Genomic DNA, 72,089 nt, shown 5'->3' on the forward strand with positions numbered 1-72,089 from the left:
TTGGTTAGACTCTTTCTCTCCGATTGTTCTGTCTGAGTTATTTTCATTAGTTACTTCATCCAAACCATCAACATGCTTATTAGACCCCATTCCTGCCAGGCTGCTCAAGGAAGTCCTACCATTATTTAATGCTTCAATCTTAAATATGATCAATCTATCTTTGTTAGTTGGTTATGTACCACAGGCCTTTAAGGTGGCAGTAATTAAACCATTACTTAAAAAGCCATCACTTGACCCAGCTATCTTAGCTAATTATAGGCCAATCTCCAACCTTCCTTTTCTCTCAAAGATTCTTGAGAGGGTAGTTGTAAAACAGCTAACTGATCACCTGCAGAGGAATGGTCTATTTGAAGAGTTTCAGTCAGGTTTCTGTACTATTCATCATAGTACAGAAACAGCATTCGTGAAGGTTACAAATGATCTTCTTATGGCTTCGGACAGTGGACTTATCTCTGTGCTTGTTCTGTTGGACCTCAGTGCTGCTTTTGATACTGTTGACCATAAAATTTTATTACAGAGATTAGAGCATGTCATAGGTATTAAAGGCACTGCGCTGCGGTGGTTTGAATCATATTTGTCTAATAGATTACAGTTTGTTCATGTAAATGGGGAATCTTCTTCACAGACTAAAGTTAATTATGGAGTTCCACAAGGTTCTGTGCTAGGACCAATTTTATTCACTTTATACATGCTTCCCTTAGGCAGTATTATTAGACGGTATTGCTTAAATTTTCATTGTTACGCAGATGATACCCAGCTTTATCTATCCATGAAGCCAGAGGATACACACCAATTAGCTAAACTGCAGGATTGTCTTACAGACATAAAGACATGGATGACCTCTAATTTCCTGCTTTTAAACTCAGATAAAACTGAAGTTATTGTACTTGGCCCCACAAATCTTAGAAGCATGGTGTCTAACCAGATCGTTACTCTGGATGGCATTTCCCTGATCTCTAGTAATACTGTGAGAAATCTTGGAGTCATTTTTGATCAGGATATGTCATTCAAAGCGCATATTAAACAAATATGTAGGACTGCCTTTTTGCATTTACGCAATATCTCTAAAATCAGAAAGGTCTTGTCTCAGAGTGATGCTGAAAAACTAATTCATGCACTTATTTCCTCTAGGCTGGACTATTGTAATTCATTATTATCAGGTTGTCCTAAAAGTTCCCTAAAAAGCCTTCAGTTGGTTCAGAATGCTGCAGCTAGAGTACTGACGGGGACTAGCAGGAGAGAGCATATCTCACCCGTGTTGGCCTCTCTTCATTGGCTTCCTGTTAATTCTAGAATAGAATTTAAAATTCTTCTTCTTACTTATAAGGTTTTGAATAATCAGGTCCCATCTTATCTTAGGGACCTCGTAGTACCATATTACCCCATTAGAGCGCTTCGCTCTCAGACTGCGGGCTTACTTGTAGTTCCTAGGGTTTGTAAGAGTAGAATGGGAGGCAGAGCCTTCAGCTTTCAGGCTCCTCTCCTGTGGAACCAGCTCCCAATTCAGATCAGGGAGACAGATACCCTCTCTACTTTTAAGATTAGGCTTAAAACTTTCCTTTTCGCTAAGGCTTATAGTTAGGGCTGGATTGGGTGACCCTGGACCATCCCTTGGTTATGCTGCTTTAGACGTAGACTGTGGGGGGGTTCCCATGATGCACTGTTTCTTTCTCTTTTTGCTCCGTATGCATCACTCTGCATTTAATCATTAGTGATTGATCTCTGCCCCCCTTCACGGCATGTCTTTTTCCTGGTTCTTTCCCTCAGCCCCAACCAGTCTCAGCAGAAGACTGCCCCTCCCTGAGCCTGGTTCTGCTGGAGGTTTCTTCCTGTTAAAAGGGAGTTTTTCCTTCCCACTGTGGCCAAGTGCTTGCTCATAGGGGGTCGTTTTGACCGTTGGGGTTTTTCATAATTATTGTATGGCCTTGCCTTACAATATGGAGCGCCTTGGGGCAACTGTTTGTTGTGATTTGGCGCTATATAAGAAAAAAGTTGATTGATTGATTGATTGATCTTAAGTTCCCACCTGTGCCATAGCGCTCCCCGGTGGTGGCGGGAAATGTCCTATTTTTACTTTAAGAGGTCCTGATGTCCTGATGTCACATACTTAACCCAATCAACTTCATTCCACTTTTAAAATATGCAGAACAAATTGGTGAACATAGGCGATAAACGCCGTGAAGTTACGAGTAACGGCGTCCGTGTGGCGGCGTACCGAATATTGCCCATTCGCCATGAAATTACGTTCTTCCTTTTGATGGCTTTAATTTTGGCACATCATCATGAAAATTGATACACAGGTCGAGGACGACAACCTCTTACAATTCATAGGGGCTTCGCCCATGGGCGGGGCAAAATGCCTCAATAGCGCCCCCTTGAAACTTTCAAAACCCCTCCCCATAGGGGTTTTTTTTGGAGTAGGGAGATGAAAATTGGTACACGTGTGACTTGCATAGACATACAAAAAAGTCTCTTGCACCATGGGTCTACTCCAAACAGGAAGTCGGCCATTTTGAATTTTGTTCTCATTTTGGCGTGATTTCCACGTTGTATTTGAATGAACTCCTCCTAGGGATTTTGTCCAATGCACTTCAAATTTCTTCCAGATCACCCAGAAACGATAATGACCTAAAGTTATCGAAAGCTTTTCTGTATGTCGAAGGGTGTGGCCGCTATGATGCCGCCATTTTGACCCTTCGCCATATGAACATTATACTTAGACAGGTACTGAAGTCACATTTTTAACCCCATCAACTTCCTTCCACTTCTAAACATGCAGATCAACTTGGTGAACATAGGCGATGATCGCTGTGAAGTTATGAGTAATGGCATCTGTGTGGCGGCGTGCCAAATATTGCCCATTCGCCATGAAATTACGTTCTTCCTTTTGACGTCTTTAATTTTGTCATATCATCATGAAAATTGAAACACAGGTCAAGCACGACAACCTCTTACAATTCATAGGGGCATCGCCCGTGGGCGGGGCAAAATGCCTCAATAGCGCCCCCTTGAAACTTTCCAAAACCCCTCCCCATAAGGTTTTTTTGGAGTAGGGAGATGAAAATTGGTACACGTGTGACTTGCATAGACGTACAAAAAAAGTCTCTTGCACCATGAGTCTACTCCAAACAGGAAGTCGGCCATTTTGCATTTTCTTCTCATTTTGAAATGATTTCCACATGTTGTATTTGAACGAACTCCTCCTAGGGATTTTGTCCAATGCACTTCAAATTTGTTTGACAGCATCCAAAGATGATACTGACCAAAAGTTATCGAAAGCTTTTCTCTATGTTGAAGGGTGTGGCCGCTATGGTGCCGCCATTTTGACCCTTTGCCATGGAACATCAAGTCATGATAACTCCTTCATGCTTTGCCTGATTGACTTGAAACTTCACATGTATGATGACGGTTGGCCCCTGAACACACCCAGCCCCTCTGTTTGTACACTGAGCGCCCCTAGTGGATGAACAATCAACATGTCATAACTCCTTGATGCATTGTGTGATTTGTTTAAAATTTTAACTGTGTGAAGAGTGGTTGCCCCTGCATGCACATGCCCACATGTGGTCACAAGGGCACCCACTGGACTGGGTAGGCGGTTGCACGGAACGAGGGCCCGTATATGACTGCTTGCAGTCCTAGTTATTATTATTATTATTCTCACTTTTGAAATCGAAATTTCGGCCTCTTCCCATGCTCAAAAACTCACCAAACTTTCCAAAGTCGTCCGGCCGGATCCAAAATTTGATATTTTGGGGGCGTCGCACATGCTCGCAGAAAAATCGCGAAATAGTGCCCCCTAGAAATTTTCAAAAACCCCTCCTCTTTGGGCTTTTTTCATCGTAGCCTCACGAAATTTGGTACACATATTTACCATGCCAGGACGCACGAAAAAGTCTCTTACTGTCATGGTGAAATATCAACAGGAAGTCAGCCATTTTGATTTTAAGTTTCGATTTTGAGCAAATTTTTGCCATTTTTGGCCATTTCCACTACTTACATTTGAACGAACTCGTCCTAGGGATTTCATCCGATTGTCTTCAAATTTGGTCAAAATCATCACAACACAATCGTGATCAAAAGTTATGAAAAGATTCTAATTAAGTCAAAAAGCGTGGCTGCTAGGGGTCGTCAAACTTTGGCGAGCTTTTCGGAGCACGGCATTTCACTTCGAACGGCTGTCACGCCCACATACTTCATCGTAGATCCTTCAAACTTGCTGGACATGATGAGGGCTCCGCCCTGAATGTCTACATATCTTAAGTTCCCACTTGCGCCATAGCACCCACCGGTGGTGCCGGGAAATGTCCTATTTTTACTTTAAGAGGTCCTGATGTCACATACTTAACCCAATCAACTTCATTCCACTTCTAAAACATGCCGAACAAATTGGTGAACGTAGGCAATGAAAGCTGTGAAGGTACGAGTAACAGCGTCCGTGTGGCGGCGTGCCGAATATTGCCCATTCGCCATGAAATTACGTTCTTCATTTTGACGGCTTTAATTTTGTCACATCATCATGAAAATTGATACACAGGTCGAGCACGACAACCTCTTACAATTCATGGGGGCATCGCCCATGGGCGGGGCAAAATGCCTCAACAGCGCCACCTTGAAACTTTCAAAAACCCCTCCCCATAGGGGTTTTTTGGAGTAGGGAGATGAAAATTGGTACACATGTGTGACTTGCAAAGACGTACAAAAAAGTCTCTTGCACCATGGGTCTACTCCAAATAGCAAGTCGGCCATTTTTAATTTTCTTCTCATTTGGCGTGATTTCCACATGTTGTATTTGAACAAACTCCTCCTAGGGATTTTGTCCAATGCACTTCAAATTTCTTACAGATCACCCAGAGATGATACTGACCAAAAGTTATCGAAAGCTTTTCTGTATGTCGAAGGGTGTGGCCGCTATGGTGCCGCCATTTTGACCCTTCTTATACTTAAACAGGTACTGAAGTCACATATTTAACCCCATCAACTTCCTTCCACTTCTAAAACATGCAGAACAACTTGGTGAACATAGGCGATGATCGCCGTGACGTTACGAGTAACGGCATCCGTGTGGCGGCGTGCTGAATATTGCCCATTTGCCATGAAATTACGTTCTTCCTTTTGTCAGCTTTAATTTTGTCATATCATCATGAAAATTGAAGCACAGGTCAAGCACGACAACCTCTTACAATTCATAGAGGCATCGCCCGTGAGCGGGGCAAAATGGCTCAATAGCGCCCCCTTGAAACTTTCAAAAACCCCTCCCCATAGGGTTTTTTTTGGAGTAGGGAGATGAAAATTGGTACACATGTGTGACTTGCATAGACGTACAAAAAAGTCTCTTGCACCATGGGTCTACTCCAAACAGGAAGTCAGCCATTTTGAATTTTGTTCTCATTTTGGCATGATTTCCACATGTTGTATTTGAACAAACTCCTCCCAGGGATTTTGTCCAATGCACTTCAAATTTATTTAACAGCATCCACAGATGATACTAACCAAAAGTTTTCGAAAGCTTTTCTCTATGTTGAAGGGTGTGGCCGCTGTGGTGCCGCCATTTTAACCCTTCGCCATAGAACATCAAGTCATGATAACTCCTTCATGCTTTGCCTGACTGACTTGAAACTTCACATGTATGATGACGGTTGGGCCCTCAACACACCTGACCCCTCTGTTTCTACACTGAGCGCCCCCTAGTGGATGAACCATCAACATGTCATAACTCCTTCATGCATTGTGTGATTTGCTTGAAATTTGAACTGTGGGATGTGTGGTTGCCCCTGTACGCACATGCCCACATCTGGTCAAAAGAGAACACACTGCCCTGGGTAGGCGGTTGCACGGAACGAGGGCCCGTATATGACTGCTTGCAGTCCTAGTTATTTTTGTTCTTTATTATAAACTGTTTTATTCTTTATTATTTTAGATTTCAACAGCCAAGGGGCATTTGACAATTTGTTGATTTTCAAGTATCTTAAGTTTTCAAATAATGATCTGTTGTTAAATAATGTGATGGAAGGGGAGAAAAATTGCTTCCCTGTCACATTTTTAAAAAAATTCCCCACTAATCCGATTAATCGATTAATCGTTTCGAAACCCCATCAGATTCATCGATGATCCAAATAATCATTTGTTGCAGCCCTAATTGTAAATGTTCTTCACATTGAACTTAATTCATGCTTGTTTCTTTAAAAATATGTCTACATGCGTAACAGGTGGACTTACATATCAAAGGACATCATAGCTGAGTACAAAGGAGTCACAATGCATGAACACACTCATGCCCTGGCTATTACCCACAAAATAAACAAATAGAAAAAATCCCCTATTTCAGACATCTTATTCTTGTTCCATCCATGGTATTTGGTGAATAATCACGGTGTGTTCTGCCGGTGGAATGCACAGTGACAACTTTGTGCTCAGTTCTCTGTGCATTCCACTGGTGCATAGCTTCAAGGGTCAATTTAAATAAATTTTGTGATTATGGTCATTAATAGGAGCAAAAACCTCATTTTCACACTGGTGTCTATGTTTCATTAGCACCCGCTGCCAATTACAGAAAATAAGTTGAAGATCAGCTTGTAATCATGTTTGTGACCAAGCGGTATGTGTGCTTCTAAAACAGAAGGTTCTTACTCAAGATCACCTATCTCCATTCTCATAATGTGAAGTTCTGGCAGGTAGAGCATCTGGTATAAAATGTGCTAAATCTATAAGGCAGATACATATTAGATCTCACTGAGGGGGAGAGGCCACAAGATCTTCATTTATTTTATTTATTTATTTATTTATTTATTTTTGATGTGATACTATGTCATCACTATGATTGGAATATCATCATTTTTGTGCTTGGTATATGGTCATTTTGGTGACATTGGCACTAATGTCACACCAGTGTTAATTGCACGACACACAATGACATCACTTTGACTGTGGCATGTAGTTGGCACTGGCTCCATTGACAGGGCTGATGCCATTGTCATATCGACATCATGCCGACATTGGACTGTTGAGTTGGTTTTGTGGTTTGAGACAGTTTTGTTTTCAGAAGTTCATAGTCCTGCTTCAACTTTTTTTATTTCTCTCTGGACTGTTTCTTAGTGTGTTTAATACTGAGGGTATCAGGGGTGCTGACTTGTGATGTACATTTTTCTCCCTCCTCAAGGATGTGAATCTTCACTGGACCTTGACCTTTGAGTAGAAAGCCAACAATGCCTTTACCTCCCCATCATCTTGGCTATCCATCCTGTTTCATTTGTTGTGCTCGCTTTTAAAAATTGCATTAGCCAAGTTCAAATCCATCATGGACAATTCTGCACTGGACTGTAGTGGAGCTGAGCAGCTCGTTCAGTGACAGACTGAGGCACCCTCAGTGCAAGAAGGAACGATACCGCAGGTCGTTCCTCCCTGCTGCTGTCAGACTGTACAATAACACTGTGAAATAACCACATGCAATAATATGTCCACAACTCGTGCAATAACAACTCGTTAACAAATCCCAGCACTAATGCCACCTTATCACATCTAAATTCCACTTCACATATTGTAAATAAGATGCTCCTATCTTTTTTCATTTCCAATCATGTTTATATATGCATATGTACTTATATATGTATATATATATATATATATATATATATATATATATATATATATTCATATATATATATATTCTATCTCTACCTCATTTTCTTATTTTATTGTATTGTTACAAGTATTATTAATATTACTTATCCTTGCACACGCTGTTTGATGCACATTTTCCTCTACTCGCACCCATCTTGTGTGTTTTTTAAGAGCTGACGTAACATGTGAATTTCTCCACTGTGAGATCAACAAAGTTTTATCTTATCTTATTTGCTGCTTGATGTCATCTTCTGTGTAAGATCGACCAATCAGTGCAGAGACCTGCCCACCAATTCTTTTGCACCTACCCCGGATCAGGGACTTATTTAATCCCTGAAAAGGGTTCTGAAAATTCCAATTTTCTGCAACGGAGGCACAGGCATAGGTTCCTGTGGTGGAAACAGGGATTATTATGTTGTTCCACAAAGACAGAATAGCACGAGAACTATTTTTATTCCATGTACATCTATCACATAAGTCTTCGCCATTGACCACATCAGCAGTACACGCTATGACTGTGCCTCGCTGAGAGTGAAGTGACCTTCACCCACCGTGAACCTCAGCGTGAGTGATAAATTGAAAGTAATGACGGACTGTCATTCACTCCTTGTTATGTCTGCTGGATTCCAATTTCCAATCTAAACATGAGGCAATTGATGAATGAAGGACTTATGTGAGCAGTGGCCTACTTGAATGTTAGCGTGTGACTGATGGCTGCATCCATCACTCCAGCATCATTATTCAAAACACTTCAACTACAGAGAAAACTGGGCCAAAATAAGAAGAAGTTGGGGAGTGGATTTGGATGGTTTTGACATGATGAGATGTTTGCATCAGATCATGTGAAGTTTTATGTTGACTTGTCAGAATTTCACAAACATCTCCAGCTGTAGCTAAATTAACATTATGGGCAAATTCACAAGCAGAAATAGCAAAAGGGGGCCGAACCAGAAGATGAAGAAAGTTTGCAGAGAATCCTGATGAGGACATGTTTGTATGTATGAGAGCTGTTTTTATATCGCCATGAAACAGTGCAGCCGGTGGCAATAAAATCCACACACTTAATGTTTGAAGCGCAGCTGTGCATATTTGTATGTGTTTAACAGAACCCCACGTGGTAACAAGAACAAGGATGACTGGTCGTTATATTATTCACAGAGTACAATAACAAAGTAAAATAACAGTAATTGTAATTGAAAAAACATTTACTTTTAATTGTACCAATTCAGCTTGAAATGCATTTGCTCTGGAAATTGTCAGCTTCCGTTTTAATTAGTGGAAGCAACGCGAGCTGAAGTGCATGCAGGGATGACATTTTATTGGACAACAAATACGTGAAAATCCACAGGAGACCTTTCAAAGATATTAAATAAAATGATTTCTGCTCCATGTCTTGTTCCAGATTTAATCAACTCTTCCTTGACTCGAGACACCAACATCTCCACCAAATGTCACTGAACTCTGTTCGTGTGTGTTTGAGGTATCCTACGGAGAGACATTCACAAGAAGCAGATTTTGCATGTGTTAATGACCATAACACACACACACACACACACACACACACACACACACACACACACACACACACACACACACACACACACACACACACACACACAGACAGAGAAACTGGGGAAGGTTTTGCAGAGAACCTCATGTTACAAATGATGATATATGCACCAGTGACGCACAATCCACAATTTTTCCACTTCCAATCCGATCCCGATACCTGAATTTGGATATCTGCTGATACCGATACTTTTCCGATCTGATACCAGAGCTCTGTTTGCTTTAATATTATCATTATTGTTGATTTTATATGAGGATTTTCTTAAAAAGGAGACCTGAAAGTTGAGCTACAATTTGCCAGAAGGTGCATCTAAGATGAAAGCCTAGATATGATGTTTTGGTGACAGAATTAAGTGCTCTTATTTTTTTATAGACTTTTATAGCCTTATTTTTATAGACTTGAGAAGAAAAGACAGCACTCTCTCTGCTTGTCTCTCTTCCTGCCTGTCTGTCTCTCTCTCTCTCTCTCTGCCTGTCTGTCTCTTGGTCAATGTCTCTTTCTCTCTCTTGCTCGCTTTTTATCTTTCACTTGCTCGCTTTTTCTCTCCCTCCGTCTCTCTTTTTCTTCCTCTCTGCACAAACTTCAAATTTTTTGGAAACATCAAGCCTTTCAACTGTAAAATCAATGTATCATCACCGACGCTCACGCACAGGATTTGAATGGAGACTTTTTCACTTTCAGAGGACAGAATCTCTGTTCAGCTTCTCCTTGGCTGGATGCTGAGCTGGCATTTTACAGCCTTAGGACGCTGAAGCTGCTAACTTTTTAGCACACATTTTCAGCAACAAGTCAGTTAATTTTTTGGAAAATCCATGCTCGACAAACAGACAATTTGAACCCAAGAGCTGAGCAAAAATTTGCCGCTAACCACAGCTAGAACACTGCGGAAGAGAGCTCTCTCAAACAGCCCGGCTTCAGAAAACCTCTGCCCTCCTCCTGCTTGTCAGTAAACTGTCATGATTCAGCCGGGTTGGGCCTGGCTGTTATTGTTTTGAAGCCTTTTTTCCACATTTGTGCTCTCCTTCATTCCATGTATCATTGTCATGCTTCTGCTGGTCTTGTTTCTTGTCTGGTTATTTTCCTTTAGTTATTTGTTGCACTCTGTTTGCCATTTATTTTGTGTTACTTTATTGTGCTTTAGTCACAGGGTTTTGTTACTATTTATTTTCAGTGCTTCTTTTCTGTATGTTCAATTTGTTATTTATTGCACCTTCTGTTTATCAGTTATCTTGCTCCTGGTTATGTTCCTTTAGTTATTTGGTGCACTCTGTTTGCCATTTAGTTTGTGTTACTTTATTATACTTTACTCACAGGGTCTTTTGTTATTTACCTGCAGTGCTGCTTATTTGATTATGTTCCCTTCGTTAGTTATGGCATTTTCTGTTTATCTGTTATCTTGTTTATTGTTTGCATTATTCTCTGTTTTCAGTAGTTTATTTGGCTGCTCTCAATTGTGATGTCCGTTACGCTTTTATGTCTGGTTTTGTTCTCATGTTCATGCTCTATTTTTGTCCTCTGTTTGATTTCTGTTCTGTTTGCCCTCACGACCATCTGTTTTGGTTCATTTCACTTCACTGTACCTGCCTCACGTCTTTCACTCACACTCTTGCCACTAGCTCATGTGTCTTTGTCTTTTACATCACTCCACTCAGTTTCCCTTCCTTCACTATCTTGCACAGTGTTTACTCTTTAGCCAGAAGCCACACCCCTTCTAGATTGTTCCTCACATGCACCTTGTTTACACCACCTGTCCCTCGCTTCTCACTAATTAGCCCACAAGTATTTAAGCCTCCACAGTCTCACGGCTCACTGCCAGATTGTAGTCTTAGAACTCTTTCCAGCGCCATTCACAGTCTTGTTTTGTCTTGCCTTGTTCTGAACATTGCTCTGTACCTCGACCACGCCTTTTGCTTCATCCCGGATGTCTGAGTTTACTTGTGCCTCTGAACCCTGCTCGTTTGTGACTACGCCTCAGCCTAATCCTGATTGTACCTCTGCCACGCTGCCTGATAACTTGTGTATCGAAACCAAGCCTGGAATGAAGACCATGATTTCCTCCACACCAAAGCCTTGTCCGGGGGTTTGCATTGTGGGTCCAGCCGTCCCTGGTGACGGGCTCCTGCCCACCCTGACAGTACAATCTGGCCAGAATATGGACTCCGCAGACTCCACTCCAGCCAAGGATACTGCTGCGGTACCCCAGATATTGAGGTGACAAAGAGGATTTTAGCTGACCTCTCATTTTTTTTGTCTGTTTTCGTGACTGTCACACCCCTGTAGAGAAATTTGATTTTCTTGACCAGGCTTGGGATTTGGTGAACGCAAATCCGTGGCTGTTTGATTATTTCCCAGAGCTTCTGAGCCTGGATGACGTTTTTTGTCTTCAGAAGCGTCTAGATTGGATGAAGCGACCTGAGGCCTACTTGCCGTCTGAGGATGATTGCGAGTCTGAATGGACAGATGTGGATGAGGACGAGGACTCTGAATCAGAGCAATTAGCTTTGCAGAACTTGGCTACGTCTTGTTCAAGATTCAGGACTTGTTTTTTGACTATCAGGACTGCTATAGTAAGCAGGGAAAACAGCGCATTTTTTGGCTCTCGACCAGATCTTTTTAGCTGAACCAGGGCTGCTAACCACGTTTCCGGAGCTAAGAGATATAAAAACGATGTTTGAGCAGGGTGAGGCCCCTTCCTCCATTGAGGACCCCATGGACCTTTTATTCGAGTCCGAACTCACCGCCACCTGTTGTGAGGAGCCGCGCGTCATTACACTTTCTGATGCCGCTCTCACCCCACCCTGGTACGACATAACACCGAAGCCGACCACTTACCTCACGCCTCCTGTTCCAGAAATGTCACCTCCTAAGCCTGTTCCACGGCGAAACCCGGCGATGTCCAGAACTTCGTACCCAGAACCCATGAAGCCACTCATCCCGGTCGCTACCTCCACAGCGCGTCCGGCCCTCATCGCTCTGGTACCGGCGCCACGAAGACTGCGTACACCACAGCATGAGCCTCGGTCGTGAAACGGTCGCGGCGCGCGGCCCGCCGCCAGAAGAGGAAGCAGTCATGGTGTGTGGCCTGCCGCTTGAAGTGGAAAACGTCACGGCGCGATCCGCGTCGTCTTGTCCCTCTATCGGAACGCCCACAGCCGGCCCAGCTTCTCTGCTACCTGCAGCCCTCTCAGATTCTGCTCCTCTCTCTCGCCTGCCGTCATCATAGCTTCACTATACTCCACCACAGATTTCCCCCTGTGGCTACTGAGGGGGACTCCTCGCCTTCTGGGTTTCGGCCAGCGGCGGCTCTAGAGGGGGGTAGCCGCCCACATACTGACAGCGGTCCTGAGCTTCTGCAAGCTGTTCCAGTGTCAATCCCGAGGACAACCTCAGAGAATTGTGACTGTGGGACGGTCAGTGTCACTTCTTTTCCCATCTGGTGACGGGCTCCTGCCCACCCTGACATAAACAAGCAGAGAGCAAACAGCAGCAGTTGAGAGGATTCACAGTGGCTCATGTCCGGTATTGGAAAATGTCGCAGGTTGGATCAATATTTTCCGATATGTGAATTACGTCGGTATCGGAACCCGATACCGATTCAGGATCTGATTGGTACCATCCCTAATGTGCACACACTGAACAAGATTATTTGGTAAAACTGGTTAGGATTACCTGCATTTCAGTAACTCAAGTACTGTAAAAAAAAAAACTAAAAAAAAAAACTCAGTGTGTACATGTGTTCCTACTGCAAAGCCGTTTGCCATAATTGGGCAAAGTCATCTCGTTTGAGGGTGGGTGATAAAGGGGTTAAATGAAAGAGCATATGATGCAAAAATTGTACTTCCGGGGACAGCCCATTATCATTATTCATGTTAAATCTCACTAACACTTACTGACACGACCTGTCCCATTTGCCTTGTCTTCCCTTCTAAACTGGGAGCCCAAAAAAATTGCACTTTTCGCAACTGCTTCAGTGATTGCAGCCGAAAACAAAACAGTACATCATCTTTCCGTGTGAAGTGATGCTGTGTTTGTGTTGCGCATGGGCGTGCTGTTCTCAAAAATGGTCAAATCCCATGAAATTACTCAGGGGTTCAATCAAGACTGTTCTGCCCTATTAAAAGCGAATTATTTTTGTATTTTATGACATCTTTGAGAATGTTAACATTTCTTTCTAATTAAATCACATCAAAGACAAAATGTGACTAAGGCAGTGAAATAACGGATGCTGAGGTCACAATTTTATATTATTGTTAAGCAAAATACTTTAAAAAGAGTCAGTGTAAACATAATGAGTAGCTTGATTTTTTTTTTTAATGATACTGTGGATCTAATAAGAGGAACAACTTGCTGTCAAAAGCATTTCCATGTAGAAAGAAGTGATATCTCTTTGGAAGTGCCAAAATCACACACACACACACACACACACACACACACACACACACACACACACACACACACACACACACACACACACACACACACACACACCACACAGATATGAAGTGGAATGCAAAAGAGTGAGAACCCTTGGGCTTTTACACATTTAATGTTTTTATGCCATCAAATATTTAAGAGAACTCAGGCTTCTTTATATTAAAATTTCTATAATAATACCCTTTAAACTCATAGTAAAGAACCTCTACAGCATGATATAAATTTAATAGTCACACAGTCAAAAATCAAGGAATATATGACCATAGGCACCTTTAATATTTAAACAACTAATCCATCGCTTTACAACCAGTTTTCTTGGATACATGGATACATCAACATTTCCAAGCACTGTGTGTGTCCTGGACTTCATTACATCAATTGTTAAGTAATACAAACAGGATGGTACTGTGTGGTAAATTTGTCTGGCGTATACAGTCATCAAAACTGAGTGACTGTGCAAGAAGGAGACTTTTGAGGGAAGCCACCCATGACAAGTCTAAAGGGTAAAGCTTTGATTGGAGAGACTGTGAATGTCACCGTTTTCTACAGTTTCATTATGGAGTGAAATAAAGAAGCAATTTCTTGCAAATGAGACATGAAAATTTAGTTATAGTTGACCAGAAGGCACATTTGAGGCTCAAGCTTAGATCTGCCTTTTTTATGAATGAATACTTGAGTATTTAGTCTGTCAAATTTCTTATGGCCTCAGACAACAGAGGGATATTATTGCTAAACCCCTTGAATTGAAGCTGAAGTTGTGTCCAACAGGCAAAACTCCACTGTTTAATTTCATTGTGGTTGTGTGCAGAGGCAAAACTGGAAAATAATGATGTCTAAATTGTTATGGATCTGGCTGTATGCGCATTTGAGTTAGTGTTACGAGGCGCATGTTGACTGATTTTATTTTGTGAGCATGCATGTATAATTTTGTTTATGATTTGGGTTTTTCATGATTGTTTTTACTATTTGGTTTTACTGCATGCTTTCAGTTAAAAAAAATATACTTCCACTTGAATGTAATTGACAAATTGGCCACAGCATCATAGTCTGTTGGAATGATGGACAGATCTATTGGTCATTGAGAGGGCAAGGAGGGGAGTGGCAGCAAACAAATGGCGATCTGAAGGGAGGGCCTGTTGCTTCTTACATGGAAAGAGGATGAAGGACTGAAATGTAGCAGTGGAAAATAGCTCGGGAGTGACTGCCCAGTGGAGGAGAGTGGCAGAGATGACCAGAGATAGTAGAATGGTGGTGACTTTGGACCAGCACTGGAGGAATTGGAACCTGAGTAGTGTGAGAAGACGGTGAAGTACGAGCATCAGCCAACAACCTCGGGGAATTCCAGAGTGCTATGTTGCAGCATGATGCAGTGGAGCAGTGAGGCACTCTGTCTGCAGTGTAAAGCCCCTTTCACACGAGGCCTGCTTTGAGTTGCTTCATGCAGCGTCATGACAATTCAGGAATGTCTGCATCTTGTGCAAGCAGCAGCGGGGCAGAGAGGAGGTGAGAACGCAGAGGAGGATCTGCAGGCAATTTGGCTGCAGCCAGACTGTGCACTTTGATGTCTCTTCTAGTTTATATTTGTTCTTGTGCTGAGCTGCAGGTCTGTGCTCTGATTTCTGTTATAGTTTATCTTTCCTCCTTTGACGACGGGCTGTGTGAGTGCGTGTGTGCGAATGAACTGTCGGTGTATAAATGTGGAGATATCTGTAGTTATACTTGATGTGGACATGTCCTGTCTCTGGCAATCAGTCTGTGAGCAGGAGTTAATGTCCTTTTTTTTGTCCTTTATTTAACACAATTATGAGAGAGTTTGAGGGGAGAGTAGGAACTGCCTGCAGCCAGTTTTTTTTTTCTTCTTTTAATTGCGCGCAAACGAATCATCCGTGAGTGGATTGGACACAGTTGTGAGAGAATCTACAACCCCAATCCCAATGAAGTTGGGACATTGTGTAAAATGTAAATAAAAACAGAATACAATGATTTGCAAATCCTCTTCAACCTTTATTCAATTGAATACACCACAAAGATAAGATATTAATGTTCAAACTGATAAACGTCAGTGTTTTTGTGGAAATATTTGCTCATTTTGAAATGGATGCCTGCAACACATTTCAAAGCTGGGACAGTGGTATGTTTACCACTGTGTTACATCACCTTTCCTTCTGACAACACTGAATAAACTTTTGGGAACTGAGGACACTAATTGTTGAAGCTTTGTAGGTCGAAATCTTTCTCATTCTTGCTTGATGTACGACTTCAGTTGTTCAACAGTCTGGAGTCTCCGTTGTCGTATTTTGCGCGTCATAATGTGCCACACATTTTCAATGGGCAACAGGTCTGGACTGCAGGCAGGCCAGTCTAGTACCTGCACTCTTTTACTACGAAGCCACGCTGTTGTAACACGTGCAGAATGTGGCTTGGCATTGTCTTGCTGAAATAAGCAGGGGACATCCCTGAAAAAGACGGTGCTTGGATGGCAGCATGTGTTGCACCAAAACTTGGATGTGCCTTTCAGCATTGATGGTACCATCACAGAAGTTGTCCATGCCATAGGCACTAACACACCCCCAAACCATCACAGATGCTGGCTTTTGAACTTTGCGCTGGTAACAATGTGGATGGTCTTTTTCCTCTTTTGTCCGGAGGACACAATATCCATGATTTCCAAAAACAATTTGAAATGTGGAGTAAGACCACAGCACACTTTTCCACTTTGCGTCGGTCCATTTCAAATGAGCTCAGGCCAAAGAAGGCGGCGGTGTTTCTTGATGTTGTTGATGTATGGCTTTCGCTTGCATGGTAGAGTTTAACTTGCACTTGTAGATGTAGCGATGAACTGTGTTAACTGACAGTGGTTTTCTGAGTGTTCCTGAGCCCAAGATAAGATCCTTTACACAATGATGTCGGTTTTTAATTCAGTGCTGCCTGAGGGATCGAAGGTCACGGATATTCAATGTTGGTTTTCGGCCTTGTCGCCTACGTGTAGAAAGTTCTCAGATTCTCTGAATCTTCTGATTATATTATGGACTGTAGATGATGGAATCCCTAAATTCCTTGCAATTGAACATTGAGAAACATTGTTCTTAAACTGTTAGACTATTCTTTCACGCAGTTGTTCACAAAGTGATGATCCGTGCCCATCTTGCTGTGAATGGCTGAGCCTTTTGGGGATGCTCCTTCTATACCAAATCATGACACTCACCTGTTCGTCATGAACGAAGGGTTAATGTAACTGCTGGTGGAACATGTTTGTTAGTGTTCTTGCTATGTTGCTTGCTAAGGTGGTATGATTATACTAACAATAATTTGGTCTGAACTCAACAAACACAACATGTATTTTCACCACAAAATTGTACTCAAAACAGTCAGAGAAATTGTCAGGCTTTTTTAAAATTATTTTTTTACACACTGCTAAATGGCATAAACTGGACTTTGTCAGAGGGATGCAGTAAGAATAATGATAATCATCATCATCAAAATTGTAAATTATGTATGAGATATTGTGAGTAAAATTGGCTGAAGCTGAGCTACAGGTAAATAAAATAATTCTTTAACTAGTACAAACAAATTTTCTATTATTTTTGGATGGCTGTTTTAGGGGAGAAATCTCAAATATTGAAGTAGTAATGTGTGTAAAATTACACATGCTTCAATAGAAGAATGACTCGTACTTGCATCAAAACTGTTACAAGTTCAGTTATTATGTATAGCCATCGTTGGGTTAATGTTGGGCGCTTGTAATTAGCCAACAGAATTTTTATATCTGTAAGCAGTTTCAACAACATTTGCTACAATATTTTATGACAAAGCAAGTAACATAGAATTTGAGGCAGTAACCAAGAAGATAATTGTCCCTCCCGGAAAGACAGATTAATATAGCATCTAATGACATATATTTACCATGTAAGGTCATGTTTTTCAAATGTGCAATTCATGGATGTTTTGTATAAGAGTTTTATTGTAGCTGCGGTCTTTTGATGTCCAATTTCAATTGCAATTTCAGGGGCACTTCTAAAATATTAAAAATAATAAAAAATGGCTATGTGTGCAAAATGTTGTGTTTTTTGGGAGGGAGGTGCCCTCGGAGGGGGTCTCGCCCAGGGAGTAATTCACTGTTGAACCGCCACTTTCAGCTGCTTTGTTGTTAATTAAATTAACAACAGGTGCACTAGAAAGGCAAAAATGAGACGACCCCCAAAACAGGAATAGTTTTAGGTGGCGGCCACTGACATTTCTTCCTTCCTCATCTTTTCTGAGTGATTTTTCACTTGTTTTGCATTGGTTAGGGTTAGTGCCACTACTGGTAGCAAGTGTCAGGTTTCAGCCTGGATCTGGGGTTTTGATCCCATTTTGCCTCCTTTCTTTTTCTCATCGTCTGCTCCAGCTTTGATTTATAGTTGTTTTGGTCACTTGTTTATTTTCTGTACTGTTTTGCTTTGTCACTTTGATTCTTTGTTACTTTTCATACTCTTGTCATAGTTCAGTTCCATTCTAGTTTGTTCTGCCAGGTTGTATTTTCATTGTTTATCATAAGTTGATCACTGGTTTATTTTGTTCATCTCATTTGATTTGATCAGTTATGCTGTAGTATTGGGTTTTGTTTTCTGTTTATGATTTTGCCTTTGTTTGTTTTCCGGATATCTTTACTTCAGTCATAAGCCAGTTCCAGTCTAGTTTTGTCTTAGTATTTATTTTTTGTTCTTCTCTGATCAGTTCCCATGTAGCTTTTCTTCTGTTGTGGGATGTGTCTAATGTGTTGTGTTTAGCTCAGTGAGTGTGTGTGTGTGTGTGTGTGTGAGAACACGAGTGAGAGAGAGAGAGAGCGTGCGCATGACGGTGGCGCACGCCGCCGAGAGAGCGAGACTCGGCTGAGTGGCGTGATGCGTGTAGCAGTGTATGTTAATGGAGAAGTTTAGCAACGGCGGTCAGGCAGGTAGCAGGGCTCGTGCTGTAAACAGTATAGTTATAATTAAGCAGCAAGTCTTCAGCACAGTACTGCTTGCTTCGTTTGTGCCGCACCACACTATAGCAGCGTGGAACGTTCGAGGGAGTTAGCCCCGGAGGAAGAGCTGCCTTCGGCCCTGGAGGATGGATCTCCCCTGTGTCCCCCAACTAAAAGAGTTAGGAGACTGAAGCAGGAATGGTTAACACTGGCGACCACGAAGGGACACTCGTGCTGTTATAAGAGTGGTGAGCTTTAAAAAAAAAAAAGGGGACGATTAAAAGCCAAAGACGAGTGACTGAAATAGCTGCGTGGCTAAGCTAACAACAACATGGCGGCCGCATGCTATCCTCCCGATGTTTACGGACAAGAAACAAACTTCTCAAATCCATTCATGTCATTTACCAATGGTCAGGACAATGTACAAGGTACTGTGGAAGCTTATGAACGCAGGACTGAGAGCAAATATGAAACATTATAACCCATTCTGTGCGCTGAAAACGGCGCAACCACACATGCTAATGGAGAAGATTGTTCACGCCGTCTGGACAGTCCCGCTCAATTTTCCCCCACTAATCCCTTCTTCGAAGCTAACAGTCACCGCCACGGCTTCGTGGGAGTACCAGATGGTCAATATGCCACTGTTTCCTCCTCCAGACATGTCATTAAAGGTGAATTATGCAGACACTAACCCTTTTGCTAACTGCACACATGGACAGTTTTAAATTAGTACACCAGCTACGTCCAAACCAGAAGCAAAAGCACTGCCCGTGTCCTATCCATGCATCTATCCAGCAAAGACTGTTAACTATGGACATTCTTCAGTAAGCCACACCCCGTCACTCAGCTCTATCTAAGAGCCGGCCCGTGCCCTGTTTACCTCCATTATCGGACAGCGATGAGGACTACGACCCCAAAGAGAGAGCCCCACGCTACGCCCTGGCCAGTACGACGGCAATACCCCATGGAGAGGAGTTCTTCACAGATTTGAGAGCTGCGCTGAGGCAAACCACTGGTCAGCAAAGACAAAGGCCACCCAGCTAAAGTTCTGTCTTACTGGAGCTGCAGGCGCTATTGTCCACAATGGACTACTGCCGCCTGCTGGAGGAACTTGAGACTGCCTACGGCCCCTCTTCAGATCATGCAGCGGCCGTGGCAGTGGAGCTGAGGCAAGAGTATGTAAATCTGGCGAGGCTCTTATCTTTTCAAAGATGACATTTATGGAAAAGTTGCTGTAGCTTATGGAGATTGGTCAGAGTCTGAACAAGATGCTATAGCTGTTGAGGTTTTCACAAATGGCTTGGGCGATGCTGAGCTAGTCCAAAGACTGTTAGAAAAGTGTCCAGATCACTTAGCCAGAGCATATGAAATAGCACACCATCCTGAAACCACCAAAAGGGCCGCATCCTATGTCACCAGCATGATTGCAGCCAGGGGCCCGCAACACCCTTGAACGCAGACCTCTTGTGCTGTTGTCAGGGAAATGGAGAAAAATGAGACGGTACCTGCTGTTACACCTGCAGCCAGCCCCTCAACTAACCGCTTTGTCTCAAGCATCACTGCTAAACTCCAAAGCCGCACAGAACTATAAAAAGGGCGAGATCGCTGTCACAATTGTAAGGGTTGGGGTCACAAGCAGAGCCAAGTGCCCTCCTCTCCGAGAAACGTAAAGACTTTTGTTCCAAGCACCAACCGAGAAAACTCCCAGGCGCTGTACTCCACCTTAAAGAACAGAATTGTGAAATGAGCATCCACCTGCACATGTACGAGCTGGAGGTGTGCGCAGTCTTGGACAGTGGGCGCGGAGGAGCGTGTTGCCCCTTCAATTACAACGCCATTCATCCAGAGATGAGGCCTCGCTTCAGTCATCCACCGTTGAGACTTGGTCGGTGTGGGACCCGGAGACGTACCAGTACTTGGGAAGCCAAAGTACCTGTCAGCGTCAACAACCGTCAAGTCGAAGTGGACTTTCTAGTGGCGGACATTGCGGGTCACGAAGTGCTGCTTGGTCACCCTTCCTCACCCAAGCAGAGGCCCGTCTGGATTTCGGTAAGCACCGCATAGTTCTGTTTGGAGAGGAAGTGCCCTACTTTCACCCTGAGACCATCCCAAAGTCGCACGCTGTGAGAGTAGCCAGAACTGTTGTGGTTGAGCCCGGACAAGATTAGTCAAGGGCACTGTGCATTGTAACAAAGCTGCTCAGGGAGACATGATGCTTAGCCCCACAAAAGGTTTTGTTGAGAAGCATAAAGTACTCATTGCCAGAGCCCTAGTTGACACTAAGCCCACAGTGTTGTTCCACTACGCCTCTTTAACCCTGGCAACAAGGCTGTGACTATTAAGAAGGTGCTATTGCAGGCCTCCTCCAACCGGCTGAAATTGTGCCGCCACCCCATGTCCCCATGGGCAGACCGTCCAGCCAGCTCCCCGGCAGTGCCGGAGCACCTCCAAGAACTTTATGCTCAGAGCTCCGTTGACCTTAATGACTGTGAAAAACTTGAACTGTCTAACCTGTTATGTGCATATGAAAGTGTCTTTTCCAGGGGACCTGGTGACTTGGCCGGACCAGCCTTGTGCAGCACGATATCATCACCCGGCCTGGGGCTCCAGTGAAGCAACAACCTCGTCGGATGGCTGGGAGCAAGCAGCAGGATGCAGACCAGCAGATCGTGAGAGCCTCCAAAGCGGCACCTCCCGCAGCCACAGCAGTTGGGCCTCATGATCGTTATGGTTCGTAAAAAGGATGGTACGTACCGCCTGTGCATTGATTACAGGGCCCTCAACGCCCACACCATCACCGACGCATACCCGCTGCCCGCATCAAGACACCCTGGACACACTTGCCACTGCCAAATGGTTCAGCACCCTGGATCTTGCCTCAGGCTACTGGCAAGTCGAACTAACACCCAGAGCCCGGCGTGCTGCTGCCTTCTGTATGCGAAATGGACTATTTGAATGGAATGTCATGCCATTTGGCTTATGCAACGCGCCAGCGACGTTTCAGCGCCTCATGGACCGCGTCCTAGCTGGCATGCAGTGGGAGACCTGCCTCATCTATCTGGACGACATCATCGTGCTGGCCAAAGGCGTGCCAGATGCTGCAGAGGTTGCACCAAGTGTTCCAGAGACTTAAACAAGCAAACCTCAAACTAAAGCCAACCAAATGCTGCCTATTTCGGCCAAGTCGCCTATCTAGGTCACATTGTGTCCGAGCGTGGTGTAGCCACCGACCCCAATAAGGTCCACAAAGTCCAAACTTGGCCTACTCCGACGTCTGTCCAGGAGGTCAGACGTTTCGTGGGCCTCGCCTCCTACTACCGCAGGTTTGTGAAAGACTTTGCCTCGATTGCTGAACCGTTACACAACCTGACAAAGAAAAATGCACACTTTCAGTGGCACGCGGAACACCAAGAAGCCTTTGACACACTCAAACACCGCCTTACCACCGCCCCTGTCTTAGGCTACCCGCTGGACCATGGTGAGATGATCCTTGACACTGACGCTAGTGACGCAGGCATCGGCGCCATCCTATCACAAATGCAAGATGGCGCTGAACATGTGTTGACTTACGGCAGCCGCAAACTCTCTAAGACTGAACAGAACTATTGCACTACAAGACGAGAGCTGCTTGCCATTGTAGATTTCATGTCACATTTCCATCAGTGTCTGCTTGAGCGGTCCTTCAAGGTGCATACTGACCACAGCAGTCTCCGTTGGCTAACCAAAATGAAAGAGCCAGAAGGTCAGTTAGCCTGGTGGCTTGAGAAGCAGGCGGAGTACGAGTTTGACATCCTTCACCGCCCAGGTCGTTTACACACTAATGCTGACAGCCTTTCTCGCAGGCCCTGCCGCCAATCCTGCCCTTGTAGCCTGCAGGAGCCCTCCTCACAGCAAAATGCTAAAAGTCACCAAGCGATTCAGTGTGATTTGGACTGCAACACCAGCTCCCTGTGATTGAGTCCGGTCAGGGTAGTGGCATGCCCTACAACCGCAGCCTTGAGTCCGGTGGGGGTAAGCGAAAACATTACTGCCACTGACACTTTAAAACAAACAGAGACAATCTATGTGACTGATACAAATGAGACTACACTGTTTCCACATGAGGGAAGATGTCGCCCTCTGGTGCCGGACTTGTACAAACTGTGCGTGCAGAGCCCGACCCCACAAAACCCTCAAGTGCCCATGGGAACTGTCAGGGTTGGAGCCCCCATGGAGCGCATTGCACTGGACATTATGGGCCCACTTAACGAGACAGAACGCAAAAACTGTTATGTGCTTGTCATACAGGAGTACTTCACTAAATAGACTGAAGCTTTCGCCATCCCTGATGAAAACTCTGTGACAGTGGCACAGGTCATTACAACCGAATGGGTGTGTCGTTTCGGAATGCCTCACTCGCTACACAGCGACCAAGGACGCAATTTTGAATCTGAGGTTTTTCAGGAAATGTGCCGTCTGTTTGGCATTGAGAAAACCCACACGACACCTTTCAGACCACAGTCCGACGGCCAAGTTGAATGTTTCAATGCCACTTTACAAAAGATTCTGGCCTCCACTGCGGAACATTGTCACTGGGATTGGGACTTGATGATCCCATATGCAGTTATGGCCTACAGAGCAACCAAGCACAGTTCTACTGGCTTCACCCCTAACTACATCATGTTCGGACGTGAAATAAATGAGCCTGTGGACCTGGTTGCTGGTTTGCCCCCGGACTCTGATTGTGCACTTTCAGCCCCAGAGTTTGTACAACAAATGCGTGAGCGGCTGGAACTGGCTCACAGCATCACTCGTGAAGCCCTGGGTGAGTCAGTCACACGTGCTAAAAGACAATATGACAAAAATGCTTGCCACGCACAGTATAAAGTCGGAGATGCTGTGTGGTATCTGATCAAAGGAACTCGTCATGTCAGAAACAAAGTCAAAAAGTTTCTCCCCTCCTATGAAGGACCTTTCTTTGTCATGGGACAGCTGGACGATCTGGTCTACAGGATCCAAAAGAGCCCAAGAGCCAAAGTCAAAGTCGTCCACCATGACCAACTGAAACACTACCGCAGCCGCGAGCCCCTGGACAACACTTGGGTACTGGACCAAGCCCAGAACTGAACACCTTCTGAGATCCAGCCACCAGCCTTGGACGAAGACCCAGCATTCCAGGACCTCGGCCTGCACCACCTCTACTCTACTGCCTCCAGTGATGGCCCCAGCAGCTCTCAGCCATCTACTCCACCTGCCAATGACTCCAATGTCATTGGGTTGCTTCCATCCACTCCTTCCCATGTGATATTTGACCATGGTGGGGGTGCGGTGGAGGAACCAGACCACCAGAGTCAGCCCGTGTCACGTCCTGAACGTCAGCACAGGAGACCAAATCGGTATGGGGACTGGGTCACTGAGTAAGTCACTTTCGAGGTTAATATTTGCACTAGAGACGTTATAGTTCTGTTGAGACTCTAGTCTTGTTCGCAATGTTTTGCATTTCCGCTACAAAGCACTTTTTCATTGTTAAAAAAAAAAAAGCTGAAGAGACAATGTTTTATATTCTTGCAGTAACATTTGCATGTATTGTGGTTATAAGATCAGTCAGTTATTCCCGACCGTCGTAGAAGTGCAGCTTAATATGTAATGTACTCGTTTCCTAGCAAGGTCATTGCATTTTCTATATATATTTCTACTCACTTGTTCACTGTGAAATGAGCTACAATTTATCACTGCTTAGACACTTGTGCTTACAGTTAAACCTACCTACTTTAATATTTACATTAGAATGTACTGGTTGGACACAGCTATCTCTTCACATATTTAGGCCTACATTAATAGAGATTGTGTGGTAACTTTTCTTTATAATATGGAATGGAATCACTGCTAATTGCCAGTCCATGGTGGGGGTAGTGTTGTGGGATGTGTCTAATGTGTTGTGTTTAGCTCAGTGAGTGTGTGTGTGTGTGTGAACGCGAGTGAGAGAGAGAGAGCGTGCGCGTGACGGTGGCGCACGCCGCCGAGAGAGCGAGACTCGGCTGAGTGGCGTGATGCGTGTAGCAGTGTATGTTAATGGAGAAGTTTAGCGACGGCGGTCGGGCAGGTAGCAGGGCTCGTGCTGTAAACAGTATACTTCTAATTAAAGCAGCAAGTCTTCAGCACTGTACTGCTTGCTTTGTTTGTGCCGCACCACACTATAGCAGCGTGGAACGTTCGAGGGAGTTAGCCCCGGTGGAAGAGCTGCCTTCGGCCCTGGAGGACGGATCTCCCCTGTCCCCCAACTAAAAGAGTTAGGAGATTAAAGCAGGAATGGCTAACACTTCTTTACTTATTATCTGATGCTTCACTTTTTAGTTCTCATGTTCATGTTCTGTTCTGGTTCTGTTGATAGTCCTCGGTTTCTGTTTGACCTTTGTTCTCTGTTTTCCCTCACTTCCATTTTTGTGTTCTCACTCCATGCCACTGCACCTGCCTCGCATCATTGTCTCTCACTCTGATTCGGTCTGTTGAGTGTATTATATTACTCTGGCTCACCCATCTTTGCGTCTTGCATCACTCCACATTGTGTTGTCTCCACTGCACTATCTTGCACCTGCTTCCTTCATCTTTGTTTCATCCACCCACACCTCCTTCCAGAATGTTCCCCACACCGTGTCTAGTTCCTCTAATCACCTCCACCATTATTAAGCAGCTTCAGTTCACCACTTCCCTGCCAGTTTGTTGCACTTTTTGTCATTTTTCCAGCCCTTCTCACAGCCTTGTTTTGGACCATGTTTGATTGCCTGCTTGTATTTGACCTTGCTCGCTTTTGAACTTGCCTCTGGCCTAGTTCAAAAATAATGAAGCCATAATGTGACATAACCATCAAAATTTAAAAGTGGTCTTTTTTGTGAAATGTTATCATTTAGGTATGTTATATATCAGAGTTTCAATTTTCTATTGGTCTCGGTTCAGTCATTGCTAGAAATTAACAGTGCATATACGAGGTCTATTAGACAATAAACCGACCCTTTTATTTTTTTTAACTATATGGATTTGAATGACGTGCGATTCCACCAATCATGCTTGAACCCTCGTGCGCATGCGTGAGTTTTTTCACGCGTGTCGGTGATGTCATTTCCCTGTGGGCAGGCCTTGAGTAAGATGTGGTCCCGCCCTCTCGGCTGAATTCCTTTGTTTCACACGCTGCTCGAGACGGTGCGCGTTGCTTTATCAAAATGTTTTCTGGACCTGTGAGGAATATCCGAGTGGACACTATTCGAGAAATTAAGCTGGTTTTCGGTGAAAAGTTTAACGGCTGATGAGAAATTATGGGGTGTTTCTGTCTGTGTAAGGACTTCCCACAGAGTGGGATGTCCTGCAGCGCTTCCAGGCGCCGTCATCGGCCTGTTTTGAGCTGAAAACATCCTAATTTAAGGCTTAATTCACCCAGGACGTCGTGAGAGAACAGAGAAGATTCAGAAGAGGCCGGCATGAGGACTTTATGCGGACATTCCACTGTTTAAGGACATTTTTTAATGAAAGACGTGCGCGCAAATTCGCCGAGTCGTTTCCATGACGACTCGGCGAATCTGCGGGGGGCCGCGACAGGAAAAACACCTCCGTGTTGAAAACCATTTGTAAAATTCAGGCGGCTTTTGATGGCTTTCAACAAGTGAGTAACTGAGAAATTGTTTAACAGCTTGGGCATGTTCCAACTTGCCCGTTAAGGTTTCCGACGGAGGTGTTTTTCCTGTCGCGACCCCCGGGTCTGGCCCGACATGCGACTCTGCCCGCACGTTCTTTCATTATAAAATGTCCGTTAACAGTGGAATGTCCGAATAAATTCCTCATGCCGACTTCTTCTGAAAGTTCTCTGACGACTTACTGGGTCAACAGAGCCTGAAATGTGGAAGTTTTCAACTTGAAACGGCGAGACGACGCCGCCTCAAAGCGCATATCGCCGTCAGGCGCCATGGGCCGTCCTTACGGCGACACTACCAGACCAAACTCTCATCAGCCGTTAAAATTTTTACCGAAAACCAGCTGAATTTATCGAATGGTGTCCACTCAGTTGTGCCTTAGAGTTTTGAAAAAATTTTGATCAAACAAAGCAGCAGTCTCTGAGCCATTCCTAAACAATGAAAAAATCAACGAGGGGTGGGCGACTCCTCACTCAAAGACTGCCCACAGGCGAATGACGTAACCGACAGGCGTGAAAAAACTCTTGCATGCCCACGAGGGTTCAAGCATGTCTGATGTAATCACACGTGATTCAAATCCATATGGTTTTTGAAAAAAATAATAAGGTCGGATACTTTTCTAATAGACCTCGTATACTATAAGGTGCTAGAGCGTAACGCTTGCGACAACAGTTGGAGGTGTCTCCTTTAGTCTGCAGAAGCCTGAAACAAAGAAATTCTGTCCATTAGTTCCTGGTATTATTGAACAAGTAAATAATTATTCTATTGAAGGAGAGTAGGAGATATAGCTAAGGTGTTGACACAAATAAATCAGTAGTATGAAGCACAAACTGACAAAATACAACGTTATTTCTTTAACATTCAACTTTAAATGATAATGCTAAATATCAATGTCACACAAAATTGATAAAAAAAAGTTCTATTTTTGGGGTAAATTTCTTGCATATCTCTGGAGCCGTGCGGATTTTTCCATGAAATTTTCAGTACCTGTCAAAGAGACTATAGGCAACTCACAGATAAATCTGGATGGTGCTAAATAAAATGTTCATGACAAATGCAATGCAAATCAGCAGTTAGGCTTCATTATTTTTGAACTAGGCCCTCTGTCTTGCCTTTGAACTCCTCCACGACGTGTACCTGAAGCCTGCTTGTTTTGTTGGACCACGCCTTAGCAATACATCTGTCTGAATGATACACTGTGTATTGAATCCTTGCTAGTATTTGATAAAACTTTTTTACTAACCCTACATTCTGTCTGTGAGTCGGCATTTGTGTCCAACCTTCTGTGTCACGCACCATGACAAAAAGTGGCACTACTTACCTTCAAATACATATTTCATGAAAAAGCAGGGACCTTCTTAGTTTTTTTTACTATGTTGAAGCTAGGGTTGCCACCTTTCAGAAATGAAGATAAAGGACGCCCACCACGGCTCCTCAGGGCCACTACCACCACCCAAGGAGTGGCATATTTAATTTTGAAGCACTGAGTCATACTTAAAGATTTAAGTGCTTAATAAAGAAACTTTTAAGGATAAACTGTGCAGTCACTAAAGTGTGCAACAATAAACTTAAGTTTTAAGGAAAACAGACCAATAATTTTAATCTTTAAAGTGAGGACATTTTACTTTTTGAAGAGGAAATAAAAATAAAAATACTTGTTTGCCTACAACTTGCCTTGCACCCATTGCCCCTAACACTGTCAAGCCGGGGTTCAACTCTTCCCGCTCACGTATGTACATTTGCAAACATTTTTGCTACCTTGGATGTGGTGGAGTTTTGGGGTGTAGACATGCCAGGTAACCAAGGACAGGACCAGAAAGGTGCCGCACGGAGATGCAGACATGAAAGTCTGAGGTCGATCCGCTGTACCTTGCGCCAAGTCCTCGCTACTTTTATTTTGTTCATTATTCAGTTTTGATGGGGCAGGGGTGGTGGCCAAGTGGTTAATGTGCTTGGTTTCAGTGCAGAAGGTTCCGGGTTCAAATCCCACCCCTGCCACATTTCTCCATGTAATGTGGAGTTGCGTCAGGAAGGGCATCCAGCGTAAAACCTGTGCCAAATCAACATGCAGATCCACCTTGGATTTGCTGTGGCGACCCCGAGTGCAAACATGGGAGCAGCCGAAGAGACTTATCTTATTCAGTTTTGATGGGTGTGTGTGTGTGTGTGTGGGACATTTGTGAAAATACGGAACAATATGGGAACAATACGAGACACAACAATCAATTGTCAAATAAAAGACAACTCTGTATTTCAAGGGATGGATGGCAACCCGAGCTGAAGTGCTGTGAAAACTTCTGGATGCACTGTATGATGGTCACAGTACAGCATGAGTGCAGTTTTGTCTGAAAGCATCACACTGACACAGGGAAAACCTGAGCTGTCTCGCTGATCCGCTGCCCAGAGCCACATTTCATTAGTGTCACTATAATAGAGCAAACTTTAGAAGTTATAATGAGAATTTTTTCTAAATGAAATAAAAGAGAGACAGAGGTCATAAAGCAGTGAAAAGACCATTTGAGATGTGATCTGCAGGGAGATAGAAAGAGACAGATATCTTTATTCACTTACTTTTATTCTGAAATATTGAACTACAGAATCATAATGGATCAGCAGGGCAGAAGAGAAGAAAGTTCTTTATTGTTAGACAGATCTGTCCTTGTGTGAGGTCACACGGGCAAAAGACAACACACTGCAGAGAAATTGTATCACCTTGAGATTACGGAACCATTTTTAAATGATTGTGTTGAGAAGCCTGCTTCTTTTATTTGATGTAGTGGATACCAAATACCAACATTTAAGGCACTGTGTATTGATGGTGACAATTCAATGATTTCTCAAACACACTGTATGGATCCTTTGTCCCCCAGGCCATCAGACTGTATCACTCAGGAGGAGTTTTTCTTTTTGACTTCCACTTTTGATGCTCTGTGTGCTTCTTATCCTGTGTGTTGCTATACAATGCTGCTGGAACCTGTTTCCCTGAGGGAGTCTTCCCAAGGGATTAATAAAGTTCTATCTAATCTAATCTAATTATTAAGTAATGATTTAAAAGTACAATAAGTTATTAAATCCTATCGACATCTTCATTTCCACCTTTGATTTCTTACCTGGTGTCACAGGGGCTGAAAACTGGAAAATTATCGTATCAATGTATAAATAATGAGAACGGCAGCTATTTCGATTTAAGCCTTATTAAAGTCTATGAATTAAATGATTTGTTTCTTCACTTTTGAAGTAATGTGTTTTAAATTTTTGTAAATCTCGTATTTTTTGCACTGCTGTATGTGGTTTCCTCAGTTGTACTACAAACTTTTATTCAATAAATCATTATGAATTAAGCATAATGAACGTTACAGTATAACACAAGTGTAACTCAGAAGATATGTCATTGTGGCTCCCGATGGGATTCGAGTACCATATTCGTCACTCACGAGGCCAATACGCTACCAGGTCAGCCAAAGGGGAATCCTCACCAGCCAGTTTAGTAGAAGCATAACCCAGTTTGGATTTCACCACACTATATGTATGAGCTTGTCCCAAGGTCACAAGTGCATTTCCTCATTAAGAAGGATAATCTGTGAATATTTGGTTGACTATCACATCCTGTCAACAATACCAATTTGAAACTGAGTGAAATATCTTTGGTATTCTGGTGGGATTCAAACACCAGACTTGTCACTCATGAGACCAATGCTCTGCCAGGTTAGCCAAAGGGGAATCCCCCACTACTTGAACCATGTTTTAATCTGGCTTGCACCTTACATAAGCAAAACATGCCATATTGATAAGGGTGATTGAGATAAAAAAAATCTTATGGAAAATGTAGTTTTTGAGTTGTGGTGAAAGTGAAATTATACAGTGAGGCTAATAAGTATTTGATCCACTGTTAATTCCGCAAGTTTTCCCACCTACAAAGAATGGAGAGGTCTGTAATTTTTATCGTAGGTACACTTCAGCTGTGAGAGATAGAATCTAAAATATAAATAAAAAAAAATCAGAAAATCACATTGTATGATGTTTAAATAATTAATTTGCATTTTATTGCAAATAAGTATTTGATCACCTACCAACAAGCAAAATTTGTCTCTCACAGACCTCTTAGTTTTTCTTTAAGAAACCCTCCTATTCTGCACTTTTACCTGTTTTAATTGCACTTGTTTGAACTCGTTACCTGTATAAAAGACAACTGTTCACACACTCAATCAATCACACTCCAACCTGTCCACCATGGCCAAGACCAAAGAGCTGTCTAAGGACACCAGGGACAAAACTGTAGACCTGCACAAGGCTGGGATGGACTACAGGACAACAGGCAAGCAGCTTTGTAGAAGACAACAACTGTTGGTGTAATTATAAGAAAATAGAAGAAACACAAGATGACTGTCAATTTTCTTCGGGCTGGGGCTCCATGTAAGCTCTCGCCTCATGGGGTAAAGATGATTCTGAGAAAGCTCAGAACTACACGGAAGGACCTGATCAATGACCTGAAGAGAGAGCTGGGACCACAGTCACAAAGATTACATTTGTAACACACGACGCCATCATGGTTTAAAATCCTGCAGGGCAGCAAGGTCCCCCTGCTCAAGCCAGCACATGTCCAGGCCCGTTTGAAGTTCACCAGTGACCATCTGGATGATCCAGAGGAGGCATGGGAGAAGGTCACATGGTCAGATGATACCAAAATAGAGCTTTTTGGTATCAACTCCACTCTCCGTGTTTGGAGGATGAGAACAACCTCAAGAACACCATCCCAACCGTGAGGCATGGGGATGGAAACATCATTTTTGGGGGTAGTTTTCTGCAAAGGGGACAGGACAACTACACCGTATTGAAGGGAGGATGGATGGGATCATGTATCGTTAAGATTTTGGCAAACAACCTCCTTCCCTCAGTAACAGCATTGAAGATGAGTCGTCGCTGGGTCTTTCAGCATGACAATGACCCCAAACATTTCAAGGTCCTGGAGTGGCCTAGCCAGTCTCCAGACCTGAACTCAATAGAAAATCTTTGGAGGGAGCTGAAACTCGACACCTGAAAGATCTGGAGATCTGTATGGAGGAATGGACCAAAATCCCTGGTGCAGTGTGCAAACTTGGTCAAGAACTACAGGAAACATCTGACCTCTGTAATGGCAAACAAAGGTTTCTGTAACAAATATTAAGGTCGGTGTTCTGTTGTATCAAATACTTATTTCATGCAATAAAATGCAAATTAATTATTTAAAAATCATACAATGTGATTTGTACCTATGTACAAAAATTACAGATCTCCATTCTTTGTAGGTGGAAAAACTTGAAAAATCAACAGTGGATCAAATACTTATTTGCCTCACTGTATATATTCAGAATATATGGATATGTTTTTACAATGCTGACAAGCAAGAGTATTTAAGAATTTCATAACTGATTTATGATCCATCCATCCATCCATCCATCCATCCATCCATTTTCTTCCGCTTTATCCGGAGTCGGGTCGCGGGGGCAGCAGCTCAAGCAAAGCCACCCAGACCTCCCGATCCACACACACCTCCCCAGCAACTCCGGGGGAACCCCAAGGCATTCCCAAGCCAGCTGAGAGATGTAGTCCCTCCAGCGTGTCCTGGGTCTTCCTCGGGGCCTCCCAATGGGACGTGCCCGGAACACCTCTCCAGCGAGGCATCCAGGGGGCATCCGGAAAAGATGCCCGAGCCACCTCAACTGACTCCTTTCGACATGGAGGGGCAACGGCTCGACTCCGAGCTCTTCCCGAGTGATACAGTACATTTATGATACAATACATATGAATGTTATTTTCAAAACTTATGCCTCAATTGTCATTTTGTCTCTCATCAAAATGTCCATATAGTGAAGTCATGTAGACATCACCATACAGGAATGTTTGCTGACCCATTTGCACCTGAGATCATCATTCTACGTTTCAATGTTTTGAAAAATTGCACAAAATGTGATTTCATACAAGGCAAAGATCTTAATGGACTTTGATCTTTGACGTTCTTGTTAATATCACACTGAGATGTCATGAAGGAAATTGGCCAAATGGTTAATCAGATATTCATCCACATGTACCTACAAACACAACTGACATAGTCTTGCAAACTCCTCTGGGGGCTTGACTAAATATGCAGAGAAACATGTTCTACAAAAATCTGAGGAAGTTTGAAAAACTTCATGAGACGTTGTCTGCCTGTCACCACTAGTGTGTGTGTGTGTGTGTGTGTGTGTGTGTGTGTGTGTGTGTGTGTGTGTGTGTGTGTGTGTGTGTGTGTGTGTGTGTGTGTGTGTGCACAAAACAGCATAAAGTATAGAAAAGAAACTTATTTAATGATACTGTTCAGTAGGTTTTGTGTTGTTGGATCAAATGTGATTAGCTATGTTTCTTTGTACAGAGAATTTAGTTGTGTGGTTTGTGGAATATTTGATATCTTGCCATTAATAAATTTCTTACTTTTTCCCATTGCTGATTTTGATGCCTGCTTGTGTACAGGAGAGGAAAAATCAAATGACCAAAAAAAAAAAAAAAAATGCAACCTGGGTCTGAAAATAGATGTAATTTGTATTGTAGAACATTGCAAGCAATGTGGAAAGTTTTGAATGTGTTAAAAAACTGTGATGTCTGTCATGTGAAGCAGCAACTGAACCCCACTGCAGAACAATGATGACAAATTAGAAGAAACAACTGACTTTTATTGTGGACTACCCTATAAAAGCTTGGCATTTTCTCCAAAAACATGTCAGATAAGGACCTGACCATGGCTGCACATCCTGAACACAGAAGAGACACAGTCATAAAAAATGTTTTAACCAGACAGGGAATTGTCACAGGCTGGATGAACAGAATCATTCCACTTCCCCAATGTACAGACTCTAGTCAAACCTTCCAATCCCACACTCCTTTTTTGCTGTTATTGGACTTGCTATATCCAGCAGGATGACTTCTCCAAACAGTAGGACACATGTCGTAGGCAATATACAAGATTATATAACGGATGAGTGGATCCTTGTCTTCTGATTGGTGCTTTGTATGTCACATGACATGGATTAATTCTTCCCATTTGTGTTGCATTGCATTTAGAGTGCAGTTTGGTTCCATTTAGAGTGCAAACTTTGTTCCATACGTTTGGTACCATTGCACTCTGCACACACACGCCGCGCGCGCGCGCCACACCCACACACACACACACGCGCACACACACACAACCCGCTCACGCATGCACACAAAACAAATTCACTGTCCTGTCTGGAGGCTGTTAGCAGGAAGAAAGAGTGAAAAGCTGGGCTAATTTCTGATGTGATTTTTTTTTTTTTTTTTTTTGCTGCACTGAGGATGTAAGAGGATGGTAGTACACACGCGCACAAGCGCCGACCCGGTTGTGTATGTGCACGCGCGGGGGACCGCGACACGATGATTTAATTGAGCTAACTGACGCTGCTAATTCTTGAAACATCACACACACACGCACAGAATCCACTTTGCTGTAAGCGGATGCATGAAAAACTGTTCAGATGACCCGTAAGTGGAGAGGAAAGGCGTCTCACTAATTTGAAGTCTTCACTTTTCTTACTTATAAGGTTTTGAATAATCACGGTCCCATCTTATCTTAGGGACCTCGTAGTACCATATTACCCCATTAGAGCGCTTCGCTCTCAGACTGCGGCTTACTTGTAGTTCCTAGGTTTGTAGAGTAAATGGGAGGCAGAGCCTTCAGCTTTCATGCTCCTCTCCTGTGGAACCAGCTCCCAATTCAGATCAGGGAGACAGATACCCTCTCTACTTTTAAGATTAGGCTTAAAACTTTCCTTTTCGCTAAGGCTTATAGTAGGGGGATTGGGTGACCCTGGACCATCCCTTGGTTATGCTTTAGACGTAGACTGTGGGGGTTCCCATGATGCACTGTTTCTTTCTCTTTTTGCTCCGTATGCATCACTCTGCATTTAATCATTAGTGATTGATCTCTGCCCCCTTCACGGCATGTCTTTTTCCTGGTTCTTTCCCTCAGCCCCAACCAGTCTCAGCAGAAGACTGCCCCTCCCTGAGCCTGGTTCTGCTGGAGGTTTTTCCTGTTAAAAGGGAGTTTTTCCTTCCCACTGTGGCCAAGTGCTTGCTCATAGGGGGTCGTTTTTGACCGTTGGGGTTTTTCATATTGTATGGCCTTGCCTTACAATATGGAGCGCCTTGGGGCAACTGTTTGTTGTGATTTGGCGCTATATAAGAAAAAAGTTGATTGATTGATTGATTGATCTTAAGTTCCCACCTGTGCCATAGCGCTCCCCGGTGGTGGCGGGAAATGTCCTATTTTTACTTTAAGAGGTCCTGATGTCCTGATGTCACATACTTAACCCAATCACTTCATTCCACTTTTAAAATATGCAGAACAAATTGGTGAACATAGGCGATAAACGCCGTGAAGTTACGAGTAACGGCGTCCGTGTGGCGGCGTACCGAATATTGCCCATTCGCCATGAAATTACGTTCTTCCTTTTGATGGCTTTAATTTTGGCACATCATCATGAAATTGATACACAGGTCGAGGACGACAACCTCTTACAATTCATAGGGGCTTCGCCCATGGGCGGGGCAAAATGCCTCAATAGCGCCCCTTGAAACTTTCAAAACCCCTCCCCATAGGGGTTTTTTTTGGAGTAGGGAGATGAAAATTGGTACACGTGTACTTGCATAGACATACAAAAAAGTCTCTTGCACCATGGGTCTACTCCAAACAGGAAGTCGGCCATTTTGAATTTTGTTCTCATTTTGGCGTGATTTCCACGTTGTATTTGAATGAACTCCTCCTAGGGATTTTGTCCAATGCACTTCAAATTTTCTTCCAGATCACCCAGAAACGATAATGACCTAAAGTTATCGAAAGCTTTTCTGTATGTCGAAGGGTGTAGCCGCTATGATGCCGCCATTTTGACCCTTCGCCATATGAACATTATACTTAGACAGGTACTGAAGTCACATTTTTAACCCCATCAACTTCCTTCCACTTCTAACATGCAGATCAACTTGGTGAACATAGGCGATGATCGCTGTGAAGTTATGAGTAATGGCATCTGTGTGGCGGCGTGCCAAATATTGCCCATTCGCCATGAAATTACGTTCTTCCTTTTGACGTCTTTAATTTTGTCATATCATCATGAAAATTGAAACACAGGTCAAGCACGACAACCTCTTACAATTCATAGGGGCATCGCCCGTGGGCGGGGCAAAATGCCTCAATAGCGCCCCCTTGAAACTTTCCAAAACCCCTCCCCATAAGGTTTTTTTGGAGTAGGGAGATGAAAATTGGTACACGTGTGACTTGCATAGACGTACAAAAAAAGTCTCTTGCACCATGAGTCTACTCCAAACAGGAAGTCGGCCATTTTGCATTTTCTTCTCATTTTGAAATGATTTCCACATGTTGTATTTGAACGAACTCCTCCTAGGGATTTTGTCCAATGCACTTCAAATTTGTTTGACAGCATCCAAAGATGATACTGACCAAAGTTATCGAAAGCTTTTCTCTATGTTGAAGGGTGTGGCCGCTATGGTGCCGCCATTTTGACCCTTTGCCATGGAACATCAAGTCATGATAACTCCTTCATGCTTTGCCTGATTGACTTGAAACTTCACATGTATGATGACGGTTGGCCCCTGAACACACCCAGCCCCTCTGTTGTACACTGAGCGCCCCTAGTGGATGAACAATCAACATGTCATAACTCCTTGATGCATTGTGTGATTTGTTAAAATTTTAACTGTGTGAAGAGTGGTTGCCCCTGCATGCACATGCCCACATGTGGTCACAAGGGCACCCACTGGACTGGGTAGGCGGTTGCACGGAACGAGGGCCCGTATATGACTGCTTGCAGTCCTAGTTATTATTATTATTCTCACTTTTGAAATCGAAATTTCGGCCTCTTCCCATGCTCAAAAACTCACCAAACTTTCCAAAGTCGTCCGGCCGGATCCAAATTGATATTTTGGGGGCGTCGCACATGCTCGCAGAAAAATCGCGAAATAGTGCCCCCTAGAAATTTTCAAAAACCCCTCCTCTTTGGGCTTTTTTCATCGTAGCCTCACGAAATTTGGTACACATATTTACCATGCCAGGACGCACGAAAAAGTCTCTTACTGTCATGGTGAAATATCAACAGGAAGTCAGCCATTTTGATTTTAAGTTTCGATTTTGAGCAAATTTTTGCCATTTTTGGCCATTTCCACTACTTACATTTGAACGAACTCGTCCTAGGGATTTCATCCGATTGTCTTCAAATTTGGTCAAAATCATCACAACACAATCGTGATCAAAAGTTATGAAAAGATTCTAATTAAGTCAAAAAGCGTGGCTGCTAGGGGTCGTCAAACTTTGGCGAGCTTTTCGGAGCACGGCATTTCACTTCGAACGGCTGTCACGCCCACATACTTCATCGTAGATCCTTCAAACTTGCTGGACATGATGAGGGCTCCGCCCTGAATGTCTACATATCTTAAGTTCCCACTTGCGCCATAGCACCCACCGGTGGTGCCGGGAAATGTCCTATTTTTACTTTAAGAGGTCCTGATGTCACTACTTAACCCAATCAACTTCATTCCACTTCTAAAACATGCCGAACAAATTGGTGAACGTAGGCAATGAAAGCTGTGAAGGTACGAGTAACAGCGTCCGTGTGGCGGCGTGCCGAATATTGCCCATTCGCCATGAAATTACGTTCTTCATTTTGACGGCTTTAATTTTGTCACATCATCATGAAAATTGATACACAGGTCGAGCACGACAACCTCTTACAATTCATGGGGGCATCGCCCATGGGCGGGGCAAAATGCCTCAACAGCGCCACCTTGAAACTTTCAAAAACCCCTCCCCATAGGGGTTTTTTGGAGTAGGAGATGAAAATTGGTACACATGTGTGACTTGCAAAGACGTACAAAAAAGTCTCTTGCACCATGGGTCTACTCCAAATAGCAAGTCGGCCATTTTAATTTTCTTCTCATTTGGCGTGATTTCCACATGTTGTATTTGAACAAACTCCTCCTAGGGATTTTGTCCAATGCACTTCAAATTTCTTACAGATCACCCAGAGATGATACTGACCAAAAGTTATCGAAAGCTTTTCTGTATGTCGAAGGGTGTGGCCGCTATGGTGCCGCCAGTTTGACCCTTCTTATACTTAAACAGGTACTGAAGTCACATATTTAACCCCATCACTTCCTTCCACTTCTAAAACATGCAGAACAACTTGGTGAACATAGGCGATGATCGCCGTGACGTTACGAGTACGGCATCCGTGTGGCGGCGTGCTGAATATTGCCCATTTGCCATGAAATTACGTTCTTCCTTTTGTCAGCTTTAATTTTGTCATATCATCATGAAAATTGAAGCACAGGTCAAGCACGACAACCTCTTACAATTCATAGAGGCATCGCCCCGTGAGCGGGGCAAAATGGCTCAATAGCGCCCCTTGAAACTTCAAAACCCCTCCCCATAGGGTTTTTTTTTGGAGTAGGGAGATGAAAATTGGTACACATGTGTGACTTGCATAGACGTACAAAAAGTCTCTTGCACCATGGGTCTACTCCAAACAGGAAGTCAGCCATTTTGAATTTTGTTCTCATTTTGGCATGATTTCCACATGTTGTATTTGAACAAACTCCTCCCAGGGATTTTGTCCAATGCACTTCAAATTTATTTACACAGCATCCACAGATGATACTAACCAAAAAGTTTCGAAAGCTTTTCTCTATGTTGAAGGGTGTGGCCGCTGTGGTGCCGCCATTTTAACCCTTCGCCATAGAACATCAAGTCATGATAACTCCTTCATGCTTTGCCTGACTGACTTGAAACTTCACATGTATGATGACGGTTGGGCCCTCAACACACCTGACCCTCTGTTTCTACACTGAGCGCCCCCTAGTGGATGAACCATCAACATGTCATAACTCCTTCATGCATTGTGTGATTTGCCTTGAAATTTGAACTGTGGGATGTGTGGTTGCCCCTGTACGCACATGCCCACATCTGGTCAAAAGAGAACACACTGCCCTGGGTAGGCGGTTGCACGGAACGAGGGCCCGTATATGACTGCTTGCAGTCCTAGTTATTTTGTTCTTTATTATAAACTGTTTTATTCTTTATTAGTTTAGATTTCAACAGCCAAGGGGCATTTGGACAATTTGTTGATTTTCAAGTATCTTAAGTTTCAAATAATGATCTGTTGTTAAATAATGTGATGGAAGGGGAGAAAAATTGCTTCCCTGTCACATTTTAAAAAAATTCCCCACTAATCCGATTAATCGATTAATCGTTTCGAAACCCCATCAGATTCATCGATGATCCAAATAATCATTTGTTGCAGCCCTAATTGTAAATGTTCTTCACATTGAACTTAATTCATGCTTGTTTCTTTAAAAATATGTCTACATGCGTAACAGGTGGACTTACATATCAAAGGACATCATAGCTGAGTACAAAGGAGTCACAATGCATGAACACACTCATGCCCTGGCTATTACCCACAAAATAAACAAATAGAAAAAAATCCCCTATTCAGACATCTTATTCTTGTTCCATCCATGGTATTTGGTGAATAATCACGGTGTGTTCTGCCGGTGGAATGCACAGTGACAACTTTGTGCTCAGTTCTCTGTGCATTCCACTGGTGCATAGCTTCAAGGGTCAATTTAAATAAATTTTGTGATTATGGTCATTAATAGGAGCAAAAACCTCATTTTCACACTGGTGTCTATGTTTCATTAGCACCCGCTGCCAATTACAGAAAATAAGTTGAAGATCAGCTTGTAATCATGTTTGTGACCAAGCGGTATGTGTGCTTCTAAAACAGAAGGTTCTTACTCAAGATCACCTATCTCCATTCTCATAATGTGAAGTTCTGGCAGGTAGAGCATCTGGTATAAAATGTGCTAAATCTATAAGGCAGATACATATTAGATCTCACTGAGGGGGAGAGGCCACAAGATCTTCATTTATTTTATTTATTTATTTATTTATTTATTTTTGATGTGATACTATGTCATCACTATGATTGGAATATCATCATTTTTGTGCTTGGTATATGGTCATTTTGGTGACATTGGCACTAATGTCACACCAGTGTTAATTGCACGACACACAATGACATCACTTTGACTGTGGCATGTAGTTGGCACTGGCTCCATTGACAGGGCTGATGCCATTGTCATATCGACATCATGCCGACATTGGACTGTTGAGTTGGTTTTGTGGTTTGAGACAGTTTTGTTTTCAGAAGTTCATAGTCCTGCTTCAACTTTTTTTATTTCTCTCTGGACTGTTTCTTAGTGTGTTTAATACTGAGGGTATCAGGGGTGCTGACTTGTGATGTACATTTTTCTCCCTCCTCAAGGATGTGAATCTTCACTGGACCTTGACCTTTGAGTAGAAAGCCAACAATGCCTTTACCTCCCCATCATCTTGGCTATCCATCCTGTTTCATTTGTTGTGCTCGCTTTTAAAAATTGCATTAGCCAAGTTCAAATCCATCATGGACAATTCTGCACTGGACTGTAGTGGAGCTGAGCAGCTCGTTCAGTGACAGGACTGAGGCACCCTCAGTGCAAGAAGGAACGATACCGCAGGTCGTTCCTCCCTGCTGCTGTCAGACTGTACAATAACACTGTGAAATAACCACATGCAATAATATGTCCACAACTCGTGCAATAACAACTCGTTAACAAATCCCAGCACTAATGCCACCTTATCACATCTAAATTCCACTTCACATATTGTAAATAAGATGCTCCTATCTTTTTTCATTTCCAATCATGTTTATATATGCATATGTACTTATATATGTATATATATATATATATATATATATATATATATATATATATATATTATATATATATATATATTCTATCTCTACCTCATTTTCTTATTTTATTGTATTGTTACAAGTATTATTAATATTACTTATCCTTGCACACGCTGTTTGATGCACATTTTCCTCTACTCGCACCCATCTTGTGTGTTTTTTAAGAGCTGACGTAACATGTGAATTTCTCCACTGTGAGATCAACAAAGTTTTATCTTATCTTATTTGCTGCTTGATGTCATCTTCTGTGTAAGATCGACCAATCAGTGCAGAGACCTGCCCACCAATTCTTTTGCACCTACCCCGGATCAGGGACTTATTTAATCCCTGAAAAGGGTTCTGAAAATTCCAATTTTCTGCAACGGAGGCACAGGCATAGGTTCCTGTGGTGGAAACAGGGATTATTATGTTGTTCCACAAAGACAGAATAGCACGAGAACTATTTTTATTCCATGTACATCTATCACATAAGTCTTCGCCATTGACCACATCAGCAGTACACGCTATGACTGTGCCTCGCTGAGAGTGAAGTGACCTTCACCCACCGTGAACCTCAGCGTGAGTGATAAATTGAAAGTAATGACGGACTGTCATTCACTCCTTGTTATGTCTGCTGGATTCCAATTTCCAATCTAAACATGAGGCAATTGATGAATGAAGGACTTATGTGAGCAGTGGCCTACTTGAATGTTAGCGTGTGACTGATGGCTGCATCCATCACTCCAGCATCATTATTCAAAACACTTCAACTACAGAGAAAACTGGGCCAAAATAAGAAGAAGTTGGGGAGTGGATTTGGATGGTTTTGACATGATGAGATGTTTGCATCAGATCATGTGAAGTTTTATGTTGACTTGTCAGAATTTCACAAACATCTCCAGCTGTAGCTAAATTAACATTATGGGCAAATTCACAAGCAGAAATAGCAAAAGGGGGCCGAACCAGAAGATGAAGAAAGTTTGCAGAGAATCCTGATGAGGACATGTTTGTATGTATGAGAGCTGTTTTTATATCGCCATGAAACAGTGCAGCCGGTGGCAATAAAATCCACACACTTAATGTTTGAAGCGCAGCTGTGCATATTTGTATGTGTTTAACAGAACCCCACGTGGTAACAAGAACAAGGATGACTGGTCGTTATATTATTCACAGAGTACAATAACAAAGTAAAATAACAGTAATTGTAATTGAAAAAACATTTACTTTTAATTGTACCAATTCAGCTTGAAATGCATTTGCTCTGGAAATTGTCAGCTTCCGTTTTAATTAGTGGAAGCAACGCGAGCTGAAGTGCATGCAGGGATGACATTTTATTGGACAACAAATAACGTGAAAATCCACAGGAGACCTTTCAAAGATATTAAATAAAATGATTTCTGCTCCATGTCTTGTTCCAGATTTAATCAACTCTTCCTTGACTCGAGACACCAACATCTCCACCAAATGTCACTGAACTCTGTTCGTGTGTGTTTGAGGTATCCTACGGAGAGACATTCACAAGAAGCAGATTTTGCATGTGTTAATGACCATAACACACACACACACACACACACACACACACACACACACACACACACACACACACACACACACACACACACACACACACACACACACACAGACAGAGAAACTGGGGAAGGTTTTGCAGAGAACCTCATGTTACAAATGATGATATATGCACCAGTGACGCACAATCCACAATTTTTCCACTTCCAATCCGATCCCGATACCTGAATTTGGATATCTGCTGATACCGATACTTTTCCGATCTGATACCAGAGCTCTGTTTGCTTTAATATTATCATTATTGTTGATTTATATGAGGATTTTCTTAAAAAGGAGACCTGAAAGTTGAGCTACAATTTGCCAGAAGGTGCATCTAAGATGAAAGCCTAGATATGATGTTTTGGTGACAGAATTAAGTGCTCTTATTTTTTTATAGACTTTTATAGCCTTATTTTTATAGACTTGAGAAGAAAAGACAGCACTCTCTCTGCTTGTCTCTCTTCCTGCCTGTCTGTCTCTCTCTCTCTCTCTCTGCCTGTCTGTCTCTTGGTCAATGTCTCTTTCTCTCTCTTGCTCGCTTTTTTCTTTCACTTGCTCGCTTTTTCTCTCCCTCCGTCTCTCTTTTTCTTCCTCTCTGCACAAACTTCAAATTTTTTGGAAACATCAAGCCTTTCAACTGTAAAATCAATGTATCATCACCGACGCTCACGCACAGGATTTGAATGGAGACTTTTTCACTTTCAGAGGACAGAATCTCTGTTCAGCTTCTCCTTGGCTGGATGCTGAGCTGGCATTTTACAGCCTTAGGACGCTGAAGCTGCTAACTTTTTAGCACACATTTTCAGCAACAAGTCAGTTAATTTTTTGGAAAATCCATGCTCGACAAACAGACAATTTGAACCCAAGAGCTGAGCAAAAATTTGCCGCTAACCACAGCTAGAACACTGCGGAAGAGAGCTCTCTCAAACAGCCCGGCTTCAGAAAACCTCTGCCCTCCTCCTGCTTGTCAGTAAACTGTCATGATTCAGCCGGGTTGGGCCTGGCTGTTATTGTTTTGAAGCCTTTTTTCCACATTTGTGCTCTCCTTCATTCCATGTATCATTGTCATGCTTCTGCTGGTCTTGTTTCTTGTCTGGTTATTTTCCTTTAGTTATTTGTTGCACTCTGTTTGCCATTTATTTTGTGTTACTTTATTGTGCTTTAGTCACAGGGTTTTGTTACTATTTATTTTCAGTGCTTCTTTTCTGTATGTTCAATTTGTTATTTATTGCACCTTCTGTTTATCAGTTATCTTGCTCCTGGTTATGTTCCTTTAGTTATTTGGTGCACTCTGTTTGCCATTTAGTTTGTGTTACTTTATTATACTTTACTCACAGGGTCTTTTGTTATTTACCTGCAGTGCTGCTTATTTGATTATGTTCCCTTCGTTAGTTATGGCATTTTCTGTTTATCTGTTATCTTGTTTATTGTTTGCATTATTCTCTGTTTTTCAGTAGTTTATTTTGGCTGCTCTCAATTGTGATGTCCGTTACGCTTTTATGTCTGGTTTTGTTCTCATGTTCATGCTCTATTTTTGTCCTCTGTTTGATTTCTGTTCTGTTTGCCCTCACGACCATCTGTTTTGGTTCATTTCACTTCACTGTACCTGCCTCACGTCTTTCACTCACACTCTTGCCACTAGCTCATGTGTCTTTGTCTTTTACATCACTCCACTCAGTTTCCCTTCCTTCACTATCTTGCACAGTGTTTACTCTTTAGCCAGAAGCCACACCCCTTCTAGATTGTTCCTCACATGCACCTTGTTTACACCACCTGTCCCTCGCTTCTCACTAATTAGCCCACAAGTATTTAAGCCTCCACAGTCTCACGGCTCACTGCCAGATTGTAGTCTTAGAACTCTTTCCAGCGCCATTCACAGTCTTGTTTTTGTCTTGCCTTGTTCTGAACATTGCTCTGTACCTCGACCACGCCTTTTGCTTCATCCCGGATGTCTGAGTTTACTTGTGCCTCTGAACCCTGCTCGTTTGTGACTACGCCTCAGCCTAATCCTGATTGTACCTCTGCCACGCTGCCTGATAACTTGTGTATCGAAACCAAGCCTGGAATGAAGACCATGATTTCCTCCACACCAAAGCCTTGTCCGGGGGTTTGCATTGTGGGTCCAGCCGTCCCTGGTGACGGGCTCCTGCCCACCCTGACAGTACAATCTGGCCAGAATATGGACTCCGCAGACTCCACTCCAGCCAAGGATACTGCTGCGGTACCCCAGATATTGAGGTGACAAAGAGGATTTTAGCTGACCTCTCATTTTTTTTGTCTGTTTTCGTGACTGTCACACCCCTGTAGAGAAATTTGATTTTCTTGACCAGGCTTGGGATTTGGTGAACGCAAATCCGTGGCTGTTTGATTATTTCCCAGAGCTTCTGAGCCTGGATGACGTTTTTTGTCTTCAGAAGCGTCTAGATTGGATGAAGCGACCTGAGGCCTACTTGCCGTCTGAGGATGATTGCGAGTCTGAATGGACAGATGTGGATGAGGACGAGGACTCTGAATCAGAGCAATTAGCTTTGCAGAACTTGGCTACGTCTTTGTTCAAGATTCAGGACTTGTTTTTTGACTATCAGGACTGCTATAGTAAGCAGGGAAAACAGCGCATTTTTTTGGCTCTCGACCAGATCTTTTTAGCTGAACCAGGGCTGCTAACCACGTTTCCGGAGCTAAGAGATATAAAAACGATGTTTGAGCAGGGTGAGGCCCCTTCCTCCATTGAGGACCCCATGGACCTTTTATTCGAGTCCGAACTCACCGCCACCTGTTGTGAGGAGCCGCGCGTCATTACACTTTCTGATGCCGCTCTCACCCCACCCTGGTACGACATAACACCGAAGCCGACCACTTACCTCACGCCTCCTGTTCCAGAAATGTCACCTCCTAAGCCTGTTCCACGGCGAAACCCGGCGATGTCCAGAACTTCGTACCCAGAACCCATGAAGCCACTCATCCCGGTCGCTACCTCCACAGCGCGTCCGGCCCTCATCGCTCTGGTACCGGCGCCACGAAGACTGCGTACACCACAGCATGAGCCTCGGTCGTGAAACGGTCGCGGCGCGCGGCCCGCCGCCAGAAGAGGAAGCAGTCATGGTGTGTGGCCTGCCGCTTGAAGTGGAAAACGTCACGGCGCGATCCGCGTCGTCTTGTCCCTCTATCGGAACGCCCACAGCCGGCCCAGCTTCTCTGCTACCTGCAGCCCTCTCAGATTCTGCTTCCTCTCTCTCGCCTGCCGTCATCATAGCTTCACTATACTCCACCACAGATTTCCCCCCTGTGGCTACTGAGGGGGACTCCTCGCCTTCTGGGTTTCGGCCAGCGGCGGCTCTAGAGGGGGGTAGCCGCCCACATACTGACAGCGGTCCTGAGCTTCTGCAAGCTGTTCCAGTGTCAATCCCGAGGACAACCTCAGAGAATTGTGACTGTGGGACGGTCAGTGTCACTTCTTTTCCCATCTGGTGACGGGCTCCTGCCCACCCTGACATAAACAAGCAGAGAGCAAACAGCAGCAGTTGAGAGGATTCACAGTGGCTCATGTCCGGTATTGGAAAATGTCGCAGGTTGGATCAATATTTTCCGATATGTGAATTACGTCGGTATCGGAACCCGATACCGATTCAGGATCTGATTGGTACCATCCCTAATGTGCACACACTGAACAAGATTATTTGGTAAAACTGGTTAGGATTACCTGCATTTCAGTAACTCAAGTACTGTAAAAAAAAAACTAAAAAAAAAAACTCAGTGTGTACATGTGTTCCTACTGCAAGCCGTTTGCCATAATTGGGCAAAGTCATCTCGTTTGAGGGTGGGTGATAAAGGGGTTAAATGAAAGAGCATATGATGCAAAAATTGTACTTCCGGGGACAGCCCCATTATCATTATTCATGTTAAATCTCACTAACACTTACTGACACGACCTGTCCCATTTGCCTTGTCTTCCCTTCTAAACTGGGAGCCCAAAAAAATTGCACTTTTCGCAACTGCTTCAGTGATTGCAGCCGAAAACAAAACAGTACATCATCTTTCCGTGTGAAGTGATGCTGTGTTTGTGTTGCGCATGGGCGTGCTGTTCTCAAAAATGGTCAAATCCCATGAAATTACTCAGGGGTTCAATCAAGACTGTTCTGCCCTATTAAAAGCGAATTATTTTGTATTTTATGACATCTTTGAGAATGTTAACATTTCTTTCTAATTAAATCACATCAAAGACAAAATGTGACTAAGGCAGTGAAATAACGGATGCTGAGGTCACAATTTTTATATTATTGTTAAGCAAAATACTTTAAAAAAGAGTCAGTGTAAACATAATGAGTAGCTTGATTTTTTTTTTAATGATACTGTGGATCTAATAAGAGGAACAACTTGCTGTCAAAAGCATTTCCATGTAGAAAAGAAGTGATATCTCTTTGGAAGTGCCAAAATCACACACACACACACACACACACACACACACACACACACACACACACACACACACACACACACACACACACACACACACACACACACACACAGATATGAAGTGGAATGCAAAAGAGTGAGAACCCTTGGGCTTTTACACATTTTAATGTTTTTATGCCATCAAATATTTAAGAGAACTCAGGCTTCTTTATATTAAAATTTCTATAATAATACCCTTTAAACTCATAGTAAAGAACCTCTACAGCATGATATAAATTTAATAGTCACACAGTCAAAAATCAAGGAATATATGACCATAGGCACCCTTTAATATTTAAACAACTAATCCATCGCTTTACAACCAGTTTTCTTGGATACATGGATACATCAACATTTCCAAGCCACTGTGTGTGTCCTGGACTTCATTTACATCAATTGTTAAGTAATACAAACAGGATGGTACTGTGTGGTAAATTTGTCTGGCGTATACAGTCATCAAAACTGAGTGACTGTGCAAGAAGGAGACTTTTGAGGGAAGCCACCCATGACAAGTCTAAAGGGTAAAGCTTTGATTGGAGAGACTGTGAATGTCACCGTTTTCTACAGTTTCATTATGGAGTGAAATAAAGAAGCAATTTCTTGCAAATGAGACATGAAAATTTAGTTATAGTTGACCAGAAGGCACATTTGAGGCTCAAGCTTAGATCTGCCTTTTTTTATGAATGAATACTTGAGTATTTAGTCTGTCAAATTTCTTATGGCCTCAGACAACAGAGGGATATTATTGCTAAACCCCTTGAATTGAAGCTGAAGTTGTGTCCAACAGGCAAAACTCCACTGTTTAATTTCATTGTGGTTGTGTGCAGAGGCAAAACTGGAAAATAATGTCTAAATTGTTATGGATCTGGCTGTATGCGCATTTGAGTTAGTGTTACGAGGCGCATGTTGACTGATTTTATTTTGTGAGCATGCATGTATAATTTTGTTTATGATTTGGGTTTTTCATGATTGTTTTTACTATTTGGTTTTACTGCATGCTTTTCAGTTAAAAAAAATATACTTCCACTTGAATGTAATTGACAAATTGGCCACAGCATCATAGTCTGTTGGAATGATGGACAGATCTATTGGTCATTGAGAGGGCAAGGAGGGGAGTGGCAGCAAACAAATGGCGATCTGAAGGGAGGGCCTGTTGCTTCTTACATGGAAAGAGGATGAAGGACTGAAATGTAGCAGTGGAAAATAGCTCGGGAGTGACTGCCCAGTGGAGGAGAGTGACAGAGATGACCAGAGATAGTAGAATGGTGGTGACTTTGGACCAGCACTGGAGGAATTGGAACCTGAGTAGTGTGAGAAGACGGTGAAGTACGAGCATCAGCCAACAACTCGGGGAATTCCAGAGTGCTATGTTGCAGCATGATGCAGTGGAGCAGTGAGGCACTCTGTCTGCAGTGTAAAGCCCCTTTCACACCAGGCCTGCTTTGAGTTGCTTCATGCAGCGTCATGACAATTCAGGAATGTCTGCATCTTGTGCAAGCAGCAGCGGGGCAGAGAGGAGGTGAGAACGCAGAGGAGGATCTGCAGGCAATTTGGCTGCAGCCAGACTGTGCACTTTGATGTCTCTTCTAGTTTATATTTGTTCTTGTGCTGAGCTGCAGGTCTGTGCTCTGATTTCTGTTATAGTTTATCTTTCCTCCTTTGACGACGGGCTGTGTGAGTGCGTGTGTGCGAATGAACTGTCGGTGTATAAATGTGGAGATATCTGTAGTTATACTTGATGTGGACATGTCCTGTCTCTGGCAATCAGTCTGTGAGCAGGAGTTAATGTCCTTTTTTTTGTCCTTTATTTAACACAATTATGAGAGAGTTTGAGGGGAGAGTAGGAACTGCCTGCAGCCAGTTTTTTTTTTCTTCTTTTAATTGCGCGCAAACGAATCATCCGTGAGTGGATTGGACACAGTTGTGAGAGAATCTACAACCCCAATCCCAATGAAGTTGGGACATTGTGTAAAATGTAAATAAAAACAGAATACAATGATTTGCAAATCCTCTTCAACCTTTATTCAATTGAATACACCACAAAGATAAGATATTTAATGTTCAAACTGATAAACGTCAGTGTTTTTGTGGAAATATTTGCTCATTTTGAAATGGATGCCTGCAACACATTTCAAAGCTGGGACAGTGGTATGTTTACCACTGTGTTACATCACCTTTCCTTCTGACAACACTGAATAAACTTTTGGGAACTGAGGACACTAATTGTTGAAGCTTTGTAGGTCGAAATCTTTCTCATTCTTGCTTGATGTACGACTTCAGTTGTTCAACAGTCTGGAGTCTCCGTTGTCATATTTTGCGCGTCATAATGTGCCACACATTTTCAATGGGCAACAGGTCTGGACTGCAGGCAGGCCAGTCTAGTACCTGCACTCTTTTACTACGAAGCCACGCTGTTGTAACACGTGCAGAATGTGGCTTGGCATTGTCTTGCTGAAATAAGCAGGGACATCCCTGAAAAAGACGGTGCTTGGATGGCAGCATGTGTTGCACCAAAACTTGGATGTGCCTTTCAGCATTGATGGTACCATCACAGAAGTTGTCCATGCCATAGGCACTAACACACCCCCAAACCATCACAGATGCTGGCTTTTGAACTTTGCGCTGGTAACAATGTGGATGGTCTTTTTCCTCTTTTGTCCGGAGGACACAATATCCATGATTTCCAAAAACAATTTGAAATGTGGAGTAAGACCACAGCACACTTTTCCACTTTGCGTCGGTCCATTTCAAATGAGCTCAGGCCCAAAGAAGGCGGCGGTGTTTCTTGATGTTGTTGATGTATGGCTTTCGCTTTGCATGGTAGAGTTTAACTTGCACTTGTAGATGTAGCGATGAACTGTGTTAACTGACAGTGGTTTTCTGAAGTGTTCCTGAGCCCAAGATAAGATCCTTTACACAATGATGTCGGTTTTTAATTCAGTGCTGCCTGAGGGATCGAAGGTCACGGATATTCAATGTTGGTTTTCGGCCTTGTCGCCTACGTGTAGAAAGTTCTTCAGATTCTCTGAATCTTCTGATTATATTATGGACTGTAGATGATGGAATCCCTAAATTCCTTGCAATTGAACATTGAGAAACATTGTTCTTAAACTGTTAGACTATTCTTTCACGCAGTTGTTCACAAAGTGATGATCCGTGCCCCATCTTTGCTTGTGAATGGCTGAGCCTTTTGGGGATGCTCCTTCTATACCAAATCATGACACTCACCTGTTCGTCATGAACGAAGGGTTAATGTAACTGCTGGTGGAACATGTTTGTTAGTGTTCTTGCTATGTTGCTTGCTAAGGTGGTATGATTATATAACAATAATTTGGTCTGAACTCAACAAACACAACATGTATTTTCACCACAAAATTGTACTCAAAACAGTCAGAGAAATTGTCAGGCTTTTTAAAATTATTTTTTTACACACTGCTAAATGGCATAAACTGGACTTTGTCAGAGGGATGCAGTAAGAATAATGATAATCATCATCATCAAAATTGTAAATTATGTATGAGATATTGTGAGTAAAATTGGCTGAAGCTGAGCTACAGGTAAATAAAATAATTCTTTAACTAGTACAAACAAATTTCTATTATTTTTGGATGGCTGTTTTAGGGGAGAAATCTCAAATATTGAAGTAGTAATGTGTGTAAAATTAACACATGCTTCAATAGAAGAATGACTCGTACTTGCATCAAAACTGTTACAAGTTCAGTTATTATGTATAGCCATCGTTTGGGTTAATGTTGGGCGCTGTAATTAGCCAACAGAATTTTTATATCTGTAAGCAGTTTCAACAACATTTGCTACAATATTTTATGACAAAGCAAGTAACATAGAATTTGAGGCAGTAACCAAGAAGATAATTGTCCCTCCCGGAAAGACAGATTAATATAGCATCTAATGACATATATTTACCATGTAAGGTCATGTTTTTCAAATGTGCAATTCATGGATGTTTTGTATAAGAGTTTTATTGTAGCCTGCGGTCTTTTGATGTCCAATTTCAATTGCAATTTCAGGGGCACTTCTAAAATATTAAAAATAATAAAAAATGGCTATGTGTGCAAAATGTTGTGTTTTTTGGGAGGGAGGTGCCCTCGGAGGGGGTCTCGCCCAGGGAGTAATTCACTGTTGAACCGCCACTTTCAGCTGCTTTGTTGTTAATTAAATTAACAACAGGTGCACTAGAAAGGCAAAAATGAGACGACCCCCAAAACAGGAATAGTTTTAGGTGGCGGCCACTGACATTTCTTCCTTCCTCATCTTTTCTGAGTGATTTTTCACTTGTTTTGCATTTGGTTAGGGTTAGTGCCACTACTGGTAGCAAGTGTCAGGTTTCAGCCTGGATCTGGGGTTTTGATCCCATTTTTGCCTCCTTTCTTTTTCTCATCGTCTGCTCCAGCTTTGATTTATTAGTTGTTTTTGGTCACTTGTTTATTTTCTGTACTGTTTTGCTTTGTCACTTTGATTCTTTGTTACTTTTCATACTCTTGTCATAGTTCAGTTCCATTCTAGTTTGTTCTGCCAGGTTGTATTTTCATTGTTTATCATAAGTTGATCACTGGTTTATTTTGTTCATCTCATTTGATTTGATCAGTTATGCTGTAGTATTGGGTTTTGTTTTCTGTTTATGATTTTGCCTTTGTTTGTTTTCCGGATATCTTTACTTCAGTCATAAGCCAGTTCCAGTCTAGTTTTGTCTTAGTATTTATTTTTTGTTCTTCTCTGATCAGTTCCCATGTAGCTTTTCTTCTGTTGTGGGATGTGTCTAATGTGTTGTGTTTAGCTCAGTGAGTGTGTGTGTGTGTGTGTGTGTGTGAGAACACGAGTGAGAGAGAGAGAGAGCGTGCGCATGACGGTGGCGCACGCTGCCGAGAGAGCGAGACTCGGCTGAGTGGCGTGATGCGTGTAGCAGTGTATGTTAATGGAGAAGTTTAGCAACGGCGGTCAGGCAGGTAGCAGGGCTCGTGCTGTAAACAGTATAGTTATAATTAAAGCAGCAAGTCTTCAGCACAGTACTGCTTGCTTCGTTTGTGCCGCACCACACTATAGCAGCGTGGAACGTTCGAGGGAGTTAGCCCCGGAGGAAGAGCTGCCTTCGGCCCTGGAGGATGGATCTCCCCTGTGTCCCCCAACTAAAAGAGTTAGGAGACTGAAGCAGGAATGGTTAACACTGGCGACCACGAAGGGACACTCGTGCTGTTATAAGAGTGGTGAGCTTTAAAAAAAAAAAGGGGACGATTAAAAGCCAAAGACGAGTGACTGAAATAGCTGCGTGGCTAAGCTAACAACAACATGGCGGCCGCATGCTATCCTCCCGATGTTTACGGACAAGAAACAAACTTCTCAAATCCATTCATGTCATTTACCAATGGTCAGGACAATGTACAAGGTACTGTGGAAGCTTATGAACGCAGGACTGAGAGCAAATATGAACATTATAACCCATTTCTGTGCGCTGAAAACGGCGCAACCACACATGCTAATGGAGAAGATTTGTTCACGCCGTCTGACAGTCCCGCTCAATTTTCCCCCACTAATCCCTTCTTCGAAGCTAACAGTCACCGCCACGGCTTCGTGGGAGTACCAGATGTCAATATGCCACTGTTTCCTCCTCCAGACATGTCATTAAAGGTGAATTATGCAGACACTAACCCTTTTGCTACTGCACACATGGACAGTTTTATACATAGTACACCAGCTACGTCCAAACCAGAAGCAAAAGCACTGCCCGTGTCCTATCCATGCATCTATCCAGCAAAGACTGTTAACTATGGACATTCTTCAGTAAGCCACCCCCGTCACTCAGCTCTATCTAAGAGCCGGCCCGCGCCCTGTTTACCTCCATTATCGGACAGCGATGAGGACTACGACCCCAAAGAGAGAGTCCCCACGCTACGCCCTGGCCAGTACGACGGCAATACACCATGGAGAGAGTTTCTTCACAGATTTGAGAGCTGCGCTGAGGCAAACCACTGGTCAGCAAAGACAAAGGCCACCCAGCTAAAGTTCTGTCTTACTGGAGCTGCAGGCGCTATTGTCCACAATGGGACTACTGCCGCCTGCTGGAGGAACTTGAGACTGCATACGGCCCCTCTTCAGATCATGCAGCGGCCGTGGCAGTGGAGCTGAGGCAAAGAGTATGTAAATCTGGCGAGGCTCTTCATCTTTTCAAAGATGACATTTATGGAAAAGTTGCTGTAGCTTATGGAGATTGGTCAGAGTCTGAACAAGATGCTATAGCTGTTGAGGTTTTCACAAATGGCTTGGGCGATGCTGAGCTAGTCCAAAGACTGTTAGAAAAGTGTCCAGCTACATTAGCCAGAGCATATGAAATAGCACACCATCCTGAAACCACAAAAAGGGCCGCATCCTATGTCACCAGCATGATGCAGCCAGGGGCCCGCAACACCCTTGAACGCAGACCTCGTGCTGCTGTTGTCAGGGAAATGGAGAAAAATGAGACGGTACCTGCTGTTACACCTGCAGCCAGCCCCTCAACTAACCGCTTTGTCTCAAGCATCACTGCTAAAACTCCAAAGCCGCACAAGAACTATAAAAAGGGCGAGATCCGCTGTCACAATTGTAAGGGTTGGGGTCACAAGCAGAGCCAGTGCCCCTCCTCTCCGAGAAACGTAAAGACTTTTGTTCCAAGCACCAACCGAGAAAACTCCCAGGCTGCTGTACTCCACCTTAAAGAACAGAATTGTGAAATGAGCATCCACCTGCACATGTACGAGCTGGAGGTGTGCGCAGTCTTGGACAGTGGTGCGCGGAGGAGCGTGTTGCCCCTTCATAATTACAACGCCATTCATCCAGAGATGAGGCCTCTGCTTCAGTCATCCACCGTTGAGACATTGGTCGGTGTGGGACCCGGAGACGTACCAGTACTTGGAGAGGCCAAAGTACCTGTCAGCGTCAACAACCGTCAAGTCGAAGTGGACTTCCTAGTGGCGGACATTGCGGGTCACAAAGTGCTGCTTGGTCACCCCTTCCTCACCCAAGCAGAGGCCCGTCTGGATTTCGGTAAGCACCGCATAGTTCTGTTTGGAGAGGGAGTGCCCTACTTTCACCCTGAGACCATCCCAAAGTCGCACGCTGTGAGAGTAGCCAGAACTGTTGTGGTTGAGCCCGGACAAGATTACCTCGTCAAGGGCACTGTGCATTGTAACAAAGCTGCTCAGGGAGACATGATGCTTAGCCCCACAAAAGGTTTTGTTGAGAAGCATAAAGTACTCATTGCCAGAGCCCTAGTTGACACTAAGCCCACCAGTGTTGTTCCACTGCGCCTCTTTAACCCTGGCAACAAGGCTGTGACTATTAATGAAGGTGCTATTGCAGGCCTCCTCCAACCGGCTGAAATTGTGCCGCCACCCCATGTCCCCATGGTGGCAGACCGTCCAGCCAGCTCCCCGGCAGTGCTGGAGCACCTCCAAGAACTTTATGCTCAGAGCTCCGTTGACCTTAATGACTGTGAAAAACTTGAACTGTCTAACCTGTTATGTGCATATGAAAGTGTCTTTTCCAGGGGACCTGGTGACTTGAGCCGGACCAGCCTTGTGCAGCACGATATCATCACCCAGCCTGGGGCTCCAGTGAAGCAACAACCTCGTCGGATGGCTGGGAGCAAGCAGCAGGATGCAGACCAGCAGATCTGTGAGAGCCTCCAAAGCGGCCTCACCTCCCGCAGCCACAGCAGTTGGGCCTCATTGATCGTTATGGTTCGTAAAAAGGATGGTACGTACCGCCTGTGCATTGATTACAGGGCCCTCAACGCCCACACCATCACCGACGCATACCCGCTGCCCGGCATTCAAGACACCCTGGACACACTTGCCACTGTCAAATGGTTCAGCACCCTGGATCTTGCCTCAGGCTACTGGCAAGTCGAACTAACACCCAGAGCCCGGCGTGCTGCTGCCTTCTGTATGCGAAATGGACTATTTGAATGGAATGTCATGCCATTTGGCTTATGCAACGCGCCAGCGACGTTTCAGCGCCTCATGGACCGCGTCCTAGCTGGCATGCAGTGGGAGACCTGCCTCATCTATCTGGACGACATCATCGTGCTGGCCAAAGGCGTGCTCCAGATGCTGCAGAGGTTGCACCAAGTGTTCCAGAGACTTAAACAAGCAAACCTCAAACTAAAGCCAACCAAATGCTGCCTATTTCGCCGCCAAGTCGCCTATCTAGGTCACATTGTGTCCGAGCGTGGTGTAGCCACCGACCCCAATAAGGTCCACAAAGTCCAAACTTGGCCTACTCCGACGTCTGTCCAGGAGGTCAGACGTTTCGTGGGCCTCGCCTCCTACTACCGCAGGTTTGTGAAAGACTTTGCCTCGATTGCTGAACCGTTACACAACCTGACAAAGAAAAATGCACACTTTCAGTGGCACGCGGAACACCAAGAAGCCTTTGACACACTCAAACACCGCCTTACCACCGCCCCTGTCTTAGGCTACCCGCTGGACCATGGTGAGATGATCCTTGACACTGACGCTAGTGACGCAGGCATCGGCGCCATCCTATCACAAATGCAAGATGGCGCTGAACATGTGTTGACTTACGGCAGCCGCAAACTCTCTAAGACTGAACAGAACTATTGCACTACAAGACGAGAGCTGCTTGCCATTGTAGATTTCATGTCACATTTCCATCAGTGTCTGCTTGAGCGGTCCTTCAAGGTGCATACTGACCACAGCAGTCTCCGTTGGCTAACCAAAATGAAAGAGCCAGAAGGTCAGTTAGCCTGGTGGCTTGAGAAGCAGGCGGAGTACGAGTTTGACATCCTTCACCGCCCAGGTCGTTTACACACTAATGCTGACAGCCTTTCTCGCAGGCCCTGCCGCCAATCCTGCCCTTGTAGCCTGCAGGAGCCCTCCTCACAGCAAAATGCTAAAAGTCACCAAGCGATTCAGTGTGATTTGGACTGCAACACCAGCTCCCTGTGATTGAGTCCGGTCAGGGTAGTGGCATGCCCTACAACCGCAGCCTTGAGTCCGGTGGGGGTAAGCGAAAACATTACTGCCACTGACACTTTAAAACAAACAGAGACAATCTATGTGACTGATACAAATGAGACTACACTGTTTCCACATGAGGGAAGATGTCGCCCTCTGGTGCCGGACTTGTACAAACTGTGCGTGCAGAGCCCGACCCCACAAAACCCCTCAAGTGCCCATGGGAACTGTCAGGGTTGGAGCCCCCATGGAGCGCATTGCACTGGACATTATGGGCCCACTTAACGAGACAGAACGCAAAAACTGTTATGTGCTTGTCATACAGGAGTACTTCACTAAATAGACTGAAGCTTTCGCCATCCCTGATGAAAACTCTGTGACAGTGGCACAGGTCATTACAACCGAATGGGTGTGTCGTTTCGGAATGCCTCACTCGCTACACAGCGACCAAGGACGCAATTTTGAATCTGAGGTTTTTCAGGAAATGTGCCGTCTGTTTGGCATTGAGAAAACCCACACGACACCTTTCAGACCACAGTCCGACGGCCAAGTTGAATGTTTCAATGCCACTTTACAAAAGATTCTGGCCTCCACTGCGGAACATTGTCACTGGGATTGGGACTTGATGATCCCATATGCAGTTATGGCCTACAGAGCAACCAAGCACAGTTCTACTGGCTTCACCCCTAACTACATCATGTTCGGACGTGAAATAAATGAGCCTGTGGACCTGGTTGCTGGTTTGCCCCCGGACTCTGATTGTGCACTTTCAGCCCCAGAGTTTGTACAACAAATGCGTGAGCGGCTGGAACTGGCTCACAGCATCACTCGTGAAGCCCTGGGTGAGTCAGTCACACGTGCTAAAAGACAATATGACAAAAATGCTTGCCACGCACAGTATAAAGTCGGAGATGCTGTGTGGTATCTGATCAAAGGAACTCGTCATGTCAGAAACAAAGTCAAAAAGTTTCTCCCCTCCTATGAAGGACCTTTCTTTGTCATGGGACAGCTGGACGATCTGGTCTACAGGATCCAAAAGAGCCCAAGAGCCAAAGTCAAAGTCGTCCACCATGACCAACTGAAACACTACCGCAGCCGCGAGCCCCTGGACAACACTTGGGTACTGGACCAAGCCCAGAACTGAACACCTTCTGAGATCCAGCCACCAGCCTTGGACGAAGACCCAGCATTCCAGGACCTCGGCCTGCACCACCTCTACTCTACTGCCTCCAGTGATGGCCCCAGCAGCTCTCAGCCATCTACTCCACCTGCCAATGACTCCAATGTCATTGGGTTGCTTCCATCCACTCCTTCCCATGTGATATTTGACCATGGTGGGGGTGCGGTGGAGGAACCAGACCACCAGAGTCAGCCCGTGTCACGTCCTGAACGTCAGCACAGGAGACCAAATCGGTATGGGGACTGGGTCACTGAGTAAGTCACTTTCGAGGTTAATATTTGCACTAGAGACGTTATAGTTCTGTTGAGACTCTAGTCTTGTTCGCAATGTTTTGCATTTCCGCTACAAAGCACTTTTTCATTGTTAAAAAAAAAAAAAGCTGAAGAGCCAATGTTTTATATTCTTGCAGTAACATTTGCATGTATTGTGGTTATAAGATCAGTCAGTTATTCCCGACCGTCGTAGAAGTGCAGCTTAATATGTAATGTACTCGTTTCCTAGCAAGGTCATTGCATTTTTCTATATATATTTCTACTCACTTGTTCACTGTGAAATGAGCTACAATTTATCACTGCTTAGACACTTGTGCTTACAGTTAAACCTACCTACTTTAATATTTACATTAGAATGTACTGGTTGGACACAGCTATCTCTTCACATATTTAGGCCTACATTAATAGAGATTGTGTGGTAACTTTTCTTTATAATATGGAATGGAATCACTGCTAATTGCCAGTCCATGGTGGGGGTAGTGTTGTGGGATGTGTCTAATGTGTTGTGTTTAGCTCAGTGAGTGTGTGTGTGTGTGTGTGTGAACGCGAGTGAGAGAGAGAGAGCGTGCGCGTGACGGTGGCGCACGCCGCCGAGAGAGCGAGACTCGGCTGAGTGGCGTGATGCGTGTAGCAGTGTATGTTAATGGAGAAGTTTAGCGACGGCGGTCGGGCAGGTAGCAGGGCTCGTGCTGTAAACAGTATACTTCTAATTAAAGCAGCAAGTCTTCAGCACTGTACTGCTTGCTTTGTTTGTGCCGCACCACACTATAGCAGCGTGGAACGTTCGAGGGAGTTAGCCCCGGTGGAAGAGCTGCCTTCGGCCCTGGAGGACGGATCTCCCCTGTGTCCCCCAACTAAAAGAGTTAGGAGATTAAAGCAGGAATGGCTAACACTTCTTTACTTATTATCTGATGCTTCACTTTTTAGTTCTCATGTTCATGTTCTGTTCTGGTTCTGTTGATAGTCCTCGGTTTCTGTTTGACCTTTGTTCTCTGTTTTCCCTCACTTCCATTTTTTGTGTTCTCACTCCATGCCACTGCACCTGCCTCGCATCATTGTCTCTCACTCTGATTCGGTCTGTTGAGTGTATTATATTACTCTGGCTCACCCATCTTTGCGTCTTGCATCACTCCACATTGTGTTGTCTCCACTGCACTATCTTGCACCTGCTTCCTTCATCTTTGTTTCATCCACCCACACCTCCTTCCAGAATGTTCCCCACACCCGTGTCTAGTTCCTCTAATCACCTCCACCATTATTTAAGCAGCTTCAGTTCACCACTTCCCTGCCAGTTTGTTGCACTTTTTGTCATTTTTCCAGCCCTTCTCACAGCCTTGTTTTGGACCATGTTTGATTGCCTGCTTGTATTTTGACCTTGCTCGCTTTTGAACTTGCCTCTGGCCTAGTTCAAAAATAATGAAGCCATAATGTGACATAACCATCAAAATTTAAAAGTGGTCTTTTTTGTGAAATGTTATCATTTTAGGTATGTTATATATCAGAGTTTCAATATTTCTATTGGTCTCGGTTCAGTCATTGCTAGAAATTAACAGTGCATATACGAGGTCTATTAGACAATAAACCGACCCTTTTATTTTTTTTAACTATATGGATTTGAATGACGTGCGATTCCACCAATCATGCTTGAACCCTCGTGCGCATGCGTGAGTTTTTTCACGCGTGTCGGTGATGTCATTTCCCTGTGGGCAGGCCTTGAGTAAGATGTGGTCCCGCCCTCTCGGCTGAATTCCTTTGTTTCACACGCTGCTCGAGACGGTGCGCGTTGCTTTATCAAAATGTTTTCTGGACCTGTGAGGAATATCCGAGTGGACACTATTCGAGAAATTAAGCTGGTTTTCGGTGAAAAGTTTAACGGCTGATGAGAAATTATGGGGTGTTTCTGTCTGTGTAAGGACTTCCCACAGAGTGGGATGTCCTGCAGCGCTTCCAGGCGCCGTCATCGGCCTGTTTTGAGCTGAAAACATCCTAATTTAAGGCTTAATTCACCCAGGACGTCGTGAGAGAACAGAGAAGATTCAGAAGAGGCCGGCATGAGGACTTTATGCGGACATTCCACTGTTTAAGGACATTTTTTAATGAAAGACGTGCGCGCAAATTCGCCGAGTCGTTTCCATGACGACTCGGCGAATCTGTGTGCGCCGCGACAGGAAAAACACCTCCGTGTTGAAAACCATTTGTAAAATTCAGGCGGCTTTTGATGGCTTTCAACAAGTGAGTAACTGAGAAATTGTTTAACAGCTTGGGCATGTTCCAACTTGCCCGTTAAGGTTTCCGACGGAGGTGTTTTTCCTGTCGCGACCCCCGGGTCTGGCCCGACATGCGACTCTGCCCGCACGTTCTTTCATTATAAAATGTCCGTTAACAGTGGAATGTCCGAATAAACTCCTCATGCCGACTTCTTCTGAAAGTTCTCTGACGACTTACTGGGTCAACAGAGCCTGAAATGTGGAAGTTTTCAACTTGAAACGGCGAGACGACGCCGCCTCAAAGCGCATATCGCCGTCAGGCGCCATGGGCCGTCCTTACGGCGACACTACCAGACCAAACTCTCATCAGCCGTTAAAATTTTTACCGAAAACCAGCTGAATTTATCGAATGGTGTCCACTCAGTTGTGCCTTAGAGTTTTGAAAAAATTTTGATCAAACAAAGCAGCAGTCTCTGAGCCATTCCTAAACAATGAAAAAAACGACGAGAGGGTGGGCGACTCCTCACTCAAAGACTGCCCACAGGCGAATGACGTAACCGACAGGCGTGAAAAAACTCTTGCATGCCCACGAGGGTTCAAGCATGTCTGATGTAATCACACGTGATTCAAATCCATATGGTTTTTGAAAAAAATAATAAGGTCGGATACTTTTCTAATAGACCTCGTATACTATAAGGTGCTAGAGCGTAACGCTTGCGACAACAGTTGGAGGTGTCTCCTTTAGTCTGCAGAAGCCTGAAACAAAGAAATTCTGTCCATTAGTTCCTGGTATTATTGAACAAGTAATATAATTATTCTATTGAAGGAGAGTAGGAGATATAGCTAAGGTGTTGACACAAATAAATCAGTAGTATGAAGCACAAACTGACAAAATACAACGTTATTTCTTTAACATTCAACTTTAAATGATAATGCTAAATATCAATGTCACACAAAATTGATAAAAAAAAGTTCTATTTTTGGGGTAAATTTCTTGCATATCTCTGGAGCCGTGCGGAATTTTTCCATGAAATTTTCAGTACCTGTCAAAGAGACTATAGGCAACTCACAGATAAATCTGGATGGTGCTAAATAAAATGTTCATGACAAATGCAATGCAAATCAGCAGTTAGGCTTCATTATTTTTGAACTAGGCCCTCTGTCTTGCCTTTGAACTCCTCCACGACGTGTACCTGAAGCCTGCTTGTTTTGTTGGACCACGCCTTAGCAATACATCTGTCTGAATGATACACTGTGTATTGAATCCTTGCTAGTATATTTGATAAAACCTTTTTTACTAACCCTACATTCTGTCTGTGAGTCGGCATTTGTGTCCAACCTCCTTCTGTGTCACGCACCATGACAAAAAGTGGCACTACTTACCTTCAAATACATATTTCATGAAAAAGCAGGGACCTTCTTTAGTTTTTTTCTACTATGTTGAAGCTAGGGTTGCCACCTTTCAGAAATGAAGATAAAGGACGCCCACCACGGCTCCTCAGGGCCACTACCACCACCCAAGGAGTGGCATATTTAATTTTGAAGCACTGAGTCATACTTAAAGATTTAAGTGCTTAATAAAGAAACTTTTAAGGATAAACTGTGCAGTCACTAAAGTGTGCAACAATAAACTTAAGTTTTAAGGAAAACAGACCAATAATTTTAATCTTTAAAGTGAGGACATTTTACTTTTTGAAGAGGAAATAAAAATAAAAATACTTGTTTGCCTACAACTTGCCTTGCACCCATTGCCCCTAACACTGTCAAGCCGGGGTTCAACTCTTCCCGCTCACGTATGTACATTTGCAAACATTTTTGCTACCTTGGATGTGGTGGAGTTTTGGGTGTAGACATGCCAGGTAACCAAGGACAGGACCAGAAAGGTGCCCGCACGGAGATGCAGACATGAAAGTCTGAGGTCGATCCGCTGTACCTTGCGCCAAGTCCTCGCTACTTTTATTTTGTTCATTATTCAGTTTTGATGGGGCAGGGGTGGTGGCCAAGTGGTTAATGTGCTTGGTTTCAGTGCAGAAGGTTCCGGGTTCAAATCCCACCCCTGCCACATTTCTCCATGTAATGTGGAGTTGCGTCAGGAAGGGCATCCAGCGTAAAACCTGTGCCAAATCAACATGCAGATCCACCTTGGATTTGCTGTGGCGACCCCGAGTGCAAACATGGGAGCAGCCGAAGAGACTTATCTTATTCAGTTTTGATGGGTGTGTGTGTGTGTGTGTGGGACATTTGTGAAAATACGGAACAATATGGGAACAATACGAGACACAACAATCAATTGTCAAATAAAAGACAACTCTGTATTTCAAGGGATGGATGGCAACCCGAGCTGAAGTGCTGTGAAAACCTTCTGGATGCACTGTATGATGGTCACAGTACAGCATGAGTGCAGTTTTGTCTGAAAGCATCACACTGACACAGGGAAAACCTGAGCTGTCTCGCTGATCCGCTGCCCAGAGCCACATTTCATTAGTGTCACTATAATAGAGCAAACTTTAGAAGTTATAATGAGAATTTTTTCTAAATGAAATAAAAGAGAGACAGAGGTCATAAAGCAGTGAAAAGACCATTTGAGATGTGATCTGCAGGGAGATAGAAAGAGACAGATATCTTTATTCACTTACTTTTTATTCTGAAATATTGAACTACAGAATCATAATGGATCAGCAGGGCAGAAGAGAAGAAAGTTCTTTATTGTTAGACAGATCTGTCCTTGTGTGAGGTCACACGGGCAAAAGACAACACACTGCAGAGAAATTGTATCACCTTGAGATTACGGAACCATTTTTAAATGATTGTGTTGAGAAGCCTGCTTCTTTTATTTGATGTAGTGGATACCAAATACCAACATTTAAGGCACTGTGTATTGATGGTGACAATTCAATGATTTCTCAAACACACTGTATGGATCCTTTGTCCCCCAGGCCATCAGACTGTATCACTCAGGAGGAGTTTTTCTTTTTGACTTCCACTTTTGATGCTCTGTGTGCTTCTTATCCTGTGTGTTGCTATACAATGCTGCTGGAACCTGTTTCCCTGAGGGAGTCTTCCCAAGGGATTAATAAAGTTCTATCTAATCTAATCTAATTATTAAGTAATGATTTAAAAGTACAATAAGTTATTAAATCCTATCGACATCTTCATTTCCACCTTTGATTTTCTTACCTGGTGTCACAGGGGCTGAAAACTGGAAAATTATCGTATCAATGTATAAATAATGAGAACGGCAGCTATTTCGATTTAAGCCTTATTAAAGTCTATGAATTAAATGATTTGTTTCTTCACTTTTGAAGTAATGTGTTTTTAAATTTTTGTAAATCTCGTATTTTTTGCACTGCTGTATGTGGTTTCCTCAGTTGTACTACAAACTTTTTATTCAATAAATCATTATGAATTAAGCATAATGAACGTTACAGTATAACACAAGTGTAACTCAGAAGATATGTCATTGTGGCTCCCGATGGGATTCGAGTACCATATTCGTCACTCACGAGGCCAATACGCTACCAGGTCAGCCAAAGGCGAATCCTCACCAGCCAGTTTAGTAGAAGCATAACCCAGTTTGGATTTCACCACACTATATGTATGAGCTTGTCCCAAGGTCACAAGTGCATTTCCTCATTAAGAAGGATAATCTGTGAATATTTGGTTGACTATCACATCCTGCCAACAATACCAATTTGAAACTGAGTGAAATATCTTTGGTATTCTGGTGGGATTCAAACACCAGACTTGTCACTCATGAGACCAATGCTCTGCCAGGTTAGCCAAAGGGGAATCCCCCACTACTTGAACCATGTTTTAATCTGGCTTGCACCTTACATAAGCAAAACATGCCATATTGATAAGGGTGATTGAGATAAAAAAAAATCTTATGGAAAATGTAGTTTTTGAGTTGTGGTGAAAGTGAAATTATACAGTGAGGCTAATAAGTATTTGATCCACTGTTAATTCCGCAAGTTTTCCCACCTACAAAGAATGGAGAGGTCTGTAATTTTTATCGTAGGTACACTTCAGCTGTGAGAGATAGAATCTAAAATAAATAAATAAAAAAAAATCAGAAAATCACATTGTATGATGTTTAAATAATTAATTTGCATTTTATTGCATGAAATAAGTATTTGATCACCTACCAACAAGCAAAATTTGTCTCTCACAGACCTCTTAGTTTTTCTTTAAGAAACCCTCCTATTCTGCACTCTTTTACCTGTTTTAATTGCACTTGTTTGAACTCGTTACCTGTATAAAAGACAACTGTTCACACACTCAATCAATCACACTCCAACCTGTCCACCATGGCCAAGACCAAAGAGCTGTCTAAGGACACCAGGGACAAAACTGTAGACCTGCACAAGGCTGGGATGGACTACAGGACAACAGGCAAGCAGCTTTGTAGAAGACAACAACTGTTGGTGTAATTATAAGAAAATAGAAGAAACACAAGATGACTGTCAATTTTCTTCGGGCTGGGGCTCCATGTAAGCTCTCGCCTCATGGGGTAAAGATGATTCTGAGAAAGCTCAGAACTACACGGAAGGACCTGATCAATGACCTGAAGAGAGCTGGGACCACAGTCACAAAGATTACATTTGTAACACACGACGCCATCATGGTTTAAAATCCTGCAGGGCAGCAAGGTCCCCCTGCTCAAGCCAGCACATGTCCAGGCCCGTTTGAAGTTCACCAGTGACCATCTGGATGATCCAGAGGAGGCATGGGAGAAGGTCACATGGTCAGATGATACCAAAATAGAGCTTTTTGGTATCAACTCCACTCTCCGTGTTTGGAGGATGAGAACAACCTCAAGAACACCATCCCAACCGTGAGGCATGGGGATGGAAACATCATTTTTGGGGGTAGTTTTCTGCAAAGGGGACAGGACAACTACACCGTATTGAAGGGAGGATGGATGGGATCATGTATCGTTAAGATTTTGGCAAACAACCTCCTTCCCTCAGTAACAGCATTGAAGATGAGTCGTCGCTGGGTCTTTCAGCATGACAATGACCCCAAACATTTCAAGGTCCTGGAGTGGCCTAGCCAGTCTCCAGACCTGAACTCAATAGAAAATCTTTGGAGGGAGCTGAAACTCGACACCTGAAAGATCTGGAGATCTGTATGGAGGAATGGACCAAAATCCCTGGTGCAGTGTGCAAACTTGGTCAAGAACTACAGGAAACATCTGACCTCTGTAATGGCAAACAAAGGTTTCTGTAACAAATATTAAGGTCGGTGTTCTGTTGTATCAAATACTTATTTCATGCAATAAAATGCAAATTAATTATTTAAAAATCATACAATGTGATTTGTACCTATGTACAAAAATTACAGATCTCTCCATTCTTTGTAGGTGGAAAAACTTGAAAAATCAACAGTGGATCAAATACTTATTTGCCTCACTGTATATATTCAGAATATATGGATATGTTTTTTACAATGCTGACAAGCAAGAGTATTTAAGAATTTCATAACTGATTTATGATCCATCCATCCATCCATCCATCCATCCATCCATTTTCTTCCGCTTTATCCGGAGTCGGGTCGCGGGGGCAGCAGCTCAAGCAAAGCCACCCAGACCTCCCGATCCACACACACCTCCCCCAGCAACTCCGGGGGAACCCCAAGGCATTCCCAAGCCAGCTGAGAGATGTAGTCCCTCCAGCGTGTCCTGGGTCTTCCTCGGGGCCTCCTCCCAATGGGACGTGCCCGGAACACCTCTCCAGCGAGGCATCCAGGGGGCATCCGGAAAAGATGCCCGAGCCACCTCAACTGACTCCTTTCGACATGGAGGGGCAACGGCTCGACTCCGAGCTCTTCCCGAGTGATACAGTACATTTATGATACAATACATATGAATGTTATTTTCAAAACTTATGCCTCAATTGTCATTTTGTCTCTCATCAAAATGTCCATATAGTGAAGTCATGTAGACATCACCATACAGGAATGTTTGCTGACCCATTTGCACCTGAGATCATCATTCTACGTTTCAATGTTTTGAAAAATTGCACAAAATGTGATTTCATACAAGGCAAAGATCTTAATGGACTTTGATCTTTGACGTTCTTGTTAATATCACACTGAGATGTCATGAAGGAAATTGGCCAAATGGTTAATCAGATATTCATCCACATGTACCTACAAACACAACTGACATAGTCTTGCAAACTCCTCTGGGGGCTTGACTAAATATGCAGAGAAACATGTTCTACAAAAATCTGAGGAAGTTTGAAAAACTTCATGAGACGTTGTCTGCCTGTCACCACTAGATGTGTGTGTGTGTGTGTGTGTGTGTGTGTGTGTGTGTGTGTGTGTGTGTGTGTGTGTGTGTGTGTGTGTGTGTGTGTGTGTGTGTGTGTGTGTGTGCACAAAACAGCATAAAGTATAGAAAAGAAACTTATTTAATGATACTGTTCAGTAGGTTTTGTGTTGTTGGATCAAATGTGATTAGCTATGTTTCTTTGTACAGAGAATTTAGTTGTTGTGGTTTGTGGAATATTTGATATCTTGCCATTAAATAAATTTCTTACTTTTCTCCCATTGCTGATTTTTGATGCCTGCTTGTGTACAGGAGAGGAAAAATCAAATGACCAAAAAAAAAAAAAAAAAATGCAACCTGGGTCTGAAAATAGATGTAATTTGTATTGTAGAACATTGCAAGCAATGTGGAAAGTTTTGAATGTGTTAATAAAAACTGTGATGTCTGTCATGTGAAGCAGCAACTGAACCCCACTGCAGAACAATGATGACAAATTAGAAGAAACAACTGACTTTTATTGTGGACTACCCTATAAAAGCTTGGCATTTTCTCCAAAAACATGTCAGATAAGGACCTGACCATGGCTGCACATCCTGAACACAGAAGAGACACAGTCATAAAAAATGTTTTAACCAGACAGGGAATTGTCACAGGCTGGATGAACAGAATCATTCCACTTCCCCAATGTACAGACTCTAGTCAAACCTTCCAATCCCACACTCCTTTTTTGCTGTTATTGGACTTGCTATATCCAGCAGGATGACTTCTCCAAACAGTAGGACACATGTCGTAGGCAATATACAAGATTATATAACGGATGAGTGGATCCTTGTCTTCTGATTGGTGCTTTGTATGTCACATGACATGGATTAATTCTTCCCATTTGTGTTGCATTGCATTTAGAGTGCAGTTTGGTTCCATTTAGAGTGCAAACTTTGTTCCATACGTTTGGTACCATTGCACTCTGCACACACACGCACGCGCGCGCGCGCACACACACACACACACACACGCGCACACACACACAACCCGCTCACGCATGCACACAAAACAAATTCACTGTCCTGTCTGGAGGCTGTTAGCAGGAAGAAAGAGTGAAAAGCTGGGCTAATTTCTGATGTGATTTTTTTTTTTTTTTTTTTTTGCTGCACTGAGGATGTAAGAGGATGGTAGTACACACGCGCACAAGCGCCGACCCGGTTGTGTATGTGCACGCGCGGGGGACCGCGACACGATGATTTAATTGAGCTAACTGACGCTGCTAATTCTTGAAACATCACACACACACGCACAGAATCCACTTTGCTGTAAGCGGATGCATGAAAAACTGTTCAGATGACCCGTAAGTTGGAGAGGAAATGGCGTCTCACTAATTTAGAAGATCTTCACTTAGCCTGGAAAAAGAGTTTGTTGCTCTATAAAAAAGCCCTCCGTAAAGCTAGGACATCTTTCTACTCATCACTAATTGAAGAAAATAAGAATAACCTCAGGTTTCTTTTCAGCACTGTAGCTAAGCTGACAAAGAGTCAGAGCTCTATTGAGCTGAGTATTCCATTAACTTTAACTAGTAATGACTTCATGACTTTCTTTGCTAACAAAATTTTGACTATTAGAGAAAAAATTACTCATAACCATCCCAAAGATGTATCGTTATCTTTGGCTGCTTTCAGTGATGCCGGTATTTGGTTAGACTCTTTCTCTCCGGTTGTTCTGTCTGAGTTATTTTCATTGGTTGCTTCGTCCAAACCATCGGCATGTTTATTGGACCCCATTCCTGCCAGGCTGCTCAAGGAAGTCCTACCATTATTTAATGCTTCAATCTTAAATATGATCAATCTATCTTTGTTAGTTGGTTATGTACCACAGGCCTTTAAGGTGGCAGTAATTAAACCATTACTTAAAAAGCCATCACTTGACCCAGCTATCTTAGCTAATTATAGGCCAATTTCCAACCTTCCTTTTCTCTCAAAGATTCTTGAGAGGGTAGTTGTAAAACAGCTAACTGATCACCTGCAGAGGAATGGTCTATTTGAAGAGTTTCAGTCAGGTTTTAGAATTCATCATAGTACAGAAACAGCATTAGTGAAGGTTACAAATGATCTTCTTATGGCTTCGGACAGTGGACTTATCTCTGTGCTTGTTCTGTTGGACCTCAGTGCTGCTTTTGATACTGTTGACCATAAAATTTTATTACAGAGATTAGAGCATGTCATAGGTATTAAAGGCACTGCGCTGCGGTGGTTTGAATCATATTTGTCTAATAGATTACAGTTTGTTCATGTAAATGGGGAATCTTCTTCACAGACTAAAGTTAATTATGGAGTTCCACAAGGTTCTGTGCTAGGACCAATTTTATTCACTTTATACATGCTTCCCTTAGGCAGTATTATTAGACGGTATTGCTTAAATTTTCATTGTTACGCAGATGATACCCAGCTTTATCTATCCATGAAGCCAGAGGATACACACCAATTAGCTAAACTGCAGGATTGTCTTACAGACATAAAGACATGGATGACCTCTAATTTCCTGCTTTTAAACTCAGATAAAACTGAAGTTATTGTACTTGGCCCCACAAATCTTAGAAGCATGGTGTCTAACCAGATCGTTACTCTGGATGGCATTTCCCTGATCTCTAGTAATACTGTGAGAAATCTTGGAGTCATTTTTGATCAGGATATGTCATTCAAAGCGCATATTAAACAAATATGTAGGACTGCCTTTTTGCATTTACGCAATATCTCTAAAATCAGAAAGGTCTTGTCTCAGAGTGATGCTGAAAAACTAATTCATGCATTTATTTCCTCTAGGCTGGACTATTGTAATTCATTATTATCAGGTTGTCCTAAAAGTTCCCTAAAAAGCCTTCAGTTGGTTCAGAATGCTGCAGCTAGAGTACTGACGGGGACTAGCAGGAGAGAGCATATCTCACCCGTGTTGGCCTCTCTTCATTGGCTTCCTGTTAATTCTAGAATAGAATTTAAAATTCTTCTTCTTACTTATAAGGTTTTGAATAATCAGGTCCCATCTTATCTTAGGGACCTTGTAGTACCATATTACCCCATTAGAGCGCTTCGCTCTCAGACTGCGGGCTTACTTGTAGTTCCTAGGGTTTGTAAGAGTAGAATGGGAGGCAGAGCCTTCAGCTTTCAGGCTCCTCTCCTGTGGAACCAGCTCCCAATTCAGATCAGGGAGACAGATACCCTCTCTACTTTTAAGATTAGGCTTAAAACTTTCCTTTTCGCTAAGGCTTATAGTTAGGGCTGGATCGGGTGACCCTGGACCATCCCTTGGTTATGCTGCTTTAGACGTAGATTGTGGGGGGGTTCCCATGATGCACTGTTTCTTTCTCTTTTTGCTCCGTATGCATCACTCTGCATTTAATCATTAGTGATCGATCTCTGCCCCCCTTCACGGCATGTCTTTTTCCTGGTTTTTTCCCTCAGCCCCAACCAGTCTCAGCAGAAGACTGCCCCTCCCTGAGCCTGGTTCTGCTGGAGGTTTCTTCCTGTTAAAAGGGAGTTTTTCCTTCCCACTGTTGCCAAGTGCTTGCTCATAGGGGGTCGTTTTGACCGTTGGGGTTTTTTATAATTATTGTATGGCCTTGCCTTACAATATGGAGCACCTTGGGGCAACTGTTTGTTGTGATTTGGCGCTATATAAGAAAAAAGTTGATTGATTGATTGATGAAAAAACTGACGTGATTTTTGGCTGGACTGAGGAACTACACAAAGTCTTTTTTATTTTTTTTTATGGAAGTCCAAAATCAGTGCACAGCATCACTGGACTACACATCACAATTTGGACTTTAGCAGCAGTGGAACACAAATATGTAAGTCCCTTTTCTGTTGTTTCTAAATGAATAAAATATCAAATGACAAGGATCTATTTTAGCCGCAAACAATTTTTACATTCTTTCAATGGAACGAATATTTAATTTGGTGAAAGCTGGAACATTCAACGAGCCAAGCTGAATGGTTTGTTCCAGCTTTCACCTCATGAAACATTCGTAGCATTGAACTCATAAACATTCATTATTTGTATACTGGGTCATAGCCATGAAGTTACAAGAAAACAGATGAGGCATTCAGAGGTCAGGCAGATCTCAAAGATGGAAAAGGCTAAGGACAGGTGGCTGTCAGAAGAAAAAAAAAATGCAGACAAACACCACCAAAACCATGACAACATTAGGGAGTTAAACACTTGGGAATGAAAAAAAATGTGGTGCTCTCTCTTAAGCCTGGTTCACACGGGAGGATTTTAAAATTATTTGTAGGTTTCCAAAACCTGAGAGGCCACACACATGGAGATAAAAAAATCATAGATCTAACAGGTTTGGTCGTACAGTGTGTGGTGTTCAGCCACACGGTTAAGTCCACACCACACACGAACAGAACACACGAACATTCCCAGGTCAGACAGGAAATCTCACAAAATCTCTCGAGATTAAACGTGACTTCAGACTAAACAGATGGAGATAGTTTGTGGACTATTTACAACAGAGGGGAAAAAAACAATACAAAAAGAAAAGGCGTTCTTTAAAGGAGTGGAGCGCAACCACTGGACTTTCTGGTAAGTCAAAACAGCTGTTTTGATTTTATTTTCCACTCCGTACATCCGTCACCTCACTTTCTGATTGGCTGCACATCACATTCAGCAGGCTGCGTGTTTGTTTGTGGTCGGGGGACACCACACACACTGTGATATCGGGCAAAGACAATCCAACATGTTGAATACCCCCAATTTGTGAACAGAGCGCTATTACCAGACCACACACAGCAGGAATATCTGATAAGATTATGTTTAGCATCATCATGATTGTCGGGGCATCCTTAAGATTGTCAGAAGGGGAAGATCGTGACTCACAATATATGACCAGTGCGATTTATCTGGAGCAGACCGTGTCTCACATTTTTATTTTATGTACCCGTCACGAAATGAGTCAAATTTTCATGACCCTACTCCTTCCTCCAAACCTAATCATACCCCCCCCCCCCCCCGCCGCTTCACTTTTAATTTCATGCAGCCATCACGGAATGAATTAGAATGAATTTGTGCTGCTGTTACGAAAATGAGGCACTTTTCGTCACAATATCACAAACCAATAGATTAATGTATATTTCGTGCTGCTGAATCATGACTTGCTGTGAGATCAGGTTTGTAGGCTTGTGTAAGAGTAGGTGAACATAGACGAGTGGGTGCAGTAATATACAAATAATGAATGTTTATGAGTTCAACGGAACAAATATTTCATGAAGTGAAAGACAGAAGGTACCATTCAACTCTACCTCATTGAATGGTACGTTCCGTACCGTTCCGTACAGCCCGATCCCATCAGATGCTGGAAGCTAAGGAATGCGGGACCTGGTTAGTACTTGGACGGGAGACCTCTTTGGAACACCATTGGCTGTGTGTGTTTCTCCAGGTACAACTAGACTTGCCAATGCAGATCTGGCTGTATCTGCTGTGGCAACTCCGATCAAAATGAAAGCAGCCGAAAAGACAACAACAATTTGTTGTATATAACGGCGAAAATAAATATCAGAAATTTGTCCAGCTTTCATCCTAACTTCATCCTCTTCATCCTAATAGCTCTTCATGCCTTCAGATGGCTTACAGTGTAGTGGATTTGTTTTTTGTGTGTGTGTGTGTTAAAAGAATGAGCACCATCATTTAGCTCCTTCAAATCATTGTCCATCAGCAAAACAAACTCCGTCATGTTTAGCTAAACACCGTGTGTACAGGTGGTGTGCATGGGCGGTGGTCGCAGAATGCACTGGTACAAAATGTATGGAACCAAATTGCATGGTAAATGGAACCAAATATGCACACTAAATGCAACGCAACACAAATGGGACGAATAATCCATGTCATGTGACATACAAAGCACCAATCAAATGACAAGGATCCACTCAGCCGTTATATAATTCCAGATCCTCTTCTGCAACATGAAACCCATGAGAAGCATGTCACACTCTTGAACAGAAGACAGCTTCAAGAAGTTAAGAGACAGTTTAGCTTTTTGGAAAAGTGGTCAGAAAAAGTTGAAATAGCAAAACAAATTTAAAAACAATTGTGAAATGGAATTGTACGTACTCTAGTGTATTTGGCAATAATTGGTTACACTTGTATGTAAGCAGATATAAAATAATAGGTAATACAATTTCTCCAATACTTAATAAAACAAAAGCCCAAAATTGATTTGGAAATTGGGGGCCAAAAACTGGCAATGGGAGACCTCTCTCAGAAAGCTGTTCACACTTGAACAAATGGGATGAATTATTTTGTCATCAAGCTGCAATTATTTTGTTATTTACTGACTGTTTCTTCACCAAAATGTGGCAGAAACAGAGCAACAGAAACATCTGCTGTATTGCAAGAATTAATTTTATATATCTGCTACTGTGTACACAGTAAATGGGATGTCATCGTGCTTGCATCTGCCCGTTTGTGACTATATTACTGAAACATGATAACTCATTTGATATTTAGCACTTTGAGGAATAGCAGAACTGATCATATTTACTGCATATACGTATTTGCTTGTTAATGAGGTTAAAGTGATAACTCATCATTTTACATATTTAGACCATAGATGATTAGATTTTGGAATTCTTTGGTGCTTTTATTTGCACACCAGTACTACTACTACTAATAATCATGATAATTCACTCACTCACTCATCTTCACCTTGTGTGTGGGGGGGGACAGCAGTCACAGGACATGAGGCGGGGTACACACTGGACAGGACGCCAGTCTGTCGCAGGGCCACATATAGAGAGACAAGCACATTCACACCCGCACGCACACCTATGGAAAATTAAAAGTTTCCAATCCACCTAACCACACGTCTTTGGATGTTGGAGGAAGCCGGAGCACCTGCAAATACGTGGAAAACATGCAAACTCCACAAGGAAAGGCCATAGGTTGGAATCGATTCCATGACCTTCTTGCTGTGAGGCAACAGTGCTAACTACTAATACAATTAACATTAGAGAAAAACAATAGGCCGTGATTTAACATAACACACAAATACATTATTCTTGATTATATGAGGATTTATTGAGTGCGGTGTCCCTTGGACACAGGGTGTATAGACTGTAGTGCTGTAGCATAGTTGTAGTT

General features: G+C 43.2%; 1 pseudogene; it reads left to right on the forward strand.

Moving 5' to 3' along the window:
* The first annotated feature begins 21,287 nt into the window (after positions 1–21,287).
* LOC117521208 lies at positions 21,288–44,669 on the forward strand (annotated as a pseudogene).
* Positions 44,670–72,089: the final 27,420 nt, after the last annotated feature.

The sequence above is a fragment of the Thalassophryne amazonica genome, chromosome 12 (assembly GCF_902500255.1).
Source record: "Thalassophryne amazonica chromosome 12, fThaAma1.1, whole genome shotgun sequence".
Taxonomy (NCBI): Eukaryota; Metazoa; Chordata; class Actinopteri; order Batrachoidiformes; family Batrachoididae; genus Thalassophryne; species Thalassophryne amazonica.